Raw genomic sequence first — 60948 nt, forward strand, 5'->3', positions numbered from 1 at the left:
GTCCACATTTCTTACCAAAAGCATAACAGAGTGAGTAAAAGGAGAAGCCTTAGAGCTAAGCTAGCTGCATAGGTTTAAATCTGAGCGATTCCACATGCCCGCTGTGTGACCTCGAGCAAGTTTCTTAACCTCTCTGTGCCTCAATTTCTTCCTGTGTATAAGGTTAAGAATAAAATCTACCCCATAAGGTTGTTTTAGTAATTAAGTGAGTTAATGTGTATTAAAAGCTTAGCACAGTGCCTTACCTGGTATGTCTTAAGTATCCAATACACTGCTAATAATCATACGTGTTATTATTATTGTTAGCTCCACATTCCAAGTACCTAGCAAATGCTGGCACAGAGTAGGTGCACAACAAATACTTGTTGCATAAAGAAATCAAGGTTTGTCTCACTGGAAGCGGAGATAATTATATGTCTTGCCTTCATCGCTTGGCATAGGACCTGGCACTTAGTTGACGTACAATAAATGGGGTGAAGGAGGGAACGACTCCCTAAAGAGGCCCCCTGCCCCTGCCGCCTGCCTGAGCCACCTCGACTCCCAGCCTTGCTACCTGCCTCAAGCCTTTCCCCTCTCCCTTCTTGAATCCAGGTGGGACTCCTCAGTGACTTGTCGTGGGACAGCCTCCCCGCTCCTCCCCCGCCTTCTCCCCTACCCTGCCCAGAGACACAGAACAGCTTTGATCACTGACAGGACTCTTCCTGGCAGAAAGAGAGAGAGAAATATGGCAATTTAAGCTCCCTGGACATGACACTTATTAATAAAACGAGTAGCTGTCAGCCTCTGCTCCAATCAACTGTCCATTGCCTCGGCAGAGGTGGAGGCTTGGGGCAGCCGAAAAGCTAGGGGTGTGGGGAGACAGCGAGCGAGAAGTTGCTGCCTCCAGATATTAAAAACATAAATAAAACCAGGCCTCAGCTGAGAGAGGTCTGGGGCCCCTGCAATATCCCACCTCACTGGATTTTGACAGACTTAAGGGACCATATTCGCAATCTCCTCCTGTTTTCCCATTGTAATTGAGTCTTACTTCTGCAATCATGAATACATTCTCCTTGCGTAAAAAAATTAACCTGACAGATAAGGCCATAGGGACCCCACCTCCACTTTGTTCCCCTCGACATCTCCCAGGAAGTAACCATTGACGGCATTTAGGGTGTTATGTCTCTTTCCAGAACCCAGTGTATGTTTGGCCTCCTCTGGACCTCACACAATAGGTTGTCTTGTTTTTCATGTGGATATATTATTGGTATGCTCATATAGACTTTTCCGATGGGGTGGGTTGCTTTGTTTTGTTTTCTTCTGAAGGGCCCCCCCCCTTGAACATATGCTTCTGCAGCTGGCTTCTTTCATTCAACAATGTGTGGGAATCTTGCCTTCCAGGTACATACAAATCAACCTCATTCTTTTTCACTACTGCATAGTATTCCTGAAGGGAGCCAGGTCCCAGTTATTCATCTCGGGCAGTATATTAAACCATCGAGGTGTATTAGGGGGTGGTCCTTTATAAAATATGGATGTCTGGGCCCCTCCTCAGACAAACTGAGTGAGAGTCCTGCGGTCAGGGCCTAAGTATCAGAATGGTCTAATTCCCAGTGATTTTTAACTTGCAGCCAGGGTCAAGACTTATTTATGTACCCAGTCCCCTATGGCTGCGTATTTAAGCTATTTCCAAGTCTTTGCTGGAAAAAAAAAAGTCTTCTGGGCTTCACTGTGACCCCTCTTCCTTGTACATCTGTGCTGGTATTTTTCTAGGCCAGGGTATCTCTACCTTGGCACCGTTATACCAACAGTATAACAGTGGGCCTGGACAATTCTTTGTAGTGGGGGCTTTCGTGAGCTCTGTAGGATGTTGCGCAGCCTCTCACTAGATGTCAGGAGTAAAACACACACACACACCACCCACACCACGACAATCAAAAATGTCTCCAGACATTGCTAACTATCCCCTGGGGAGCAAAATCGACCCTGCTCTGGAGTAGGAACCCAGAAGGAAAGTGGCCGGATTGCATGGGCCTTTTTCTTGGAATCGACAGTGCTCCAAAGTGCCTGCAGTAATTCACAATGTCTCAGTTTCTAGGACGACCCTGCGGGCAGATGTTCTATGCCCTGCGAGTCTGGATTTAGCATGTGGGCTAGAACCCTGAGCACCTCCACTCTCAAACTGCTTCCAGCAGCCCCAAAGCCCAGAAATACTATCATGCTTTGGAGTACAAGTCTAGAATCTAGAATGTGAGGTCTGGAGTACAAGGGGCTATCGAATAAGCACAAGGAGGCACCCCTTCTTTTTGCTTTATTTCTTCCCGTTTCCTTTTCTTTTTTAGGTAATTCTGCTGAGGGGAGGAGAGGATACTTTCCTCATCCTGGCCCCACCTCAAATTTCCAGAATCTACTGTCAGCATCTTTTAGGCCACAATCTCATGTCCTGGTTGCTCTCTGAGTTTTATAAGTGCGAAGACTAATGGACAAAAGGGAGGATGACAAGGTAAGCTTTCCTGAGAAATAGAGGCTTCCCGGGGTCTGTATACATGCATCGTGCGTGTGTGTGTGTGTATGTGTGTGTGTGTGTGTGTGTGTCTGAAAGAAAATTAAATTCACAGGCTGGGAAGGAAGAGGAGGGGGAGAAGCAACAGGCCCAGCCGGTCATGTCTCTTTAAGCAAGATAAGCTGCCTGTCCCATCCATCTCTTTGACACTATCGGCCTGTTGTCTAAAGTACTAACAGTTCCCTCCTCAAGAGGAGAAGGCCTGACATGGGGATGCTGGGGGAGGGGAGGAAGTGAGACATTTTGGACAGGGCACCCTGGCTGGCCCGCTTCCCCAGACAGCAGGGACAGGGTTTGCAGATTAAGGAGGTCACCTCCATCCCCCAACCGAAGGGGAGGGAAAGGGGGGGGGCCTGGCCTGTTTTTAGATCAATCCTGAGTGCTGGCGAGATGGACCTGCCCTGGCTCCCTACCTGGGGCCCTGTTCCCAGGGGAACCACTTGAAACCGAAACTTGTTCTCAAGTGGCCAGGGGAGAGTGTGAAACCCGGGAAAGAGAGAGTGGGCAAAAGGGAAAGGCCTTCTGTAGCTGCTCAAACCAACTTCAGCTCTGCCCCATGATCCTTGAACAACTCGCGTGGCTCTTACAATACTATGGGATCGGTGCTCAGAGATCAGGAAACCAGACCCAGAGAAGTTAAGTCACTCCTCTAGGATCACACAGCTCATTAGAGGGATGGATGGGATTTGAACCTTCATTTCTCTGAATTTGAAAGCTGACTTCTTACCCCTTTAACCAGAGTATTTCTTGCCCTCCTCTGTTATGAGAAATCATGTCAACAAAAGATTGTCTGACGTTTATTCTTTACAACGAAAGATTGTATGGACATTTATTCTTTACTCATCCAACAAATACTTTTAGAGCATGGCCTCTGTGCCAGGATCTGCTCTGGGTGCTGGTGAGAAAAGCCTGGACTCAATCGCTCACTGATGTCCATAAAATATCCCCCTAGATTAAACCAGACCTATAGAGACCTTGATAACCAGATTTCATCATTTTAGCTTCTGGACCACTTGATTTTGCCCAATGGTGATTTGAAGTTTGGTAACATATCAAGGGAGACCAGGGGAAACAGTCCTATCAGATTTGTTGCTGGGCTTAACACGGTGGTCTCCTCAAGAATGTCACCCAAAAAAGTACATAACGCGACATCGTCTTTACAAGAACCCAAGGGAAAATTCCCCTCCTGGCTTTTAGCAAAAACATCCCCGTTTGTTTGTCTTTTGCGAACTCTTTGGGCCCTTGTAACTGACTATAATTCTCTCCTTGTTTTGGCAGCGAGGAAGCTCAGAGCCAAATATACTTCTATGAACTACACAGGATGTTCCAGTTCTGAAGGCCAAGAATCAAAACATCCTACAACTCCGTGATGTAAACCAATTTTTTCTTATGCTTCTGGATCCTGGGGGTCAGTGATTCGGAGAGGGTGTGGCAGGGCCACTCCATCGCTGTACCATGATATCAAGAGCTGGGGACAGAATGACTTGAAGTCTGAATGACTTGACGTCTAGGGGTGAATGCTGGCTTTACGCTGGGGGCTTCAGCTCCTGTCCAAGTGGGCTCTCCCCATGGGCTCGTTTGTGCTCCCTCACAGCATGGCAGCTGCATTTCAAGAGCGCGTATCAAAATTCAGGGACAGGTGAGGCGGAAGTGGTGTCACCTCTTATGACCTAGCCTTGGGAGGTTTTCCTACTGAGCAGGTCACCACCTGTCCCCTACCCTGAGCCTGGCCTGTTTTAGCTCAGTGCTGAGTTCTGGGGAGTCTCACCACCCCTGCACCCACTCTATTTGCCAGAAGTAAGCCACGAAGTCCAGCCTGTAATCAAGGGGCAGAATCACACTCCACCTCTTGATTGGAGAAGGATGACGGTTCTGGAAGACAACACAGGACAAAAATATTGCTGTGGACACTTTGGGAAAAACCATCTGCCACCCAAGACCAAATGGAATTCACTGATATGTGCTAATCACTCTTGGCTTTATTGTTTTATGAGTTGTTGTCTGTGGGTTGCATGTATTTTTGCAGCCAAAGAGTCTTTATGGAAATGGGCAGGAGACAGACAACATCTGTAGTCATTGTTGTCTTCTGAGGGTTTGTTACATGCTGGGTGCTGTGCAAACAGATCTTTCCTTATGCCTTCATTGGTTTAATTCACAAACAATCCTCTTGTCAGTATCTTATAGGTGGAGAAACCAGAGTACAGGAGGTGGAAGAAGTGTCCTAGATTTGGCCTAGCAGAGAGGTGGCAGAGGTGGCGTTCCATTGCAGGCAGCCTGATTCAGCTCTGCCACAGGTAGAGTCACCCCACGTGTCTCCATTCTCATCATCTTCACTCCACACCAAGACCCTGACTTGACGTTGTAACCTGAAGCCTGTACCAGATGGAGCACTCTCCTGTCCCCAGGTATCTCCTCTGATCATGAGAGTATTCACGGACGTCGGCATATATATCAAATCAACATTCTCTCCAGCTTAGATCAGCCAGCCTGTCAGGAATTCGGGAATTTGACAAAAAGTCTCCGAGCACCCACTTCCTGCCGGGCTCTGCGCTAACTCTCAGGAATCCCGACATAAGACATTTAATGATACATGGGACTGGGATTTATTGAAGGGCGGGGATCGTGGCATTTGGCTTTGTAGTCGGACACACTGCAAGAACCCAGCATCGCGAATGGAAGAAGTGAAAGGGTTTGTCTGTTGCAATATTGAAACCCTGGAGGAGTGACTACCCCTCTGAGCCTCCACTTGCTCACCTGTAAAACAGGGATAAAAATGGTTCCTGAACACCTCACAGCGCTGTACTGGGAATCTTGTCACTGAGTAGGTCTCCATTTTTGCATCGATTTCTGAAAAGCTCAAAGACAAGTTTGGGGCCTATGCATGGTAATACCAGGGGTGCCCCCCAAAAATGTATACACATGACTCGTATTCATCTTTTATTATTGGTATATATTGAATATTACAATTTTAATACAGTTTTTTTCTTTCTTAAAATGTGTATACATTTTTTTGGCACCCTCCATATATAAAATGCTTAGCGTATAATCAGCTCTCAATAAACAGAGCTATAAAAGCACGCTGGGTCTTGAACTTCAAACTCAATTGGTAAAGGGGTAGAAAAGAGTGTAAAAAGTCATTGGTCTTCTCCCATTCCCACCTCTGGAGGTGGCAGCCTTAATACAATGGGATGGAAGGGATTGGGGGCTAGTGTTTCAAGAACAAACGGAAATCTCCTAAAAACATTATTTTGGAAACCCTTGATCTTCCAAACCAAGGTTTTCAGCGAAACATCTGAGTCAGTGGATCTAACCAAATGCCGTCAATGACCTTCAGAAGTTGCAACTACGTGGTGCGTGCCTGGTTGAGGGGTGTCAGGGTGACAGCGGAATGGCAGCCTGTTTGAAGAATGTAAGAAATTAGCTCAGCTGACCAGGGGTGGGTGGTGTTTTTTCTTGGCCTGATTAGCACCCACCTCTGTTTTTATTTTTGATGTAGAATGTGGCGGATGAGGCAGGGAGAAAGAAGAGTTGCATTATTTGCTCTTTGCTAGCTCTTGGAAATAGCAAGAATATTTGGCCCTCCAGACAAACCCCAGCTCTGGGCCTAAAAGCTAAGTCCAGATATGTTATATATTTATTCAAGGCAGCAATTGGCCAGGAAACGACTATAAAACACACATTTTGAATAAAAGGGAGATTTATGGTGCATTTGCGAATCTGAGTCATATCTCTCGGCCTCCCCCAGGCCAGGATCCCTCTAATCACTAACATACCCCCAGCTTGTACACTCGGTGGGCACAGAATTGCTTCCTTCTGGTCCCGTCCCAGTTAAAGCTGTGATGGGGATTGTGCTACTTTATCTGACAGTCAGTAAATGAATCGCCGATTTATTCTGGGGCTGGTTTTCTCCCTGGGAAGAAAAAAAGTGGGGTCCTTTCATATGTATCTTTGATCAGTCGGGACTTGACAAATTATTTTCCTAGGAATTTCTCTATCCTTAATGCCACAGGGAAAAAATGGATTTACTCTAAAAGAATGGCTTTTATGTTTCAGAAATTAGAGCAATGTAAAAGCTTTTCTTAGCTCTCTCTCTCTCTCTCTCTCTCTCTCCCTCCCCACCCCTTCTTTCCCTTCAACTGTATTTTTCTCCAGGAAAAGGAGGCAGGTAACATAGTTGGAAAAGACTACTGGCAATGGCTGGGCTTCTGGCTAAGTTATTTCAAGTGTATAAAAGTTCCTTGAAAATAAGGCTCAACTCCTTTATACCCTCGGTATTGAGAAAGCAAAGTCAAATCTTCTGCCTCAAGTTCCTCGTGTGATAGCTGGTTTTTTTCTCCCGTTTCAGGGACAGACTTTACCCCGAAGGATGCCTGAATGGTGGTCCAACAGGATTCGAACTCTACTACAACTACCTCGTGTCCATGGTTTAGAAAGGCACTTATCTGAAGGCAGACAACTAGAACAGAAGATCTGAGTTATTTCCATATTAAGGTTTTTATCAGCTCTTTTAAAGAAAAGAATGAAAGGTATCAGTGGTACAGGGCTGCCATGAACAGTTGGACATGCTGTGCACTGCACAACTCCCAGAGGCAACATTCAGATAGACTACCATTGTGTCTGTTGTGCTTTGAGGGTTGCATCCTATACAACTGTGGATGGCAGCTTTGAAAGGGAAGTCACAGAGGTGAAGGGCAGACTGGAGAGCCATGAGTATAATAAAGGGACAATCTTGGGGAGCTAGATGGAAAGAACTGAAAATGAATTTTGTTAGAGATTAGATGGATGAGCACCATCAGTTTCAGTCTGTTTATTTCTCCACTCAAGATTCTCCCTCTGGGGGAGAGACAGAAGAGATGGAGAAGAGATGGAGCTGGAGCTGGAGGTGGAGATGGAGGGAGAGACAGAAGAGATAGAGAAGAGATGGAGCTGGAGATGGAGATGGAGGGAGAGACAGAAGAGATAGAGAAGAGATGGAGCTGGAGATGGAGATGGAGGGAGAGACAGAAGAGATAGAGAAGAGATGGAGCTGGAGCTGGAGCTAGAGATGGAGGGAGAGACAGAAGAGATAGAGAAGAGATGGAGCTGCAGCTGGAACTGGAGATGGAGGGAGAGACAGAAGAGATAGAGAAGAGATGGAGCTGGAGGTGGAGATGGAGGGAGAGACAGAAGAGATAGAGAAGAGATGGAGCTGGAGATGGAGGGAGAGAGGGAGAAACAGAAGAAATAGAGAAGAGATGGAGCTGGAGCTGGAGCTGGAGCTGGAGCTGGAGATGGAGGGAGAGAGGGAGAGAATAAGCCTTTCCTGTGTCAAGCATTCCCACCCTCTTCTCTAAGGGGGGGAAACTCATGGATTAACAACTTTACTCTCTTAGCTTAGGTTTTCCTCACAGCAGACCCTAAAACAAGGATTGGGGTGCAGTGTTTTATTCGGGTGAGGGAGTGGGAAATGAGATGAGAGAGGGAAAGAAGCCAGTGAAAGGTATGGTAGTGATAGGTCACCTCTGTGAGCAACTGGGACTGTCTTGCTGAAGCCCCTATGAGAGACTGTGTAAAATATACTCCAAATTGTCCCAGTAAGGGGACAGGAAGCTGGGTTATGTACAAACCAACATTTGTCCCTCATTACTTAATTCCCTAGCCAGGCACACAGCTGAGGCCAGAGAAGAACTTCAAGCAGAGAGACACAGATACTGGAAGCAGGAAGTCGCTGGTGTGTGTGTGTGGTCACCAAAGCTGCAGGTGACCTGGAGAATGGGCCCGGGAGATAGCGCTGGGCAAACAGCATCTGCCCACCAAGACTACACACAATGCGGGAGAGAGAACCCTCCTTAAGAAATAGGGGTGTCCTTGACTTGCTCGTCGAGTCGTGACCTCTGATGAGCACCTGAGTTGAGTCATTTTATGAATTGATTCCAGACATAATTAATGAACGCCTTCGAAATGAAAATATAAGCAGACAAGACTGGATCGTTCCTGCCTCCTGGTCCCAGGAAAGGCCTGCAGTTAACGAAGAAGGCTGAGCTGTGATGAGTGTTAAGGAAAGAAGGGGTTCTCCCCACTGGTCTTGGGTACAGCAAAGCCTTCTAAGAAGATCACGTCACCCTTAGATCTGTTCTTCAGCCTCTGTTTATTAACTATGCAGGTGCCTTGCTGGGCGTATACTGTGAACTCTCTCCTTTAATCCCTAGTCTAGGCTTGCGAGGCAGATCTGATTATCCCCACTTTACAGAGGTGGAGACTGAGGCTTGCGATCTGAAGAACTTGCTCCCATGCTAGAGGGTTAGCTGGGCATTCATGACCAGGAAGCCAAAAGGACTTGCCCTTTTGAGGCCATCAGCCTTCAGCCACAAAGTCACAAAACCTCCTACACTTTTCTGGAGGTTGAACGCTCCAAGGACTCGCCACCTGAAGGCACAGAAACTGCCCTAGCACACTCCAGCTGCCTGTCTCCCCCTGTTCCCCCCTCTCCTCTCCTGGGCCCATGGGAAAGGGCAGAGGTGATACAGATCTGCCCATCTGCTAATTCAGGAGCTGGCAGCATGCAATGGCAGCCGAGCCACTCACAAGCAGGGTGACCTTGGATATGTCACCTAACCTCTCTGCCAAGATGCTTCCTCATTTGTATCATGGGGATCAGATTGGTCCCTACCTCGCAGTAATGGGGTCCTGTAATATCCTGCTTGGTATAGAGACCAGCACATAGGATGTGGTCAATAAATGAAAGCTGTTATTACTAGTTCCGCTACTGATATCAATAGCAGGGGGTACATCGGTAAAATATTAAAAGGGCACTCCCGGCTGTCTCCCAGCCCCAACACCCACAGTTCTAGGAACAGGTTCCAAGTTTATAAAATTAATATATTCAGTAGATTTAACATGAGTGGCTGCTTTTGACAGAGATTTGGGAATGCATCCTGAGGTCAGAAAGGACGCTGGATTGTCAGCCTTTCGGGATGTAGAGAGTTCTGTCCCCTCTTGGCTGTTACAGAGGATCCAGGCTGTCTCTTACAGAGCCGGCTGTTTAAATCATCGTTGAGATGGTGCGTGCGTGGAAGGCTGTGTTTTCGTTATTGTTGGAGGTGATGATGATGATAGTTGCGATGTTTTCATAACCCCCAATGAGCTTAAGTCTATTATAAAAATAATAGAAGACCCTGGGGCAGGTTTCCCAACAAGACCACGAGGAGAAGAAAGGCAGGAACAGTCGTAACAGTAATAATCGCCAACACTAATTAACCTTTTTCTCAGCTAACAGTCAAGGAGCCTTTCCTCTACACCAGGCACCTGTGCTCAGCACTTGAGACGCACGCTCTCATTGAATCTTCACAGACTAACTCTCTGGGGTGAGGATCCTCATTTCCTAGATGATTAAATGGAGGGTTAAAGCAGTTACGTGATGTGCCCAAGGTCACAGAAACAGTAAGTGGCAAAGTGAATTTTATAAGCCAGGTCAGGTAGAGAACAAAGGTGAGATTCTTACAACTGCCTTATTCCGTGTGTGTGTGTGTGCGTGTGTGTGTGTGTGTGTGTGTGTGTGTGTGTGTGTGTGGACACAAGAGAATAATAGTTCACCCCATGACAATAGCCCAACCCCTCAAGAGGAGTAAGAAAGCAAGCAGCCGTCCCAGAAATGGGAGACAGAGAGAAGCATCCAGGCGTCTCCCGGCTTCTGAGGTAGAACATCCCGTGATCAGCCATCAGCCGACTGGCACAGGGACCCAGGTCTGTCACTGACCAGACCGGTGTTGCTCCTTAATGGATGGCCGTCCCTTCGTCCTCAAAAGAGAACAGGGTGCCCCATCGTCCTCACAAACTCGATTTTATCGATGGCCAAACAATGAACTAGGCTTTATCTTACTAATTCTATTGCTAGTCACAAAGATCCTTCATCTTCGTAACAAAAAAAGAAATGAGAACTGCCCAGGGACAGACACACACACAGGTAAACACTCACAGTCCCTCCACGGTTATTTTTGGGTTGGACAGCCTCACTGGGGTTTTTCCCCCGCTCCCTGAGCGTGAAGAATGCAGGTGCATTTGATAAAACTGGGAAGCTGTTGCCCATGTTACTTGTAACCGGCTTCTTTACCCATAATTTACCTTAAATATCATCTTCAAGTCATTTTCACAAGCGTGTTTTTAATATCCATATGGTATGCCATTGTATGAGCGTACACTGATTCGTTTAACCAACCCCATATTATTGGATAATAAGGCTGTCTCCGGTTTCTTATGATTTAAGAAAATCATGATGAACTTCCCAGAAAAGAAATACTTATGGACATCCCTGATTATTTCCTTAGGACCAATTCCCCAAAGTGGAATTATCAGATTAAATGATTGGCACTAGTTTAAGGCTGTGAATATAGTTTGCCAAACTCTCCTCCCGAAAGGTTTATCTATATTCATTCCAACGGGCGGTTTATGACATTTCCTATTTTCTCATTAGCAAGAAGTATCATTATTTTTAAAATATACATCTACTGTGTTCGTTACTTTACTGGGCATTGCCACAGATACGATCTCACTTAAACCTCCCAGAGCCCTTTGAAGCTGATAGAATATCTCAATTTAGAAAGGCTGGAACGCGTAGGCTGCGTGCTGAGCTCTGTCACACAGCAGCTGTGTGATGTTGGGGCGTGTTGCCAACCTCTCTGAGCTCAAGAAAACTAATGATCTGAATCTCTGAAAGTTCTGGTGATCCTTCTGCCCCATAACTCTGAGTCCCACTCTAAAGTGTTCAGTGTTGGAGCAGGAAGCCAGGAAGGTACTGTAACACACTTCTCCCAAGAACAAAACAGCCTACCAGCTCACAAATCCAGTCTGTCCTCTGCAGCTGTGGGAATAACTGGAAAAGAGCCGAGTGCGAGCAGTAGGTCCTCAGTGAGTAAAGTGGGACCTGAACACACGCTTGCTGAATAAATGAAGGAATGCAGACGGGGGGATCAATGCACATTCCTGGACCAACATCTCATTCCCCCATCACCATGTCTGCTTTTGTCGCCCTTGTTTGGGACCCAAAGAGGTCAACTTGCATCTGTTACAGAATGAGAGTATCTCTTCTATGACTTATGAAACTCGTTGTGAACCAGTTTGTAATGACTTTCTAAGGGTGGCAATGGTTTGCCTGCTGGGGCATTAAATCGGTATTCTTGTCACGTTCTTATGCAAGACTAAGACTACCTTGTATCACTGGCCAATTCATTTGGAAGGTAATTTGTTCAAAAGTAACCTTTTTTTCTTTAACCCGTCAGAAAAAATATCTATTTAGAGTACAGTCAGAAGTTATCCAGTGAACCTTTACTAATTAATTCTCTGTGGGAACAGAAAGGCCATTGACCTAGTTTTTCCATTGTACTTGGGAAAAAAAGCCAAATTGTCATTTCTGTATAATTAATTCACACTTCTCGGGGAATTCTTGGATTAGGAAAGATCCCAGGGAGATATGATTAAATGAACAATTTGTAATCAACACGCCAGTTATTCCTATTTCAAGGGATGTGACATATTGATGGTTCTTTACAATTGAGTTTTTGGTTTTTTTTAAGCAGGACTCATTTACTCACCATTTGCTCCTCTGTGTTCTGCCCCATATGTATTATATAGGACCAACTCACAAATCCTAAATTTGTGGGTTTTAAGTAAATATCCATTGATGGTCAATAAAGTTGTTTGCATTGGGATCTCTAAAACACTTGATTCCGGCAATTAATTCAAAGGAAGAGGTTCTTCAGAAAACCAAGTATTGGATGTTACATATAGAGTGACTGATACCATTTTTTGATCAGGTGGAATTCCTGATGATTTTTTTCTCCCCAATGCTGACACAAATTCAATGAAAGCAAATAACTCCGTTCCAGGGATATAAGCCAGTGAATAAATATATTCAGCTCTGTCACACTCAAGTGCAAGGATTCTAAATACCTCAAAACAAGCAGGAGAGAGCAGATGGCGTGAAAAATTCACCTGCCAGACATCATGGGCTCATTTGCTCCACGAAATTCCCCTTCTCTTCAGTCAGTAGAAAGAACAGGAAAAAAAATGGGTGTTCAAGTCCCTTGTACTTTTTTAAGCACATGGTATTTATTAGGCATTAATTGGCACACAAATATACGAAACGAGTACTGAATTCTCACCCTCCCCCCTTAGCAACATAAAAAAGACATAATCGCTTGAAGACACTCACATAGAAACATATACTCACACACTCTCACGGACTTGGACATACTCAGCCTCGCATATTACCCTGTTCTCTTTATTAGGGTCAGTTAAAAAAAAAATTTTTTTTTCATCAAGAAAGCAAAGCACATTCGAAAGAAAAAAAAAAAGAACGCAAACTTGGTTTTGAGTATCAATAAAATTAAAAGCTCTTGGCCAGCTCCCATGCTGGATTTCATTTCATGTTATTACTTAATTAGAACTCCTATTTATAAATAAATAGTACCAGTAAAATATTACATCTGAAGAACCCTGCAATAACGTTTTACTTACACACTTTTTTTATACTGTTTTCTGCTTTCCATAACCACAGTTTCGTGTCGGCGTTTGGCGATTTCTTTGGAGAGAACGAATGGGTCAGCAAGTCTTGCCTCTTCTTTAGGAATTGTGGATTTTGTTTTGCATCCAGTTGGGTCGTCAGCAACAGAGGTTTGGAGGCTGGGGGCTGGCTTTGTTTTTTATCAGGACGAATATTTATTTTGGCTTTTTCACAACTCTTGTCAGCACAGAGCTTGCTCCTTGCTTATCACAGTTCGGCCCGCATGTAAACCAGGGCTTTTTAAGTTTTTCAAAGCAAGCTTTCCGGCCAGGAAGCTATAGGCCACGTTTTAGCGACAGATGGCTGGAAAGACCCAGAGCTGGGAAGACAGGAGGGCTGAGTAAGATATGATGCCAGATGGAGTCCAACGTTATCCTGACTCCACTAGAAGGCAACGCGGGGCTCCGTGATGATGAGGAAGACAGGACACAATTGGAGAAAAGCTGGGACGTAGGGAACCTTTTCAGAAACATCACATGGCAGAGGTAGGTAATTTCTTAGTCAAGGGGAAGGTGGCGAATTTAGGTTTTAGGGGTGGTATATATGAAGGGAACCCCACACATATGTACTTTGAAACGTACTTGCCTCAGACCACCCCCAAAATAAGGGACTGGGTCCCGTTAAGAAACTTGAAAGAAAAAAATATATTATTATTTATTATATAACAATGTCAACATTAACACCAAGACAGGAAAAGACTCCGTATTAGGATAAAACACTCGATGAGGCCAGACTTTCTGGAGACCAAAAGAAGGAATCAGGGAGGACATCTGGAGGTGGTGTGAACGTGGCCGGCTGAGGAATGTGGTGGTCGTGTGGGGATGGGACTTATCTTTTTTTTGTTTGTTTTTTAAGTTTTGAGAAGAAACAACAAAGTCACATTTTTTGAATTGTGGTTTCAAGCTACTGATTAGATCAGTGTCTAGGGGGTCTCGAGTGCAGACGTGAACATTGGGTGAAGTGAAGAATCTTGTCCGTGGGGTTCTCTCTGCTGCCGTCTCTCTCCCTCTCTCCCGCTCTCTCACTCCTCCTCTCTCTAGCGAATGTCTGTTAGGAAGAAGGCCTTGCTTTAGCTATTCTCACTCCACTCTGGCACCATGCCAACCCCATGCACGGAGTGGTACTGGTGTGGGGACAGGGTCCGTGGTACGCCATGAGAGTAGAGGAACTCAGATGGTTGGAGGCCGCCAGGGGACTGCAGGCCAGTCTGAGGCCCACACTGCCTGACCACAGGCTGGTGGGCCACGGAGGTCTGGTGCTGGAACATTCCCTCTCCGAGCTGTGGGGAGCCATGGTTGGCAATGCCAGCCAGCCGGGGGACCAGAGGCCCCGAGGTGAAATGAGCAGAGAAGTGCTGGTAGGGTAGCCTGTCCATGGGCTGCACGGTGGTGACCGTGCAGCTGCTGTAGGAAGGCATGCTGGGCCACGTGTTGCAGCTGATGTCCTCCAGGCTGGGCACCGGCTCGCTGGGCGGCGCAGAGCTGGCATACATGCAGGCCTGCCGCTGGGCTGACTCTGTCCTGTAGGAGGCGCTCAGGCCCTGCTGCTGAGGATAGCCGGAGCGATAAAAGGGGTCCTCTTCACTAGGCGATGTCTCCATGTAGGGCTTCTTATAGGGATGGTCTGCAGTGGAACATTCTTCATCTGCTGAGACAGGAGGATAGAGACCAATGAGGCCAAGACCAGCCACCCCACAACTAAAGGCAGCGACGGCCATGTGGCTAAAGGCCTGAGGCTCAAGGCTAGATGATTAGCGCCAACTTCCATTCTGATACAAAGAGGTGGACTGTCACCGTTAAGACCTTGGGGCTAGGACAGCTGGTCGGCTCAGTGGTTAGAGCACACTGCTCGTAACACCAAAGTTGCCGGTTCAATTCCCACATGGGCCAGTGAGCTGCGCCCTCCACAGCTAGATTGTAAACAATAACTTAACCTGGAGCTGAGCTGCGCCCCCTACAACTAGATTGAAAACGACTTGACATGAAGCTGATGGGTCCTGGAAAAAACACACTGCTCCCCAATATTCCCCAATAAAATAAAATTAAATTTAAAGTTAAAAAAAATTTTTTTTTAAAAAAGACCTTGGGGCTATGGAGTTTTAAGCAAACAGTTTGACCTTTCTGAGCTCAGTTTATCTGCAAAATGGAAAGGGTAATAATAGCATTTTTCTATAAAGGGAATTATTGAGAATGAAAAGGGAGACTGTATATTAGTCCAGAGCTCGGTAGAAGGAAACACTCAATAAAGAAGAATCTTTGTTATTGTCTTTCCTCCTCCCGGGCATATAAAGTCCACAAAGGCAGGACATTGTCCGTATTCTCCATCACTACATTCCCAGAACCTAGCTCATCCCTAGGAACAAAATTAATGATAGGACCAACATAACAATAAACACAATACAGAGTGTTTACTCTCGCTGGCACTGTTCCAAGTACTCTCCACGAGATAACCCATTTACTTTTCACAACAACCCTACGGGTTCTAGTATTATCCCATTTTACAAAGGAGACACGGACGTGTCTAAAGAGGACACGCAATAAAGATTTGTGCAATGGATGGAAGGATGGATGGACAAACAGACGGGAGCTCGAATGAATCCTCAAATCCTTTCCTGATTACGCAAGCAAGTGCCTAGTTAACATCTGAGTCAGTACAAATGAATGCGTCACTGTTGTTCTACTGGGCAGGCCACTCCCTTAGTTCCAGTGTAGGGCAGTGGACACAGTTCTGTCCCCGAAAGGGGGTCATGCTTAACCACTTTGGGGTCGCTGACCCCTTTGGGAACTAACAACAGTGCTGGGCTCTCCCCTAGAAAAATACACTGAAACACAAAGTTGGGAGACTTGTACGTGCACACAACTTCCCTAAAATCCAAGCACTCCCTAAAATCCAGATTAAGAAGTCTAGACACATCTGGGTTTGAATATGGCTCTTTGACTTACTATCTGTGCGACATTAGCTTCTACCTGAGCAGAGACTTACTTTCATTATCTCTGAATCGGAATTAGTAATTCTTCTTCCACTGGACAGCTAAGAATTAAATAAGATCGAGCGTGTAAATCTCCTGACGTGACATCATTAACGGCAGCTCTTGAGCAAAGATACCACCACCAGGCAGTCTCACAGCAGACCCATCTGGAATAACACACCTCCAGGTATATCCTTCAGGGGAAGCAAAACTTGGCCATCCCTACCCAAGGTGTAAACCACAACTCAGATTCATTGCTTAGCTAGAATTCCACCCCCAAACTGGAGATTTTCTTTCCTCACCTTCCAATCTCTTTCTAATCAATACATGTTCAGAAATCTGTCTGTCTTTAGGGGGTGTGAAGGAAAATGAAACACTGGGACATTCCCGCCACTCACCATGATGGTTGACGCTGTGAGCGGAGGGTGTGGGACTCAGTGATGGAGGAAATAATAGCTATTATTTATTGAGGACCTCTTAAGCGACCTTACTCTAATCTCATAATAATTCCTCAAGGTGGCTCCTCTCACTCCTGGCTCACAGAGGCAGAAATGGAGGCTCAGGAAAGTGACCTACCCAAGGTCTCACAACTGGGAAGGAGCAGAGGCTGACATCAAAGCTAGGTCTGACTGGCTCTGCCTGCCACAGCTTGCTGCCAGCTCTCTAGACACCTATCATGCAATGCCACTCACCCAGGCACCCAACAGATATGTATGAGACCCTACCAAGTGCCAGGTCCTGTGCCGGGTGCTGGCCACGGAGTGGTGGACAGGTTGTCACGGTCCTGCTGTTGACAGCGCACGGCCTTGGCCCCTCTCCATCCTACCCCAAGCAGTGAGTGTGGATGCTGACCCTCTGTACTTTGGAGGTGGTCCTCAAATATAAAGCTCCAAGGTAGTCATTTCCCTCACAGGAAACCCTTTGACTTTGGACTGGATTATAAAACAGCTCCCCAGCAGAGGTAGGGTAGCCTGAGTGTGGGTTCCACCCAACACCTCCATTTGTATCATTCTCTGAGTGACACCCACAGGGGAAGTCAAAAATCTCCCAAACAAAACACATCTATGCTAAAGTTTTACCCAGCGAACAGGGAGCAAATTTATTTCCAGCTAGACTCTTTCTGGGACACATCTGGGACCCATAGGATGCCCAAACATTTGTCCAAAAAAAAAAAAAAAAAAGTGAAAAATGCAGTCACTCTTCCAGGTGTTCTGTCTACGTCATGCCAGATGTTTGAAGACATCCAGAAGAGCCAGTGACCACATAGTTCACCTTTCCACTGACCGTTCCGTTAGCGTCTTGAAGACATTGCTACACTCAACTATTTTTGTCCTCGTCACTTCCTCCCTTGGTTCCTCCCCTCCATTCTTCCTTCCACCCCCAGATCCATAAATCTGAATCTTTCCATTGTCGCTGGAATCGGAACCTTCGGGTTTTCCATTTAACCAGGGCGTTCCCCTTTTCAATAAGAGAAAGTACAGCTGCAGGGTACCCTTGGCAAGAGAAAAAAAAAAAAAATAAGGCAAACTAACCATTCCCGAGTTTCTGATCCCTTTCCAGATTTGTTACAAGTAAAAAAGGAAGAATAATATGAAAAGGGCTGGAGCCCATTTTGGAAAATCGTAAAATTACACATTCCAGTCTTTAATACCCCGAAGATCTGATGCAGAGTCCTAAGAGAAGCTAGATGCTGGCTCATTGATGAAAGCAGGTCCTGAGCATTCTCAAATTCCTCTCGAACCTCACCACATTGTAAAGAAATTCCAACGCAAGCATCCAAATTTCAGGTTGTGATAAATGCTTTGGATGTAATCTCTGCATTGATTTTGGTTATGGTTCGGTTTCTTTTCATGGGGAGCCCGCTAACTGATCAACAGCAAAGACTTCTCTCCCAGCCAAGTACTGTTTACCTCCCACAGTTGGGGAAGGGGCCATAGTCACGTGTCAAGCGCTTGGTGAGATGAGGCCACAGCTCAGTTTCAGAGATGTGTGTATTATGTGTGGTCCTGAACCCAACGGCATATCTCGGAGAGCAGTAAAGCTCTTCCTGATTCTGACCACCAATCACAGCATAGCACTGGGAAAAACCCTGGTTCCTTGCATTTTCTGGATGCTATGGGTTCTGGAAAAAGTGGCTGTAATGATGAATCCAGAACACAGATTTTAGGGCACAGAGTTATGTCTCTGGCTCTCACTGGCTATGTGACCTTGGACGAACCACTGGGACCATTCCAACGTCAGTTCTTGACTGTACATGAGGATCACACCAACATTTCATGTAGGAATTGAGGTAACAATAAGTGCAGTCTAGCTTCTGTCTATCTTCCTTGCACGTGAAGTGTTTAAATCTTAGCTGTCTAAATCACCTGGGTTATTTCACCTCTTTTCCCCCTTGGAAGATTGGACGGATAGCTCTGGCATGGTCTTCCAATACGTCAAGGCATTTGGGTGGATTCCAGAGCTGGAACACTCACAGAGCTGCTTTCAAATCACATATCCCATTGAGCACATATTGTCACCATTCCCAAATGGGCCATTTCCCTTGGCGATTGAATTCATTCAGACAGAGACCCTGGAGGTGGAATGGTGAGCAGCCTCTGCTTCACAGAGTGACCTTCAGCAAGTCAGAGGTGGAACTATGATTCAGGTCTTCTGACTCACCAAGCAGTGATCTTTCTGCTAGATGGCACTAGCCTTTCAGCTTTTGTGATACTCTTGTTCAAAAAACAGGATAGATAGATGGGTGGGTGGATGGACAGACGGACACGGACCGACGGATGGATGGATGGATGGATGGATGGATGGATGGATGGATGGATGGATGGATTTTAGCTCTTAGTTTTAAGTAGAAAGGACTGGAACGGTATTGTGGGAATATCCTTGATTGGGAATCAAAGGACTCCAGTTCAGGTCTCACTTAGCCATTATCTGAAGCCATTACATTTATTTACTTGCTTACTATCTATCTGTCTCCCCCAGTGATATGCAAGTTTCCTGAGAGCAGAGACCTCTGCCATCTTGCCCTCTCTATATCCCAAGCGCCCAGCACAGTGCCCAGTACAAAGTAAGTGCTCAGTCAACACTTTTTTGATGAGTACATCCCCGATCTGCCACTCACCAGCCACATAACCTTGACAATCTAACCTAACCTCTGAGTCCTCTGCTTACTCACTGCAAAACGGGGATGGAGGGCATCTCCCCTTGCTCAACGATCCCAGTGAGGGTCCAGTGAAGAAAGCAATATAAAATGGCTCTAAAAAGCACACAGGACTGAAATGCCCCTGCGAAACCCTTTACTATATCCAATTCCCCTTCCCTTCCCACCTCTGACTTCCTCTAGAATACCCAATGTTGTACATGGCTTTGCTAAAATCTTTATTTGGGTCACCTTGGGTTTCTAATGGGGTAGGGAGGGGTTGCCTGAGTGGGAGGGAGAAAGAAAGACAGACAAGTGCTCTCCCAGGCCCCGGGGTCCTGGCTGTGATTGAGTGGCATTGATAAAACCCCTTCTCATCCATCGGGATAGATAGTTTGGAGACAGCTGGGTCCAAACACAGGGAGCCCTCTGGCCTGCCTAGCCCTTTGACATCTCATTGCACCAGCCTGCTGGGCTCGTTGGAAAGGAGACAGACAATGAGGGGAAGTCAGATAGTGAGTGGGGCGGGCAGAGGCCGAGGGGAAAGCCACCCATGGAGTTATCACTTAACGAGAATCCCAAACTGGAAGGAAACCTCCGCAGATTCCTTATCACTTTACAATGGAGGCTGATGATGAATTGCTTTTTCTAGTCTCCTCCGAGGCAGGCAGGACAGACAGAGCTTGGCTGGAATGTTCCCTGTCCCGGGGAGCTTTCATTTGGGGGCGGAGGGAGGTGAGAAGGACAGAGGTTTCTGGAAAGGTGAAAGGTGTCCTGCAGGGTGCATATGCCGTGTACCCCGAGGGCACAGATGGAGGTGTGGATTTGGGGCAGGGCCACTCGCCAGCTGGGTGAGGCTGGGCAAGTCACTCAATCCCGCCGAGCCTCAGTTTCCACATCGGGAAAAGGAGGTAATTCTTCACCTTGTATCTCCAGCCACTCACTAAGTCCTGATTCCACCCACACCTCCAGCTCGTCTCCCCACTGCCTGGTCTGAGCCACCATCAGCTCACGCCGCAGAGTCTGCAACAGCCTCTCAACAGAGCTCTGGTGTCAAATCCACTCCCTCCTTCTCACAGCAAAGTGACCGCTTCACAGGAAAATCCTAATCCTGTCACTCAAGGCTTCGAACCTCTCTGACGGCTGCCCATCGGTGTCAGGATAAAATCTGAGGTCCTTCAAACAGCGCACGAGGCCTGGCATCAGGCTGACCCCTGCCTTTCTCATAGCCTGACATCCTACCCTTTCCCTTCACTATGCTGCAGCCACCCGGGCCTTTTCTCCACCCCCATCCCATCTTCCAAGGGGCTGCACACGTGGTTGCCTGGACACCCACCGTCTCCTTCTTCTCCTACCCAACTCTTACTCTCGGCTCAGATTCTTCCCTGATCCCCCACTCTAATGTGATACACCCGTGTGATATTTGTTAGCACTTTGCATCTTTCCTTTCTAGCATTCAATCACCATTTCATCTAAAAATGTTATACAATTATAATATCTGACCTGTTTGGGACAGTGTGAGCTTGCAGGACCGCGGCTAGCTAACATTCACTGAACACTTCCATGTGTCAGGCACTGTTTTAGGTGCTTTCCATGGATAATCTCACTTCATGCTATAACACCCCCACGGGGTAAGTACTATGGTTGTCCCCATTTTACAGACAATGCAATTGAGGCTCAGCAAGTTGAAGCAACTTGCCCAGAGCCACACTGCTGGAAAGTGTCAGCTACTGGGATGTGCTGCAATGGGCCAGTCACCAACTCCAGCTTCCCCAGTGGCCATCTGACACTGACCTTGAGTACACTCAAAGATCTCACAAAGGACCCTGTGAAAGTCAACGGCTCATGTCATCGAAAGCGGTTCACCAGTCTTGCATTCAAAGCCTTCCCACTGCATCCTCCAGGAACGCCCTTACAAGGATGCTGCTATAAATATTGAATCTAAAAAAGTGCCTTGATTCTTTTTAACTTCTTTTTCCTCTTCTTTTGGTCTGGCATTAATTTAATAGACAGAGCTCCCTAATTCAAACCTGGTGAGCTGTTAATCAGCACATTTGACCCAGTCTCTAGAGCAGATCTCTAGTGGAGACTGAAATTTTTTTGAGAGTGTAGCTGATAAGCAAAGGTAACAGTGTCGAGTGGTGGTTCGGGGCCCAGGCAGGGTCTGCAGCCCAGGCTTGGGTTCAAATTCCACCTTCAAGAATCACCAGCACAGGATTTTACTATTCTGAGCCTCAGTTTCCCCATTTGTAAAGTGGGTTAATAATAGCACCTACTCCACCGAAAAGGTTGAGGTCTGGAACCTAGGCAAGGCGCCCTTAGATATAATAGAAAACAGAATTTCCATGCAGGGACCTATGTTCCGTGAGACATTCTTAACCCCTGCTCGTGCCTGAAGAGGCAGACATGTTTGCAGGCATCTGGTCTCCAGCCCATCTGGCAGCAGACGTGCTGGGAGTTGGGCCAGGGGGCCTGTTGGGCTGATATTGTTCAGGCCTTTGAGATCCAAGGAGCTTGGATGGGCTTCAGGTAAGTCTGGAAACCTCAGCCTCACCCAGGTCAGTTCCCCAACCCAGGCTTGGACCAGAGACTGCTCTTCCCTCGCTCAAGATGCAAGATTAGTAAATGTCAAAGAGTCAAACTGTTAGTTTCCGCATGTCACCCCAGCTCCAGAGAAAGCCACCAAAGCATCCATTCCCATTGATTCTCGTGAGTGAGTCTTTTTGTAACGGTCCAGACACTGGGCACTGGACTTCCAAAGGCATTGTGTTGTCTCCTGAGGCCGTGAGGTACGACAGGCCACTCTAAAATTAGGATTTGGGCCTGCTGGAGCAAAACAGTGACGGCTTATTGAGTCAACCCTGTGCTAAACACGTGACATACCATGATTTCATGACATCTTCACCTCAAGCCTCTGAGGCAGGTCCAATCATGGGCTCAAATTGACAAATTTTTTTTTTAATGGGGCTTAGAGGGGTTACGTAATTTGTTCCTAATCATAACAACTTGCAAATGACAAAGGTAGGATTCATCCCCATTGTCTAATTCTAAAGACGACAGGCACAAACACTGGCCTCTAGGGTCCTCTCCCCCTGCAAAATGGGGGTCCGTTTTCTCAAGCCATCACCTAACGAGCAGCCTCCCTTTCACTTCCTCCTGGGACTCGCTTTCTGGAGCGATACCTGCCACTTAGGCAACCATAACTACCACTTACTATAAGTATCAGGTGCTCTAGGGAACTTGGCACCATTTACAAAGCAGGAAACTGAGGCACAGAGAGGCTTGCAGCTCACACCAAGCAAATGTTCTAGTAAGATGACCTCAACCACACCGCCCGTGACCTTCGCTTTGCTTCGATTCTGGCTTGAAAAACATGCCAGCAGAAATTTCCTTCCTTAACCTAGTCCCTTTGGACTCAGGTGACTTAGGAAAAGTCATCCATTTCTCATTGGGCAAAGGAAACTATGAGTGTCTCAGACACCAGCCTAGTAGATTGAAAGAGGGCATGCAAAGGAGAGAAAATCAGTTGTGATTTTGTGGCGGGGCGGCAGCGGGGGGGGGGGGGTGCTGATTTTGATCTGGAAAGGAAAGAAGAGCTCAGAATCCACCTGGGAGAAACCCTGGCACATGAACTTCAGAGGGACTCCCAATTAGAAAGAAGTTCCCTGTAGTTTGGTTTGTGAGACAACCAGGAACATGAAGCAACCTCCCTGTCTGCTAGTGAGAGTGACAACACAAACTCTGCTTCATCCTTTTGAGGCAATACTTCCTCTTCATCAGGTAAAAAGAATGAGGAGGCTCCAGTTCACGAAAAGAATCTACAAGAATCTATGACATTCTGAAGTTTAAAAAAAAAAATGCCAGTTGCAAAATCAATACAGTATGAAATCAACTGTTAAAAGGAAAAACAAAACGATTTTTATTTGTGTGTGTGCACATGTGTAAATGAATAAAATAGGTCTGGACATGTAAAATAAGTTTTCCCCAAGGAAGAGGCTAGAACTGGGGGAGAGACATGTGGAGGGAGCCTTTAGTTTTACTGGTATGGTTTGGATTTCTTGCACTCTCTATGTATTTTTGTATTGATTACATTTTTTAAATAAATAAATGTAGCTTTGTGTCCTTTTTTTTTTTTTCAAGGAAAGGAAAGAAGGAGTAGAGAAAGGCAAGTTGGGCAGGGGTTGTCACACTCACCTTTCCTCTTGGTGCAATGGTAAATTTGACCGTGCTCCTGGGGCAGTGGGTACGGGTTGGGTGGGGGCAGGAGGTCCTGGGAGGGGCCGGACACACCATTCTCACACTGGTACTGGGATCCCAAGTTAGATGAGGTGGAGAGAGCTCGAGGCTCACTGCTGAAAGGACTGTGGTTGGAGGCCACTTTTTGTCTCACTGTGCTCCTGGGAACCACGGGATATTCTTTACTAAAAGAGAGAAGATGGGAAATAACATTGATCGGTGCCCTGATACAGATCACTGCGCTGAGTGAACCATGGGGGTCAAAGAATTCACCAGAAAACTCACAGAATGAGAAATGAAAAGGGTCTCTGATGAGCAAAGTCTGCCAATTTATACTCAAGTGCATCATATGCCTTGGATATATATGTTTGGGCACTAACTTTTCACGCCTTATACATTAGGCAAGTAAATTTATCAATAGTTCTATACATATTCAGAAAGGTAAGTGAGCAGCCCCAGGTAAGAACCCCTCTTAATGATCAATAAACACATTTGGCATTTTGCAATATTCCAACCTATTCTACGTCTTTGAATTCAAAAACTAGAAGAACTGAGCAGTCATTCAGACTTAACTTCTGGGTCTCCATCATTAAAGCAGGGCTGAGGATTTTGTCCCTCATTAGTAAAGAACGGTAGCTGAGCACCTAGGAAAGACAGTGAAGATCCTAGGATACCCTAATCTGGATAATTTGCTGTTTGTGCCATAGAATTTTATTTTTTTTGAGCTGCTGTACTTGTTGCCACTGACATAATGTTTAACTTCTCCATGGTTTGGTTTTCCCATCTGTAAAATAGGGGTGACAAAAATCCCCAGTTTAAAAGGGGTGTTGAGAGAAGAAATGAGTGAATACAGGTGAAACACTGGACAGTACTTGGCACACAGTGAATGCTTAACAAATGGCCACCATCATTGTTGCTGTCGTTAACATAATTGGTTTCCTTTGCAACCTACGCATTTTATTTTATGCTTTTAATCATATTGGCATATTCTGAGAAGTGACCCACAGGCTTCACCAGATTGCCGGAGAGGTCCATGGCACTTAAGAGGTTCAGAATCCCTGCCCCCAAAAGAAGTATGTATCAGTAGATCCCAAACTTAGCTGTGATTTTTGCCATGGCCCCAGACCAATTCCTCTTTAACTTAGTGTATGTTTTAAATTAAGTTTTTGCCCAAATAGGGTTAGCCTCACTCTGAGCAATATCTGTGAAATTATGGGCTTGTGATGCTAAGTATAGCTCTTCTGATGCAGCTAAAATAAATACTTACCTATTAAAATCAAAGAGTACCCCTGAAATCATCTCCCATACAAAGAGCACTACATCTAACACATTTTGAAGGATGGTGTATTAGCCCATTTCATCCTTTCTGTGACTGTAGGAAGTGGGTACTGTGCTTGTCCCCACTTTAAAGGTTAGGAAACTGAGGCCCAAAGAAATTAAGCAACTTGCCCATTGTCACAGAGCTACAAAGAGACACAGTGAGAAATTGCACTCAACAGTCCTCTAATTACTTCTGTCAATATTTAAAAAACAATAGGCTTTTAAGGGAGAGAAGTTTTGGGGTGTAAATCCCTCTCTGACTTTTCCCACCCGTCAGGGTGTTACAACCTCCACCCTGGGCCCCTGCCTTTGTTTGTCATGTGAAAGCACGTCAGAGTAGCCAGGCAGGGGACAGCGAAGTGTCTGCCAAGTTTCCATGAGGCTGCAAACACCCTCAGGACACCAGGGGTCTCTTAACAGAGCTTTCCCGTGGCATGGACCATCTCAAACCAAAGCTGGAGCCATCCTGAGCAGCCACACCACTCAAAATCTCCCCCTGGGGCCAGGAGACTGAAAGGAATGAAATTAGCTTTATAGTTCTCGCTTTGCGGCTCAAGCTACGTCATGGAAAATGAAGAAGAAAAATTATAATAATCATAAAACATGAAAGTTGTCAAATCTGACCAGCAATTCTATTTAGGTCTGCTTAGTTGAAGTACTGGGCTGTCGGAGCACAAAGAAGGGGGGCAATCTTTTAGTTTTATATTCTTAATGGAGATGGTTATTATTTTTTAATTAAAGAAAATAACTCCCCAAAATGTTCGCTGAGGCAATTTACAAAAGAATGTATCAGTGGGCGCTGTGGAATTCTCCATTCCAGCTTTGCCAAATTGCAAAATTATTCTCTGGAAAGGGCAAATCCTGCCTTTGATTACTAACACTCACAGAAATGGGAAAGCCATCTCATCCCAATAACCAGTTGTCCCTCACAGCTTGCTTCTCTCCAAGGAGCTTGAAGCATCATTCCCACCGTCAACCAGGCACATCTCTCTTGGTGCCTGAAATAAAATGTCCGCAAGCCCATCTGACAGGTGTCAACATAGGAACATGGAAAAGTGAACTGACTTCTCAATCAGTATGAGATGTTAGAGGCAAAGGGAAGACAGTGCTACAATCAAACGATATCTGGGTAATTTTCACCAGGCTCAATCAAAGGGCCAATCAAAGGGACACAGTGAGTAGCAATACAGCAAACGTCTCTAAAGCCCTTGTGATGAGAAGATTAACTATTTTCCTCTACCACTTGACAGCATCATTGAAGAATCCAGTGTGTCTGGGAAGAAGAGCAGGAATAAAGGGTTGGTGTTCATCATCACCATCATGACCATCATCATCACCATCATCACCATCATCATCACCATCATCATCACCATCATCATCACCATCCTCACCATCATCATCACCATCATCACCATCATCATCACCACCATCACCACCATCATCACCATCATCACCATCATCACCACCATCATCACCACCATCATCACCACCATCATCACCATCATCATCACCATCATCACCATCATCACCATCATCACCACCATCATCACCATCATCATCACCATCATCACCATCATCACCACCACCATCACCACCACCATCACCACCATCATCACCATCACCACCATCACCACCATCATCACCATCATCATCACCACCACCATCACCACCATCATCACCACCATCAAGACCATCATCATCACCACCACCATCACCACCATCAAGACCATCATCATCACCACCATCACCACCATCATCACCATCATCATCACCACCACCATCACCACCATCATCACCACCATCAAGACCATCATCATCACCACCACCATCACCACCATCAAGACCATCATCATCACCACCATCACCACCATCAAGACCATCATCATCACCACCATCACCACCAACATGACCATTATCATCACCATCACCACCATCACCACCACCCCTATTCTCATCTTCCTCATCATCATCCATTGTTCTGTAAGTCTCCTAATGTCCCAGCCACTATCCTGGTTGACTTACATACTTTCTCTCATTTGATCCTGGCAAGAACTCCATTTCATCAGTATGATTAGATTTACATTAGAGGTAAAGAAATTGAGGTTCAGAGATGTTAAACAACTTGCCCAGGTCACACAGCTAAAAAGTAATAAAGTTGAGCTTCACCCCAGGGTCAGTGCTACTCCAGAGCTCTTGCCAACTTACTCTTCATAATAAGTTGCCTTCACACCAACTGCTTGGGCAACACAACCATCCTGCGATTAAAAACCATTCTGGTGATAACAGAGTTGGATAGTGGCTATACTAGTCAATGTCAAGTTCTACCAGTCAATTTGTCTATCCCACTGTTTATGGCACGTTTAGTTTGCCAACTGCCAAATCCCACTGCTTTCTGCTGTATCAAAAGCTGTCCTCACATCCTGTGGACACACTCTGCTTAATCGGGGCTCACAGGACACCAGCCGAGGGTCCTGAGCACCTAGGTTCACCCTGGGTGTCAGAGCCCACAGACCAGCTTCTCCAGGGCTCGGCCCCCTCTCACACTCTGTTCCACGTGAGCGAGTGCAATGAATGATGCCATTGTCGCTGGGTCTGGGTTATAAAACGTTACAAGGGAATATTGAAATCCGCAGCCAAACTGCACCCACAGCGTGCCGCCAGCTAACGAACGCCCCTGAGAACCTTTTTCCACTGCAGCCGACTGAATTGGCCTTTTCACAAGAGCAGGTGGCCGGGCTGCTGGCATGCTGGGGGATTTTGTTGTTGTTTTGCCCTGCCGATGCTTACTCAATTTCTGGCAGCCTTTCTCAAACAACCAAAGCAGTGCACTGGGGCAAAGCGACGAACTGTAACATTCCTGTTCTCGGGGAGCAGTCCTCCTCTTGCTAGCACTTTAAGCTATGATTAAAATTTACAGAGGGGCCCCACAATCCCGCGAGAGCTTTCGCGATTTATTAACTTTCTAATATGCTTGGGGAAGTTACTCTGATGTAGCATGCGTGGACATGCAAGGAACTGGGGATGGTTCACCCCAAGCGGGATTTAGCTCAGTGCAAATAATAACCGCTCTCTCCTTCATGTCTACAATCGTTTTATTACTCCGTTCATGCCATACCAGCAAGCTGCAGAAGGAGATAGTAAATGCTGGCTATTCCATCTCGAGGGAACACAAAAAGTTACCTAAATTTCCCACTGTTGATTCAACCAGGACTGTCTGATTTCAGGGACACCAAGAAACTCACAGACACCTTCCCCTCTGGCCTTGACCACGCACCACTTATGCCAACTTTGATTTGAGACCTTGGGGCCCCCTTGTTAAATTTCTAAATAATTTAAGGGTGGTCATTTCAAGCTGGGGCTCTGAAGTCAGATTGTATGGATGTGCCTTACACCCAATGAACTTGGCCACGTGGTGCTGGCTAGGTTCTTCCTTTATCTGAGCCTCCGTCTTCTATCTATAAAATGGGGATAATAAGACACACCGCCTTTTAGGGTTGTAAAATGATACAGTGCATAGAAAAGCTTAGCATATATTTGGGGCCCACTGCTCAACAAACACCAGCTTAAAAATCACCCATTTTTCATATTTTGAAGCCGAAGTTCTTGCTTTGCAAGGGCTTCAAATGATCTATAGTCACCCACCTACCCCCACCAAATACCTGATATTTAGAGCTCATCAATTTTTCTAAGGAGCAGTCCATACTTGCATCAGCTACTCAGAAGGGAATCTGTGATTCCAAAAAAGGTTTTGGGCAACACTACAGAGGCGGCTCTGGAACCATGGGAAAAGTCCTGGACCAGCTGCGTGGACGACAATTCATGACATAGCCCTTTGCCTCAGTTTCTCCATTTGCAGAACGGAATAACAAGACCCGGGTCACATGTCATAGATGCAACCTCCCAAAATAAAAGCTGGATGTGCAGCTAGATTTAAAAGTTCAATGCAAACTAAACTTTTGATGGGTTCATGGTCACAGTACGTGGAATAGTGTTGCCAGGTACCTCATAGTGAATTGAACAGCTCAGTATTTTAGTTTGGTCTTGTAAAGCTAACAACGTTTTTAACAAATTTAACCATATCTCAGTTTTAGGAGGCTTTTTTTTTTTAAATGATTTTGGAAGGAGGGTGGAAGGTGCAGAGAAGCGTTCAGAGGCTGAGCCTCCGTCCTTCCGGAAGCCAGAAGGTCAAAGGGGTTGGGACTAACTAACCTTCCTCAGACTGCTTCCCGTATTCAAGGGGATTGCGTTGAGGCAGGTTCTGTTCTGAAGGGAATCATATGGGGGCCCCTGGTCAGGCAGAAGTAAGTCAAGGACCTCTGGATGACCTTCAGGTCAAATGGTGACCTTGGCAAAGTCACCCCAAAGCCACTACCCCTACAGGAATGCTAAATGTTCTGTATACCATCTACAAGTCTCCTTTTTCCCCTAGGGAAGAAAGGGGTCAAAAAGAACATCAACAGAGGAATGGATCTCTAGAAAAATGATTTCTAATATGGGAACATTACCTATTGGGATGGGGGTGGTTGAGAAACAGGGCTTAGAGTGGGGATAGGTAGAGATGGGGAAATCTCTCTAGGGGAGTGGGTTTCAAATTTGGCTGCAGACTGTAATCACCTGTAGAATTTTTTTTTTTTATGCTGGTTCCTGAGTCCATCCCCCAGACAGTCTGATGTTTTTGTTCTTGTGCAATGCAGCCTGGACAGAGAGAGTTTTCAAAGCTCCCCACGAGAAAGAAACCTTATGCAAAAGAGTATATACTGTATGATTCATTTATAGTAAATTCTATAACAGACAAAACTAACCTACAGTAAAAAAAAATATCAGAACATTGATTGCTTCTGGTGGGGAGGTAGAGGCAGGAATTCACTGGGATGGTGCATGAGGGAAATTTCTGGGATGGTGGAATATGCTATATTATGATGGGGGCTTGGGTTTCGCAGGTATGTGCTTTTATCAAGAAGCGAATGGTATACCTGAGTTGTTTTATTTCACTGTGTGTAAATTCTACCTGAAATAAAGAATTGTGAACAAAAATTGAATTCTAGTTAACGATAATGCAGGCTGAAGTATACAAGGGTGGAATGTATTCATGTCTGAAACTTAGGTTGAAATGCAGCCAAAAAATGTAAGATAGATGGATAGATAAGTGGATGTACTGGTGGAAGGATGGATGGATGGATGGATTGGTGGATAGATGTGTGACAGACCAAATATACAGCCAAATGTTAATTGTAGAACTGAGCGGTGGGTATAGTGTGCTCACTGTACAATTCTTCCATGTTTCCTACATGTCTTACATTTTTCATAATAAAACATTGGAGAGCACGCACTCCAGGTACTTCTAATGTTCAGCCAAAGTTGAGCATTACATAGAGAAAAGGGTTCTTTTTTATAAAACAACCCAGCACAGGAACTCTATTTCCAGAAAAATAAGATCACAATTACCTGCACGTCACTGCTCTTTCTATAGGGGCAAGAGATCATCCCGGTGTCACCAGGGGACAAAGGGCAGCGTGTGACCCCTCCCTAGAGCCACTGATTCAGAACGTCTAACGGTGAGACCCAGAGATCTGCTTTTTTTAAACAAGCCCCTTCCCTCACCCCCAAGTAACTGTGATATCAGCCCAAAGTTTGAGAAACGTTGTTTAAACGTGGATGAGTGAGTCACTGGCCTGTGGACACTGTCCCTGAAGAGCAGATATGCTGGGGCAGGGGGTCAGGAAAGAAAGGTCAGGGGGTCGGGACAACGTTGCAGATGAATGAGAAAGGGGAGGGGGACTTTTGAGCATTCATATCTTTGCCAGACTACCATGAGCCACCATAGGACTCCTTGGGACAAACATCAACTTCACAACCCAAACACAACCCCTCTCTTGTTTTACATAAATTGACACTTCCCTGGGGGAAACGCTGTGGCCAGCCAATAGTACAGCAAGAAGTGGGGAGTCAATGCCCTCTCCAGAACCTTCTCTTGGAAATCACTCCTCATTAATTGGGCATTCCGATTTCCTTTAACCACAAGCATGAGAATACAAGGGCGCTAAGTCTTCCATTATGAAAAATGACCATCTGCGGTTAGGAGCTGACTGTTAATTTAAAATCAGTAAGGAAGGCCTGGAGAAGGCAGGAAGGCGCCCGTGGAAGGATTGTCATTTTTTAGGGGTCCCATGAATCCCAAAAAATTGTTTGATTTTTCTTTTGTCCTTATTTATGGAGTTTTGCAGAGAGTCCCTTGCTTTAATTGGATTTTCAGAAGGGGTCTGAGACCCCGATTAAGGAGCCACACCCTAAAGGAAGAAGATGGAGTAGGTGGGGATAAGCCAGGTGAGGTTGGTCCGTTTCCAGTGTGGGTGTGTAGGGACAGCCCTGGACCAGAACTGACAAAACTAACCTATTCAGTCTAGGACATCCTGGGCTCTCGTTTTCCTATCCACTCTCCGGTTGCGGGGGGCGGGGGGGGGCTCAAAATCCAGGCCAGCCAACGTGGAGCCTCAGGGTACCCCAGCTACAGAGGCCACTTCCCCCCCAGTGCCTTGGTAACCCAGCAAAAGACTGATGAAGTATAAGCAGGCTCCCTCTTTCCAGGACGTGCTCTGAACCAAACACAGACCCCCGAGTGTAACACGGCCACCCGCTGCTAGCCCCCCATAACGCTCCATAAATACGGTGTACGGTGGAAAGCCCAGAGTTCCACATTGCTTTTCTGTGTGAGATGAAGCAAGAAGGGCTGGGGGGACACACTCTGCGGCTGCTGATCGTCCTCTGGGGTTCGTCCGTCGTTACAGGAAGACCCGCAGCGGCCTGGTGGGGCGGGAGGGGGATTTGCTCCGTCCCGAAGAAACCAAGCTCACAGCCAGGCCTCTGCACCTTGGCTAGCTGTGTGACCCTGGCCAAGCCAACCTCGCTTCCGGCTTCACGAGGGCACAGACCCTGTCTCACACCTAAAGCACTCCAGCGTCGCTTTGGGCCACTGTGCCAGCTGCGTCTGCGCATGCCAGGGCAATGTGAAAACGTGCGGGCACACTCTTTGACTCTCCTTCTATCCAGAAGACGGATCCCTACCCTTCCCCCTCGAATCTCAGCCCACCTGAGGGAATCCCTGGGGCTGCTCAACCAGCAGAATGCCTCGGAGGTGACACGACATGTGAGTACAGGCCACATGGGATCTGCCTGGTCCTTTTAGGGGCAGCAAGCCAGCCAGCCATGGAAGGAGCCTTACTTCCCAGAGACCACCATGCTGGAGAGGCCGTGTGCACACGCTCCAGGGAACAGCCCAGCTGAGGTTCTAGCCGACAGCCAGCATCAACTGGGGGTCACGGGAGTGTGCCATCCTGATCGTCCAGCTGGTCATGCCTTCAGATCCCGTCTGCCCCAGCCAACAGCTGACTGCAAGCAAGAACCTCCCAGAGGAGTCCTTCCCAAGTTCCTGACCCACAAATCATGAACAAAACCAAAGTGCATCACTGTTACGTCTTGCTTCACCTCTCACACAGTGACAACGAGCAATGCCTCCTCTTTTCACCACAAGTAGCGTTTACGGAGCATTTCTGAGGGCTGGCAGATAGGAACTGGATGAAATCCAGTACTTTGATGGCCTCTGAGCACTTCACAAAAGGACTGAGTTTCCTTGTACTTCCCTGTCCCTTTAGTGGGGGAAAGTGGTCTCTGGAGCTTTGCCTGTCCTAGATGTAGAGTCACACACAGAACTGACAGCAGAGCTCAGAGCCCAGGCCTTCCCAGGTAGTGGAAGTGAAGTTTGGGAATAGTTTGTTAGGTAGTAACAACAATTAGGACCCACGCATTACCTCATTTCATCCGTGCAACAGCCCTGGAGGTCGGTTCCATAATTATCCCCATTTTACAGATGAGGACATAGAGGCTCAGTGGAGTCGGGGTCCCAGAGCTACTCAGGAGGGTAGCCTGGACCACAACTCCAGCACCTGCTTCTCCATCTGTGGGCCCTGCTACCCTTGGTGTCAATTCACCTTTGCATGCCAGCACCTGGCATATAGTAGGCCCTTAATAAATGTGTGTTAGCCGAAGAACAAATCAACAGATCAAAAACTGAATACATGCAGGAGTCTCCAGGCCTCAGTCTCCCCTTCTGTAAAAGGGCTTGGAAGTCTGGACTGGACGAGATGTCTCCTGTGGTTCCTTCTATCTCCAGAATCCTATGCATCTAGAAGCAGCTCTCCTCCATGTCACCTGTCATAGCACCCCTCCAGCTTGCTTCCTGAGAACTTCATAATCTGACCTCTCCTCCACATCCCTCTCCTCCACATCCTGCCCTCTTCTTCCCTGTTCGAACCCAGAAAACCCTTCTTCCCAACAGATTCAAATCCCCTTCTTCCTGCAAGGCCTAGTACCCATCTTCTCCATAAAAGTGTCTCTCCACTCATCTCCCCACCTCCCACCTCCCTGGGCCTGGCATCTTTGACTCCTAGGAAGTTCAGAACTTGTCTGAGCACATCTTAAAGATAGGAGCAAAGTTTGAAGAAACAATGTTCTGGGAAAACTCAGAGTCTAGATCATTTCAAACAGCAATGATGCCCCCACACCTTTGTTCCTAGGATGAGCAGGTAGGTGTATTTCCCAAATTTCTGTCATTTGCACATCACACCTTGACAATGTTTGTCAAATCTTGATACCAGCTGTACTGCTATTTCGTAAATACAGAGGGGGCCAAAAAATATATATACACATTTTAAGAAAGGAAAACTGTATTAAAATTGTAGTAGTCAATAGATACTGATAACAAAAGATAAGTACAAGTCACGTTTGACTTCTGCAATGACAAGAGGTGCTCAAAGTGGTTCCCATCAGCGTCCAGACACTTCTGATGACGGCGAACTCCTGCTTGAGCAACGCTGGCCCAAGTGTCCACTTGTCTACATATTTTTGGTACCCCTGGTATATTTCTTTAAATAATCAACTTTAAGTTAATTTCCCTTTCCTTCCTTCCTTTCCTTCAAACTTAGTCTCATTCTAAGCAATAATGTCTAAGAAATCAGTCTCAACGTGCCTATGTGTCTGTGCACCCTCTAAAATCATTTCATTTGTCATCAGGGTAGGGGTACCACAATTTGGGAAATATTGATTTTTACGATTAGATGTTTTTTTCAAACCACAGATTAACCTTTCAAAGTCATCCTGGCACTCATTGTAATCAGTCTGCGAGAGACAGGATTTTTAAATGATTTTATTTTCTTCTTTGTGCTTTTCCATAGCTCTCCCATTTTTATAATAAGCAGTTGTTGTTTCTGTAACTAGAAACCATAAATGAATGTTGGAAAATAAGTAAGATACCATCTGCAGTTTTCCAAGCACAGAAAGTTAGGTGAAGAGAGATAGTGGGGTGAGTGCCCAGATATTTGCCACGCTAATCCAAAAGTTACTTCTGTGGGCTAACTGGGAGTAACGCGTGGCCCGCCATAACCCCGCCCCTCTCCCTCCTTCCCTTTGTTGGAATTAGAGGAAATTTCACCCCCCCCCCGCTTTTCTCCCTGAGCCAGCTGTCACCGGGTGTGTGTGGAACAGGAAACAGGATTAGAAGATTAACAGTGAGCCTGCCATTCCAGCCTGCCTGTTATCACAGCCGAGACTTCGGAGAGCCACCTTCCCCACTTGTCACTACCTACTGCAACCTGGGGGTTGGGACCACAGCCCAGAATAAATTCTGACCAAGGGCAAAATGGAACATAATGGGGAGTCTTGCCCCAAATCCTTTTATTGAGCTTGGACTAGGAGCCAAGCCTTCTCCAAGCATTCTCTCAAACCATCCTTACAAGAACCCTAGAAAGTGGAAGCTGTATTTATCGATGCCCATTTTACAGATGAAGAATCTGAGGCTCTGTGAGGTTAAATCACTTGCCCAAGGTCACAGGCGGATAAAAGCAGAGCAAGGAGGGCACCCAGTTTTGCCTTCTGTTGGAACCACTCTGCTTCATTCCCTGTCCTTCCCAGGGGTCATCTCCAGGGAACCGAGCTAGTGACCCTGTCCACTACCCCCATCTGGTCATTGGTTAGTTCAGCCTTCTTGTCCCCCAATATGATGCCTAACACAGCCACAAAAACACACCTGGCTCACAGGCTGAGCATTTTGATCCAACGTGTCAATTACTGAGTGCCTACGATTACCAGCCACCCTTTCCTGCTGTCCGTGTGCAGTGCCGACCCAGGGAGGACACCTAGTCAAAGCCTCGCCAATCTGCAATGACGAGGGGATGGTTAGGGAGGCCTGTTCAGACCAAACTGGAGTCAGCCGCCTAAATATCTAACCAGCTGTGTTTAGCATTGTAAAGGAGACCCCCGGGATCACTGACATTTGAGCTCTCAAACGCCTGCACTCCCCACCTGTCTCTCCTTCCATGTCTATCATCTGTCTAATCACCTTCCAAAGTGCAGGGCCCTAGCCTGACCCAGGAAATGTGGCCAGGGGAATCTTCTTGGAGGAAGGAAAACTTAGCGATGGGCCCCAGACGGCCAAGCGAGGGATGAGAGGGGAGGAAGTCTGAGGCAGACCAAAGATGTTGTTCAAAAGCCCCCAAATAGAAAGAATACAGGTTTGGAGACCGGCTGAAGCAGAGAGGGGGCTCTGGAGAGGGACAAAGCTAGGGGGAGCGGCAGGGCTTGAGGGGAAAGGCGTGGGAATCTGAGCCTTTGTCATGCGGGGTCTCAGCTCCTGCTCCCTGGTCTCTGGTCTGGCTCCCCCCCCCCCACAAGAGCACAGGATATGGTGAGGCCAAAAAGGAACACCCACGGAGCCATAGATAGGGGAGTCATGTCCACTATACTCTCTCTGGTGGCTGGGATGGAGACACAGGAAGCGGAAGCCCCATGATCTACAACCTGCCGTCTGCTTCTCTGCCAACCAACCAATGTGCTAACGTAGCCACGGCAGTTATATTAGTGGCTAATGGCTAACCGGTAACAGCTGATGTCACAGCTGACGACCATCTACTACCCGAACCAGCACCTTTCCACGTGAGGCCGAGAGCCTGGAAACTGCTCTCTGGGACTCGGTCCCCACCTGTTAGCTCATCAATTCTCAGTTCCCATTCCCACCTACCCAGAAACTGTGCCCAGTGTGTTACTTGCATTTGGAATCCTGAGCACAAAAATCCATCAGGTAATGTTCAGAATCCTCAATCATATTTAAGTAAGACAGAGTCTTAGCCCTCTGCTTGGAATTTCTTGAACTTAGTTTCATTTTGATACAGATTGCTGAGCGTCATGCAGGGACCCCGCTCCCGCCCCCACCCAAGAACACAGGACATGGTGAGGCCAAAAAGGAACAACAACGGAGCCACAGATAGGGGGTTCACACCACTATAGTCTCATTGGCAGCTGGGTTGGAGACACAGGGAGCAGGAGCCACACGATGCTCAACCTGCCGTCTGCTTCTCTGCCAACCAACGAACCCCACTTGCTAGCCACAATCTGCCACCCGCTTCTCTGCCCACCACCCCACCCCCTAGCGTAGCCGTGGCAGTTATATCAGTGACTAATGGCTAACTGGTTACAGCTGCCGGCCATCTACTACCCGAGCCAGCACCTTTCCACGTGAGGCCGAGAGCCTGGAAAGCGCTCTCCTGGCTCTGTCCCCACAGCCTCATACTGAGGGCAGTAGGAGGCCTGGGGTGTTCTAGGTATGGAGTAGCTTTGTCTGACTTGTGTTTTACAAAAATGTCTTTGGTAGCTGCCTGGAGGATGTCCTGGAGGGGAATGGGACTGAAGTCAGTTCTAAATCAATCAGGAGGCTGCAGCCCGTAAGGATGAGGTTGGCTGGAACTGGCAGTCTGGACGGAGAAAGGGGGTAGATTCTGAGATCCATTAAGAAGGTAGAATCACCAGGGCCTGTGACTGGTTAAGTCTGAGGGCGTGATTTGCAACAGCTTAAGTCCATTACCCCACCCGCCCTTGACCTTGTGGCAAGGAGGGAAGAAGTGGAAGCTGGAAAACCCCTTCATTTGCAGGGTGGAATGGGATAACTCCTTCCTAGTCCTTACCTACACAGCCTGGACCCTTACCTGCAGAAGGACTGAAATGAGACTTTGTCTTCAATGGTTACGCTGCCTGAATGACAGATAACCGTCAGACTGGGATAGGAGTTTGAATACTGTAGAAATAAAAACTTGGCACTCTGAGACTAGGGCCCTTCTGCTTTAGGTGATATTTGTTGTCACCTTTTCCACTGGCCATAGACTCAATCCAACTCCAATTTCAAAATGTAGACACTTAGCACCAAATTTTTTGTAAATGAGAGTTTAAAGAACTTGGTTATTTTAGCCACAAAAAGCATTTTGCTAACCCACAATCATGAAGGAAACCAACTATGACTGCAGGTGTATACGTATGAATGTGGTGTCCGTGAGTATCCCTGAAAACAATGGCATATTTATTTATATTTATATTAAAATATAGTTAATATACAATATTAGTTTCAGGTGTAAAACATAGTCAATACTAACATATACCTAACAGAGTGACCTCCACACTGAATCAAGGAACCCTCTGTCATCCTACAAGGTTATTACAGTATTATTGAGTATATTTCTGTGAGGACAGAGTCCCAGAGAGCAGTTTCCAGGCTCTCGACCTCACGTGGAAAGGTGCTGACTCGGGTAGTGATGGCCATCAGCTGTAACCAGTTAGCCATTAGCCACTGATATAACTGCCGTGGCTGAGCTAGCAAGCGCGGATTGCAGTTAGCAAGTGGGGTTGGTTGGCAGAGAAGTGGACGGCAGGCTGCGGATCGTGTGGCTCCTGCTTCCTGTGTCTCCAACCCTGCTCACTGTGCCATTTGTCACGCGGGGTGTCATGCGGGGTCTCTGGTCCCGCTCCCCACATAAGAACACAGGCTATGGCAAGGCCAAAAAGGAACACCCACGGAGCCATAGATAGGGGAGTCATGCCACTATATTCTCGCTGGCGGCTGGGTGGGAGACACAGGGAGCAGAAGCCACAGGATCCGCAGCCTGCCGTCCACTTCTCTGCCAACCAACAACCCCTTGCTAACTGCAATCCGCGTTTGCTAGCTCAGCCACGGCAGTTGTATCAGTGGCCAATGGCTAACTGGTTACAGCTGATGGCCATCACTACCCGAGCCAGCACCTTTCCACGTGAGGTCGAGAGCCTGGAAACTGCTCTCTGGGGCTCTGTCCCCACAATTCCCTATGCTGTACATTATGTCCCCGTGACTTATTTATTGTATAACTGAAAGTTTGTGCCTTTTATTCCCCTTCACCTGTTTTGCCCTTTGCTTTCTTAAAAGTATGCAAAATTAAATCTGATAAGCCTGCTCTCTAAAAACAATTTCCATGGCATGAATTTCTAAACCCAATGTTAGAAGCACAAAGCTGCGGCCTTTCTTCCTCTTTCTTAGGTCCTGTCTTCCTTTGAACGAGTATGTCTACCCACCTGCCCAACTTTCCTTTTTCATGTCTTCCAGAAAGGATAAGGAAAAGCTTCCTAAATGACCTCATTTTATTTTGAAACATGAAACCCTCCAAAAGAGGGGGGAGAAGAAAAACTTTCTTGGTCAAAGGGATCAAGATGTATTTCTAGTTCTCTTGCCATATGGTAACTTATTTTGGAAGCGTACCAAGAGGTAAAGAGAGTTTGACAAAATTGGCAATGCTAGTACAATCCTTTCAAATCAGACCAAATTCCCACTCTATACATTTGCTACAGACCCTTCTATTCATCATATCAGCAACTGTGACCACAGGATATGTAAAAATACCGAGCAATTTTTATCACCAGCTCTCAATTCCCCAGTGCCCTGGACGCCACATGGTGTCAAGTTTGTGTGTATTTCACCCCCAGGAAATCAAGCCATTAACTTCCCTTTCATTTACCAAGAGCTCTTGCCAGAAAGAAAATCATTCATCAGCTGTGACTTCTGGGAAGAAAGAGAGCGAGGGCTTCACCAGAAGGACAGACACAGCGAAGGAAGAGGAGAACATGGTAGTTAGGCAGAGGGAGGCCACCAAACGCTCTCGTATGTTCTCCCCACGGAAGGCCCACTCTCCAGGTTGCCTGGAAGAGGAAACCCCAGGTGAGGGTTATCAGAAAGTGGGATTCAACAGGCTCATTCTCCTTTTTCTCAGTGGCTACCAGGGCCCCGTTTCTCTGTGCCTGGTCTTCGGTGGGCAGGATGACTGTGGAGGGAGGCGTCAGGCTGCTGCCGGCTCACCTGGGTTATGTGGGGGGTACGTGGACAGGAATCCATTTTCTTACCTTTGCATTCTTGACATTCTGTGCAGCTCCATGTCATCGCTGCCCCGGAATCCTTTGGCAAAGGGATTATTCTCAATCTTTAATTGGGTGATCTGAAGGAAGGAGAGAGAGCGAAAGAGCTGGTTTTCACCTGATTGCTATAAAATGACGACCTCGGAACATGAGCTAAGGATGTGTCGTGGACAGGCAGCCTCTGGCAACCAAAAAAAAGTACATTATGTCAATGGGACCCCCCCCTTCATTTGGGCGGAAGCTTTGAAAAAAATGTCCTAGATCAGGCAGCTTTGAAACGGGGGGGGGGGGGGGGAAACCTGGATTCGGTTTAAAGATTAATGAAACTCACAGCGTGCCTCATTACAGCTGGTTTTCGTTGGTGGTGGTATTGTTTTTTTAATTAAAGTTTATTGGGGTGACAATTGTTAGTAAAGTTACATAGATTTCAGGTGTACAATTCTGTAATACACTATCTGTATACACAATGGAATACTATTCGGCGGTAAGAAAAGAAGAAATAGTACCATGTGCGACAACCTTGTGCGTTGTTGTTGTTGTTTTTAAGCTTAGGATTCTGTGTTTCAAACACCAACTAGGCCTCAACAGTTGGTCCCCACCTCGCCTTTGGAAAGTTGTGCATGTCGGCATGACATTGCACGTCCTGCAGGGTGGCGATCCCCATTTTCAAAATGCGACCACGCCTCATGCCATCATTTCACACCCTTGGCTAGCTCAGGTGGAAGACGGTGTCTAACGAAAAAACACTAGTGAACAGAAGTATAACATATATGATAGCTAATGAAACAGCTTCCACACCTCTTTACTTTGACAGGTAAGGGAGAGAGCCCTTTTCCTGGAAATTTGCGTTGCAATGTACAGAACTGAATAAGAGAGCAGGGTCTTTAGTTTGAGGCCCAGAACTTTCGTGGAAACCCTCCTCATGTATTCTATTAGAGGGAGTGAACAGTAATAGCGGATCCAAGTGAAAAGATGTGTCCATATAGTGTTGGCTAGAAGTCGTTCCTAAAAAGCTGCGTGTGAATTGAATTTTTATCAATCAGATCACTTTATAGACACCAGAGCAGCCTTCATCAAAGCTCAGTCATTCAAGGTTCATCTTCATCATCACTGTCATGTCGATATGGCACCTGTGTCTGCTTAATATCTTTGTTTAAATCTAACCACTTTTTACTTAAATTTATTCCATACAAAATATTATATCACTTCTCTATATGTCAAACTTGAATCACTTGCTATTCACTACAAAGAAAATTGGATCAAATTCTCTCTACTGGTACTCACAGAAAGCTCTAAACCCACTTTTCTTTGTTGCCAGGGGAGATGAGACACTTTAGAGCAGTATTTAACACAAACGGCTACTGAACTAAGACTCTCCCCCGATACTCGAATAGAAAGATAATCAAAAGAGAACAACTTTCTATGATTCCGTCATATTCAAGTAACGCCCCTGCCAAATTATCTCATCTACCTCCAGTAGTATAGTTATAGACTTTGAGAAACTGTGTACTAGGGACGATTAATAAGACACCCTCTAATTTGTCCATTTGTGGGTAGGGCATTCTGATGGGTTCTGTGTTCTGGAAGAGATTGCCTGTTAAAGTCTTCTAACTCCAGGACTTTACAATGAATACAAAATTACTACATATGTATAAGTTCACAATAAAAAGATATGTAAATTGAACATTTAAAAAAAATGTGATTCCAACAATATGACATTTTAGAAAAGGCAAAATTACAGAGACTATAAAAAGACCAGTGCTTGCTAGGCTTAGAGGAGAGGAAGGGATGAATGGGCAAAGCACAGGATTTTTAGGGCAGTGAAACTATTCTGTATGATACCACAATGGTGGGTACATGTCATTACACATTTGTCCAAATCCATAGAATGGACACCACCAAGACTGAACCCAAGTGGAAACTATGGAGTTTGGATGACAATGCCGTGTCAGTGTAGGTTCAGCGATTGTAATAAATGTCCCACTCTGGTAAGGCGTGTTGATAACGGGGAGAGGCTGTATGTTTGCGAGGGCGGGGGCTATGTGGGAAATCTCTGTAGGAACCTCCTAGGAACCTAAAACAGCTCTAAAAACTCCACTAAAAAAACATTTAAAAATATGTACGAGTATTTATGTGTATACACATTCCCTCCTCGTCGTTTTTTTTTTAAATGTACCCCTTCCTGCAGCTTTCTGATTTTGACTTAACTCTTCATAATGAGTAGAAAAGTCTATAAACTCCCTTTAAAATACAGTGTTTGAAATGTGCACTCCTGAATCCAGTTCTATTTTGAGTCTCAAAGCCCATCATCTAATGGAGCTTTCTTTCCTACTCAGATTTTGTCACAATAAAAGGCATCCCACTTGACCACAAATCATTTAAAGGGGGAATTCTCAAAAAAGCTAACTAAAAATTAGATCATTGAAAAAAAGGGGTAGAGGGAATCTGCTCCACTCTCTATGTCGCCCGCCCTTCCTGTCACTGAAGCCAGTCCTTTAGAGGACTGAAGACAAATGGGGACGTGGCATCAGCACTGAATTAATGCCCAGTTCCTGATGTCACTGCTCCACCAAGAGTTCAGCACAAAAAAATTACCCAAGAAAAAATAAAAAGGGTGGGTTTTGATATTTTATCAAAATATTGGGTTTTGACAAAATATTTGGGTTTTTATATTCTATTTAACAAAATCTTTTGCTCACACCATTCCTTGTACCTCATTCTTGCACTTACCGTGTTTCCCCCAAAATAAGACCTAGCCAGGCCATCAGCTCTAATGTGTCTTTTGGAGCAATATATTATATTATATTATAATAAGACCCAGTCGTATATTATAGTAAAATAAGCCTGGGTCTTATATAAGCCTGGTCCGGCTAGGTCTTATTTTGGGGGAAACAGGGTATCACCATAGCCTCCAAAAATACGATTGCATAGGCTAAGCGCGATTTGCTGTATAGACACTTAGGTGTATTGATCTTACATATGCTTTGGAGACTGAGTCTAGATGCCTATAGAACATAAGACGTTCCCTTAATAAACGTTAACATACAAGCTTAACTGCAGGTGAAAATGTCTATCTTACTTCATAATAAAAATGTTGTCTTTATTTCAGTATGTATGATAAACCTGTCCTTGAAATTCCCTTCTAATGTGCTACGAGTCAGCTAATTCATTCACGGGCACACAAACACACCAACAGATACCCTAGGATGCCTGAGTTCTACCAGAAGGTTCTCCTGAAACCGATTTCCATTTGTCATACAAATGTGCTCCCTCCAAAATGAGCATAAAACCGGATATCCGGGGGAGCGGGAGGGGTCGGGGGAAAAAAAACAAATATAAATGCCAGCTCCAACCAGTGAGACAGAGGTTGTAAAAATTAATGAGAATAATTGTTGTGAATTCTTGCTTTTGAAAAAAAAAAAAGAAAAAACCCTCACGAGGGCCAAAAATCTTAATTATGTCTCTCTATTAGGGGTTCATTTCCTGGTCCCAACCAGAAAGCTCATACCTCATAAATACAGGCTCCTTACACAATGATTTAAGCAGGAGGAAAATGCCTTTTAATGGCAAAGTGAGTTAATATCAGGGGACAGACATGCTCGCATACACAGCCATTGTTGCAAGAGCAGGGAAATGAAGTACCCACGTGACCTTTTTTTAACACCTAAATATTTCTAGGGATCGCTCCAGGAGCTGCTGACAACTGCAGTGAAAACCTTACAAAAACGTGTTTCACAGAGCAAACGTCGCTGGGGAAGATTCGAGTTTTTAAATATCTTTTTCAAGCTGTCAACCATCTGGGGAAATAACTCCCAAATCCAGCTTGGGATTGCAGCTGGGCTGAGGAAATACGTCGTGTCATTAGCAGCCTGTGGTACACGGTACGTGACTGCAGCCTAAGAAATGAACTCTGCCACATACCTGCCTCCACCGGGTACCTGCATCCAAGCAGAGATCATTGTGAAGGCACTGAGCCCTTTTGACCAAAAATGGGTGGCTCAGATTTTCCCAAATTGTACCGGCAATTTAATCACACGGTTTGCTTTCCTTCCCTGCTCCCCACTGCCCCGCTCACTTATCCAAAGCATAACGTTGGGCAAATAATTTTTGAATTGACAACATAAGCAGCGAGTGAACTAACTAAACCCCCACCTTTTGTGGTTTTTCAACCACAGTAATAAGAATTTATTTAAAATCTCAGTCTTTCAAATTCCAAAATAGGGAAGGAAACAGTTTTCCAGAGCCTGTAAGTTGGATGGAGACACCCTGTTAATAAATTGATCGGTTTAACTAGTCAGTCAATGGAAACACCACGAGCATCCTGTGCTTCCTCTAGGCCAGAGTCCGCACTACACTTTCCACAGATTATCTCATGTAACCCTCATGACGATAATAAATAATTCTCTCGCTACCCCCATTTTACAGATGGGGAAAACTGAGTTAAGTAACTTGCCCAAAGTCAAACGGATTTGCATGCGGGCAGTCTGCCTCCAGGGTCCCACCTTCATCCTACGAGATGGTGAGTAAGAGCTCAGACTTCTACCCGTGAAGTCAGAAGTCTCAACCCCCAGTCCAGGTGGGACAATAAAGTAACAAGACAGAGTCCACAAATCACACTCAGCCTGGCCCGCTGCTTTAAGTCACACATCATATATCCATGTGGGGAACATTTGCAGCAGCCCTAGACTTGAACTGGAAAACTGTACTGCTTTAGACTTCCTCCTGACAAAGAAAGTATGTGCCTTTGCAACTAAAAAGTGGAGATAACCTCACATGGGGAGAGTGATGGAAACTTGTCTCCCATGAAACCCCTCTTTTGGATGTTAGGCTGGCTACAAAGTCCTGTAGGTACAGCTCAACTGGGCTTCCTGGACCAACCAAGAAAAGGAGCAGTTCCTGTGTATGAATCCTTTGTGTGGTCATCTGATACACAAATATCCAAACGCGTGTTTAGAGACGCATGTCTCTAGACCCATGAGTATTTAGACACACAATCTCCTAGATTGTGCTTAAAACTCACGTGCACATACCCCATTGGGTAAGCATTTCTTCACTCCATAGGTCATTGTAGAAGACATATTTTCAAAAATCGAAATTTGGTAGAGCAAACAGATATCAAATTATAATGTTGTACACCTGGAATTTATATGACGCTATTAAACCAATGTTACCTCAATAAATTTAATTTTTTAAATGAAGGGGAAAAAGAAATTGGGGGCACGTTGGGTATATTCACAAGTGGTTATGTTGATAGTTTCCTGGCTATACACATGTGTGGAACTTATCAAATTGTATACTTCCAGTATTGCAGTTTATTGCATGACAATTATGCCTCAATAAAGCTGTAAACAAAGAGAGAGAAAGCTCCCAGATTTACCCCCCGTCTGATGGACCCCAAGACCGTAACCACACAAAGCTTAGGAATTTCCTCCAAAGGATCTGAGCACCCACGTGTTTCTTTAGCAGGTCACTGTCATGTACCCAGCACTTCCTGTCCTCTGTGTATAAACCTGGGCTCCCTTGGCAAAAATTAAATAAATAAATAAATAAATAAATAAATAAATCTGACATATTTTTGGACCCACTGTCAGGTCTGGGAGCCTCTAAGCATATATATATATATATATATATATATATATATATATATATATATATACACACACACACATACACACACACGTATATATATATATATATATATATATATACACATATATATATATACATATATATATGGAATGAAGCGTCCTTGTTGCTATTTTTTCTATTTGTTTTTCCCTGTGACTGTCACCACAAAATTAAACATAGGTTTACAGCTGCCACTGAAGGAACAGGTTTCTAGCGGCCCGACTCCAATTAGCCTGAAATAGTTTTGCCTTAATGTTTTTGCTCTTGTTTGTTCAACGAATGGGGAGAACTCAGAAAAATCCTCGTTCCCCTTTAAAAAGTAATTGCACTTTGGGGGGGAGTAAGTTTTCTTCTGGAGGGAAGTTCTCTCAAGACCTGGGTTCCCAGATAGGCCTTGTGGCCTAGAAGGGACCATCCATCACAGCTCGGCCTGGTCACTGACAATCTGAGTCTGGAGATGAACCATAGCATTTTGTAACTGCCCTGGCTTCAGTGGGGCGGGGGGGGGCTTATCTGATACCCAGTTTGTACTGGAATGACCGTCACTGGGTGATGGGAGGCTTTAGGGTGATCTCACGCTGCTTGGCCTCTCCCACCTGGCTCTACAGCCCCTGTAACTTGCTTATCTTGCAGGTGGGGTAGGAGCTGTGGCGGAGGAGGGGGCGTCACCATCCCCCGTCCATCTCCTTCAGTTGTCCATGTGACCTGCCCTCACTGATCCCATATGGAACCCCTCCTTTCCTCTCCAGCAGCCCTCTAACTCCAAATCACTGTTTAATACTCTTAACTTTGTCCAACCCCACAGTGGCAGAGGCTACTCCCCAGCCCCCATATCTTGCCTTTTCAAATTCCAGATCCGTTCATAATAAACTTTAGGAATCATTCAATCCTGCTCCCCCAATACAACGAAACCGCGTGCGCTCAGATTTCTAAAGAACACATATGAACCATGACAAGTCAAGCCAAGCCCTTCCTCCTAAGGAAGAATAAATGATACCACCCACCCCCAAGCTGCGGTTATGGGGTACCCTGTTCCAATGTTGCTATCAAGCTTTGAAATGCTCAAAGCAGGGCCTGGATTTTGCACAGCATGGGGTTTGAACAATCAGTCTGGTACCAACCGTCCCACCTCTATCCCAAAATGCAGCCACCTTCTCCAAAATAACCCATTGGCTATGTGCACGTCCCCCAACACACACAGACACACACACACAGACACACACACACACACACACACACACACACACACACACACACACACACACACCAAGCTGTGGTTTTGCAGGATCCTGTCTAAGACCTGGGAGGTGGTCTAGGCTGCTGGTGGCACAGTTTGCTCAGTTTTTGTTTTTGTTTTAACAATGCAAACCATGCTTTCGCATGTGGTCTGGGTTCAGTAATCACTGAAACCAATTAGAGAAGCATCTGGAAAATCCAAGCCGAAGGTTTCCGGTAACTTTGCCACCTGCCCCGATTCAACTTGAAATGCATCCAAAAGGCAGAGTGGAGGAGAGAAAGAGGCTGATTCCAACAGAAAAGGGGCCCCGGGAAAGGTGGCCCCAGGCCCCCATCCAAGAGTACGGACGGAGTCCTCCAATACAGTGATGTCTCTTCTCACTGATCACTTCATGAGTGCAGTGAGATGCCTTCTTGTTGTATTTGAGTGCATGGACATCTATGGTGGGACAAGTTTGTTTGTTTGTTTGTTTGTTTTGTTTTGTTCTAGGTGGTGAGAGAGAGAGGGAGAGAAAGGGGTGGGGGAGAGATCTTGCCAATAGTACAAACAGCTACGTTTCTTGGGCTGCAACTCTGTCCCAGCCCCAACCACCTGGGGTGGAAGTTGGTGCCCACTGTCCAGAAGAATGAAGCCACCCTTAGCCTGGAGTCTCGGCAGGAAACTCCTGCAGAGTCACGCAAATGAGCAGGCAGCCCCAGGCACTCTGGTTCCTGGGCACTGGGCTTACCTTGTGATTCTGGTAGGAAGTCACCGCGATAAACGCCGTCTCAGGAAAGACGTGGGTGCAGAATGCAGTATTCTTTGAGCCAAATCCATTATTTTCGTCCGCTTTCACAATGTGTAATCTGGGCTGGTATTTGTGCATGGAATTGAGAATAATCTAAAAATAATAAAGAAAATGAGATTGTAAGAAAAATGAAAAACCCTTTGTTTCCAGATAAAACCCCGGCTCGCCACCCCCAAAATTAGCCTCCTTATATAGGCTCTCGAAAAATAGTCCGATTTTTTTTCTCTCCTGTTTTGAAAAGGGGCCAGTGATTTCATTAAAAAGAAACATTTCAAAAATGACAATTTCCAACCGAAAAAGCCAGGGTAATATTCCAGGAATCTACCCAAAGCACACACGGCAGTAAATCAGAATTCTTAATAAAGTTTGCTTAATAAATTAACTCCCTGCGTAGGGCACTTCCCACCCCCAACCGGAGCAATGTAAGTCTGGAGTAAGGAACTGGCACCCCAGGCAAGCCTGGGAGACAATTTTGGAAGGAAAGGGGGAAAGAGACGAAAAAATAAACAATCAAACATACAAATCACTACCCCCCTAAAAAAACAAACTCCACGAGATGCAAAGGAGGAGACCAAGTGTTTGCGGAACTGGAATTAAAATCACGGGCTTGGCGCATTGTTTGGAAAATGTGCAAAGTGGAATCAATGAAAAAAAGAGGATAAAGGGACAACGGGTGGGACTCCAAGAATGGTGAGATTGGGGGCAGGGGCAGAAAGCACCCTCCCTCCCCACCTTCACCATCAAACAAGAACCTGGTTGCCCTGAGGGTCCCTTTCTCCAACTTTATCAACATTTCGGGCTCCATAACTGGCATTATCTCCAGACTTGGTCAGTGACAGAACTGCTGCATCTAGTTTTGGGGGAATATTCTCTTTCTCCTCCCTTTCAATCTTCCCGGGGTTTGGGGTGCTCCCAGGAACACGTAGGGTCTGATGGCTGTGGCTGTGCTGCTATTACCACTACTAGAATCAATACTAGGAGCGGAGGGGAGCCTCCAGGCCCTGCGCTCTGGCGGGAGTCATTGGAGATCAGCATTCTTACCAATAAACTGGGTTTGTTGTTCTGATGACGCCTGGGTTTGGATGCTCCCAGGAGGCTGTTAACGCTAATATTTATCAAAACGTCCTGATGTACACCCACCGAACGGGCGAATCGCCGCGTTTGACGGGCTGAAAGTCTGGCTTGCGTTTTCCCCAGGACCGCAAGCTGGAGTGGGGAGCTTGTCTCGCTGTCTTTGATTATTTGCATTGATGACCCTGGGGCAGGGTTCTCGGGCCAACCCTGAACACCCGCCTGGAGGAAGGGGAGGGACCCGCGGCTCCCCAATCCCGGGCGCACGGCTCTAATCTCGGGCCGCCACGGCCCGGCCGCCTCCCTGGCCGATAGCGACGCCGGCCCGGGCGGCGTGGCGACAGAGAGACGCAGCGGAGTCTCGCAGGCCGCCGCAGCCCCCGGCCGGCGCAGCCATCGTCCCGGCTTAGCCAAATTGCTTTGACGGCCGGGGACAGTGTGGAGACATCAGCTCGAGGGCGATCTAATGGCTCCTAATTTCATTAGGGCAGCTCGAGTCTCCAAGTCCGCAGCTTGGGGTGGAAATGCGTGGCAGCTGGAGAATCGGGGCAGCTCAGAGCACCACTCCCTCTTCCTGGCTCCGAACGATTTGCAGCTCGCACGAGTGCCCAGAGCTTGGTTGTATGGCTGGACGCCTTCCCCAGGTGTGCACCCCAGCTCGGCCAAAGCGCGGGCAGAGCCACAGAGGGAAAACTAAGAGCCCAAATGGGGCTGGAGGACCATCCCGCTTCCCAGCACCAAGGTCCCAAGGAGCCCCCCCACACACACAATAGGGTCCCAGCCTCCAGAAAACTGCCAGCCAGCCAGCAGATGCATGCCGGACCTTCACAAAATAGTTCCATCTCTCCCCAACGCTTAACCCAAAGTATGGGTTCAGTACCCGCAGGTACGACCCCGTGGAGGTCATTTCTGCCCAGAGGTGCACCAGCAAGTAGACAAAACAAACACCTGCTTCAAACGGAAAAGACACGGGCATTTTTCGTAGAAATACCCCCTCTGCGCCCTCCCGACAGCGCAGGAATGGGGCCGGCCTTCCTCTCTCTGCCCCAGTGGCAATCTCACCACCAACCACTTGTAGAAAGCCGCACTGAGGCATCCGTGGAGGGCCGGGCTGTCCCCCTCCCTCCCTACCCCCCCCCCCCTGCGGATTCAGTGCTTCAGCCCTAAAGCCCCCACAGGAACAGCCTTCTCATTCCACAAACTGTCCTCCGGGTCAAATTCATTCACACCCATCCCCTCACGTCCCCAAATTGGGGACAGTGTATCTGTCCATTCTCTCTAAAGACGCAACATGGCCGAACAGGGAGCATTTTGGGAATCAGAGACCTAGCCTCAAATCCTGCTCCCAAATACAAGCTATATGACCTTGGGCAAGTCACCTCCCCGCCCCTGGACTCCCAGTGACGAAGGCTGTGTGCTTCTGTTCTCCAGTTCTCCTCTCTAGGCTGTTATGGGGGTTAAAGGGCCTCTGACAAACAATGATGGTAGAACCAGGAAGCTAAGGATTCTAAGCACTGAATTCAGAGACTGTGTCCTGTCCTGGTGATTGCTTTATTTCCAACAAAGAAATTTAGGGACATTTTCCAAACATCCATGTTTTGTTCTTCGTTTGTTTTTCTTTGGGGAAGAAAGAGCGATGGTGCCCTATTGGGGCGGGGGCTGCATCCTCAGTATCCTGTACATGGTCTCAGGAGGACTTATGAGCCTCCTCTCTCTTGGGGCCAATGGGACTCCAGGTTTAGGAACTGGTCTAGGTTTGTTTGCTCTGGGCATGGTGAAGGGAGGGGAACGTTGGGAAAAAACAGTTCTGCCCAAGAGTATCAAGAGAAAGGAGGCAGAGACACCAGAGCTCGGCCCTGGTGGGTTGGTTTGCCTATCTATAAAAGAAGGTGCAGGTGACCTGGGGGTGGCCTTCTCAGCTGGAGCATCCCAATATTAAGAGAAGCTCTGAAGGCAAAAAAAGGTGTATGGTGCCCACCATGATCCAGACTCGGTGCTGTCTGTGCCGCGTGCCTGCTGGATGAGTGGGGCCATGTTTTTTCCTACAGGACGGAAACACAGCCCCCTACTGCTACTCACAGATGGGACTGGGCCATAAGCTGGGTTCCAAGCCTGAGCATCCCGGCCCTGAATGTGCAGCTTCAGTCACCCCATGTCCCCCACCCCTCAAGAAAGGCTGGGAGCTGGGGCTGGCGACAGGAACGCAGTGAGCCTCGGGTCAGGAGCACTGGGGGGGGGGGGGAACCTCACCTCCATCCACCCAGGAAAAGACAGACCAGAGTGTGAGATAGTGGGCCACGGAGGGGACTGCAGAGGGGCAGCGTCTGTTGGGGACAGAGGTGGAGACGGACAGGAAGGAGAGGAAATGGGAAGCTGCATTCGAAGGTAGGAGAAACAAGAGAAAAGGAAAGAGGAGAAAGGGGAAGAGAATGCAAGGGAAGATCCAGAAGAGAGGGGGAGAAAAAGACCAAGGGGGTGAAATGCAGCAAGGAAAGGGGAAAGATGAGTGTGAGGAGCTAAGAAGAGAGAGGAACCCAGAAGAAGGGAGAGAGGGGAAGAGAGGGAGAGGGAGAGGAAGAGGGAGAGGGAGAGGGAGAGGGAGAGGGAGAGGGAGAGGGAGAGGGAGAATATGAACCTGAGGATGCCAGGCTGAGCTACACGAGGTACTTACGTGCCCAAACGGGTCCAGGTGGTTGTTGGTGAGTTTGAGTTTCTGAAAGGAGACGAGCTGCCGCATCCAGTGTGCCCCAGTGGCCGGTGAGTCCGGGTGCACGTACAGGCGGCCCGGCATGGCGGGCTCCGCTTTGCCTGTCACAGACCTAGACCAAGAAGAGACAGAACCGCCCAGCCTTAGTGCACCGTGTAGTGTGGGCTGGTGCCCGAGCCTGGTCAGGGCGGCCTCGAGCACCTGCAATGCCAGGTGCCCAGGATGCCTGGCGACAATATCCAGAAGAGCTGCCCTGCCCAGGTCTTTCTTCTTCCACTTCATTCCTCCCCCAACACCAGGGGTGCACGGGGCCTCGCTGTCCATGAACAACCAGCGGGTTCTGGGAGCCTGGACATGCAACACAGTCTTGGAAAACTCCTCGAGCATTTTCAGAGGGGGCTTCCTCTTTAAGCCTCTGCACTCTTGGCAGCCGTGGGAGCGATCTGCCCAAGGAATGGGCCTCTTCTCTCTTGCCTGTTTTACTCAAATACCACGGGCCGATTTTGCAATTTCATAAAAAGGCATGTTCAAAGCGGGTAACTCATAAAAAGTAACTGTAAATGGTTTATACCCCCAAATACCTCCAGCGCGTGGTAACAATACCCTTTTTAGAAATCCACAACCCACAGGGTGCAGCAATAGATGTAGACACTTTGCTTCCTCTGAGCCTCAGTTTTCTCATCTCTAAAATGGGGGCTAATGGCTGCAATTTCTCCCTCTCAGGGAGAGATCAGGATGATGCAATGGGATAGGCAGCAGAAGCTTCTAGTACATAGTAGGAACTCAAAAAATGTCTAGTGGGTCAATGGGGGAGTGCCCTTCTCACCTGCCACTCTGGTGCCTACCATTTATTATCTGCAAACTTGTATCTGTGGTCGTCGGCGGGGACGATGTCCATGAGAAGAATGTACTTCGTTTTGGGATTAAGGCCAGTCACCTTCACTTTATAACTGGGAAACATCCGCCTGGGAAAGAGGGGAAGGAGGAAGGAGAGGGAGAGGGAGAGTGAAGGAGAGACAGAGGGAGCATTAAAGCCAATATTCCACAAAGTGTGTTCACAAATTTTAATGGAAGAAGCGATTCCTTTGAGAACGGTGAAAGAGAAAAGTAGCCCCCACTCCGCTCTTGCCAAGATCCATCCCGGGTTTCCCTGGAAGTTATGGGGAGGAGAAGGGCCCCTAGGTGGATCTAGGAGGAAAATAGAAACCAGGAGGCCAGGGCTCCAAGACAACAGGTTTTGAAGTCGGCCTGCAAGGAACCTCCATTTCAACTCTTGCTAAATGCTCTGTTAAGAACCAGACACCTACTTTTTTCTATGGGGGCAGGAGGTGGCTTCTTAGGTAAAAAAGCTGGCCTCCCCCTCCACCCAGCCAGGTGCTTTGGCAGATATGGGCAGCGCTGCCATGTCACGTGGACACCAACGTGAGTGCGCCCTAGAGACTACACACGCGTGGGTGCCCACACACCACCTATCCTGGCTTCCGTCCTCTTCCCCCAGAGTATATAACTCGGTTGGTGACCTCTGACATGAGTCTCTTGCAGGAATTTATTCCTAAATGCCCTCACAACTTCTCCAAGGCCCTTGGTACTCTTCCTCGGAGAGTCTAAACTCTTCGGCTCTCAGCAAAGAAACTCAAAACCCACCCAGATTTTGGTTTCAGAAAGGCCAGAACACGGAGAGAGAATCGGGTAGTTGGAAAACCGGTGGTGTCCCGGGAACTAAGCTGCTGTGCCCACTCCCTCTCCGGCACAGGCAGCCCCCCGAATTCCCATGCCGCCCGGGAAGAGTGCAGCCTAGAAAGTAGGCATTCCTAAGGCTGGCCTGGGGCTGAAGGGATTAGTTGCTAGATCCTGGTTCACTCAGGGATGGTAGGAAGGGATGAGTGGAGGCCTCTCGCTTCAAACCTTGGAGCTGGAGCCTCGGTGTTTATCTGCCCCAGCGAGCACGCCCAGAGGCGGAGGCACAGGAGGCCTCGCTGGCCTTTTATAGTTAAATCCTCTCGGCTCAGGCTCAGGGAAGGAGGCCCCGGCCGGCTGACCGTGGCTTTCCTTCCTCGGCGGAATGGGAAGAAGACCTTAGTTCTTTGATATAAACAGAACGCGCCTCCTCGTTCACCCGGGCCGAGTGGGGAAGCAGACATTGTTTAATTTCAGATAATAATAAATGTCACCGTTGTCAGTTTATTGCGGGAGGCTTTGGGCTGGAGAATCGGGGAGTCTGGCGAGGAGGCTCCACCCTCCCACTTCACACAATCGGTGGTGTGGGCCTACCGGCCTCTCTGGCTTCACGCGCCTGCTCTGGGCCAACGTGGGGCTCTCAGCCCCTCAGGATGCGGAAGGCCAGTCCTGCACGCGTAGGGATGTGGGCAGGATGTCCCCAGGCCTGGGTGCGCGCATGCACTCACGCACTGAGCTGCAAGACTCTCCCAACCCCTCCCCCAGAAGCCTAACATTTCTAGCTAAAACTCAGCGAGCTTTTAAAAGGAACTTCAGGGTGAGTGTCTTGGCGAAACTGCCGTGTTTATCGGTGTCTGTATATAGAGCCCGGCCGAGCCCCGGTTCAGTTTCAAAGGCTTCGCCTTCTTTCTATAAACAATGAAAGAGGTAGCGAATACATTCAACGATTCAGACTTTGGCAATCGGGTGGGACTCTGGAACCGCTCCAAGGTCAGGGAGGGTGGGAAGGAGGGTGAGGGTGAGGGATCCAGGCTTAAACCAGGTCTCATCTCTGGGTCCTCTCTGCACCTCACTGTTTTCCCGTTTTTTTCTCCCCCCTCGTCCCCCTTTTGCTCATTACTAATCCATCCACATAGCGCAACCTCCCAAGCTCTTGACTCTTCTTATATAAGAGGTGGAGGAAATGCCCAGTTGGAAGAAATGCCTATTTCCGTAGTTGGTTTCTCCAGGTACTTCCCCCACCCTGACGGAGATCACTGGAGGAATTCTCTTCTGTGCCTCTTTAACTAGAATCCCGTCAAACAAAACAGCGTGGCATCCTCTCTCTCTCTCTCTCTCTCTCTCTCTCTCTCTCTCTCTCTCTCTCTCTCTCTCTTATTCTCTCCTTTCTCTGTCCCCTCTCCTTTCTCCCCCTCTCCTCTCGGCTCCCTGACCCACCTTTTCTTCACTGCCTCTCCCACCGTCTCCCCAGGACCCCTCCACAGACGTGACCATCTTACCTTCCAGCTTTGGTTATAATCATCTCCGTGCCCACTTCGTGGAATTTCAGCCACAGTTCTCTTTCATGGAGAAACACTTTGATCCCTTCCATGCCCTAGACGAAGGAGAGAAAAGTCACACAGACAAACCCAGGGGCAGTAGGCCTTTGCTCCCCAAACTCCCCCCAAACACAGAGATGTCTCCTCCTGCCCTCTGGAGCCTGTGGGGTCAGAGGCTGCAAATTGCCCCCAGCCCACTGCAGAGCAGCCTGGGCCAGAGCACACCTGCCCAGAAATCCCCATATATGTTTCAGAAGAAGTCTCCTAGACAAGACTATAGAAAACTCCCCGACCATCAGGGTGTTCCAGAATGTCCAGTGGGGAGGCTGAGGAAAAAAATGAAACGAGTCTCAATCCACTTTAGCCAAGATGCGACTGAGAAAGAAAAAAAAAAACCTCAATCTCAAAAACCCACTCAGGATATTGTCATGGAGACCCAAATGTCCACATGCAAACATACAGATATATGTGCGTTTATTCTCACCACGGTGGTGAAAATATAGACTTAGGTGCAATTTTAAATTGACAAATGTTTATGTATTATAACAGGTTTCCACAGTCCAAAACAAAAACTAATTCTGAAAACCTCTATATTAATAAACCTTCTAGGCTCTCCTTACATGCAGCTTTGTTCCCGTCAAGCTATTTTAATTACGGTCACAGCCTAAGTAAGCCACTTAACATTTCCGCTTTCAACTAAGTTATTTCACAAAAGCGATGCAAAAAAAAATTATATACAAAGTCTTTATTTTGCCATAATCCATAACCGTCTAATGAGTGGATTTGCTTTTCTGTAAAAAGAAAAAAAAAATCTAAGTTTCGGAAACTGCTCTCTCTGCTTCTCTACAAATAGACACACACTTTCCCTGAGACGTGAAGGGCAAAGTAAAGACTATGCACTAGCCAGGAAGGACATCGAAATCCCCAAGAAGGGTTTTTAGCTATGTCCAAGTATCACTTCTGGTCAAGTCGCCCCTCTTCGCCCCATCTGACACCCGGTTTAAAATCAGCAAGGTCTACAGGGGCCGCCTTGAGCACCCAGTGCGCGGGGCCCAGCTTCCAGCCAGGCGAGCCCGCGGCTCCCTGCGCCCTTCCCGCACTAGTCCTCTGAGCCAGCCCGCCAGGCCCCGGCGGCAAGACAAATGGTGCCCCTCGCGGGTCTGGGCGGCAGCGCGCGGAGGAGGCGGGCGGAGGCGAAGGCTACGGAAGATCTGAAGAGGGGTCAAGCCATCGCTCAAGCCGGCCTGAAACGTCCGCTGACCCGGCTCTTAATGAGGAGCTCCGGGCTGAGTCTACACCCTAACTAGTGCAGCAGGAAAGGAAGGATCTGGGTTCTTGTTAGCTGGCCCCAAATTGGCAGATAATTAAGGCTTCTCTAACACCTTAAACGTATTTCCCAAATCCTCTCGCCATAAAAATAATCGTCACAATAAAGCGAATTGGTATATACTGGTATTTAGGGAGACAGGGTAGAGGAAGGTGGAGCTGAGTGGGATAAAAAGGTAAAGGAACCATCAGGGGCAATGGGCAAACCCCCCTCTCCACGAGAGGGGCTTTGCTTTCTGCAAAGGGCCCCTAGGCGCGGGTCTTCTTACCTGCTGGGTGAACGCGGCCTGCGGGGACGACGGGCTCTTGCTGGGGGCCCCTAGCGCGCTCTCTGGTTTGGAATCGCAGGGTAGATCCTTTGAGTCAGGTTCCAGGGGAGTGTGCGCCAAGCCAAAACCCTCGTCTGCGTCGGCCATGGTGTGCCCGGGGCCCTGTGACCGCGCGGGGTCCTGCACTAAGGACAGGAAGGAGGGGGGGGGGCAGAGGCAGAGGGGGGGGGAGAGAGAGAGAGAGAAAGAGAGAGAGAGAGAAGGTTGGAAGCGCAATTCTAGTGACAAGAGGCAGCAGTTGGGCCCCCACTTTCCAGCTACCAGCACCTCCGTTCCCAGTTGAAGGAGGCTGAAGAAAGTCCCGTTATTATTATCATTACTGTTACTTTATGATCACCGCACAAGCTCTTGCGAAAGACCCGCGTCAGACCAGGAGGAGGCGAGGCCCGCATCTCCCCTGCGCAGGCTCCCTACGATAAGCCAGCTGCCCATCAAATTTGTCTGGACTTCTGGAAGAGCCAATAAAGATAAGGCCTGGGTATTTTTGGAAGCCATTGGGTACGGACCAAAAACAAAACAAAACAAAAACCTAGTGTCCTTTTGAGAATTCTTTTTTTCTTTGTCGAATTACAGGAGGTCATCAGAGCTCTGTTTATGAAAACTCGCAAGTGGAATAGTTTTGTGCAGCAGGCAAAATGTCTAAAATAACCCGTGTCTTGCAAAACCAGAAACATAAAGGGAGAAAGATTTGCAGATCGAGAGATCAGTCCGAAAGAGAATTCATGTTCATCTTTTGTCAGTTACAGGCCTTAAAATTAAAAGTCCTTTAACATTAAGAGTCCTCCCCTTTCCCCCAACCTTAAGGAACGTTAAAAACAAAAACAGGAGCCAAACGAAGGACCAGGCAGGAAAGCGCCGTGCAGCAGTCCAGAAGGAGACGCACTTCTGGGTGCCCGCGGCCCACGGACCGCGCTCTGCCTCCAGCCCCGGGCGCACATTCTCCTGCTTTCTCGCTCTCCAGCCCGGGACCGGCATTTTGTTGATCCGCCAGGCGGAGGTGAGCTTCTCAGAGCTTCAGCCTTGCCTGGCTCGCTGGAAGTGCAGGCCCAAGCTCGTCATTGGCGAGGACAAAATGGGTCCCAGTGAAATCCTGGGCTTCGGGCGTGGAATTCGCCGCCTAGGTCCGTCACAACGCAAAGAATGGCCCGGGTTTGCAGGGATAGAAGGTTGGAACACGCAAAATAACAGCTGCAGAGCTGTTCAAGCCCGATGAGCCTGCCTCCAGCTCTGATCTCCTTCCAATCTCGTGCACGTTCCCAAGTAGGGATTTCCTCTCTCTCAACCCGAGAAGACTGAGAAGGGGGCACAGGGATTGCCCCAAAATCTTAGCAGCCGCTCGAGCAGAAAGCTAGGTCCCACTCTGGTCTGCAGTAGCCGGAGACCCAGAAATGAGGCTGAGGACAGCTGCTGAGGCCTGACTCCGAAGAGCTTCCCTCACCAAGCCCTGGGGGTTTGCGGGAGGTGGTGATGGGAGACCCGCAGCCGGCTCACAACAAAAGAAAGCGGGACTGGCTTCCGACACGTGCGCTCCAATGCACCGCCAGTCACCGGCACAATCCCACCCTCATCTGGGTCCCAGGGAGCTCGGGGCTGGCGGGGGCAAACAAGATGAGGTTTGACAGAACCAGGCCGCACGTCCTGGAAACCTCCACGCCACTCCCCTGGCCGTGGCTGCCTGCTGGGCCCCACGCACCGGGAGCTCCGGGCCGCGTGAAATCTCTGCGAGCGGGGCTCTGCAGAATCCAAGACGAGGCTGCAGCCCCTCCAAGCACGCCTCCCAGAGCCCACTCAGCCGGGGGGCTCCCACCCGAGCCTCCCGGGCCATCTTCGGGCAAGGTTACCTCGCTCGGTGAAGCCGGTGCATTCACCACATCCCTTGTGCTCCTAGCAGGGAAGCCAGCGGCGAGGCGGGGGCGCCGGCATGGTGGCTCCGAGTTTAAGCAGGGGAACGGCGTGCCCAGACTAGTGGCTACGGCTGCCTACAAAGGAGCACCCACCGCTGGAGCCTCAGTAGCCACGGCCCACTGCCAACACACACCTCCTCGGCTCTTCGCTGCTCTCCCTAAAGACTTCCAAGTTGTCAGGCGCCAGAAGGGCTCCAAAGAACGCAAAAAGAGCAGCGCGGAGGACACCTTCAATCGTATCAACTCAGTGCCCTGCTCCTCCCTGGCACCAGGGAGGGGAAGCTGGGAGACAAGAGGGAGCCGTGGGAATGGTCCAAGTCCTCGCTGAGTGCCGCTTTCAGGGTTAAAGTTCCGGAATCCGAGGTAAGATTCTCTCTCTCTCTCTCTCTCTCTCTCTCTCTCTCTCTCTCTCTCTCTCTGTTTCTCTGAGAAATACAAGCCGACTCAGCTGAGCTCAGTGACGTTGGGCCGCTGTGATGCTTACAAAGTCCTGGAATTGCCTATCCAACTAGCTCCCACTGCACATCGCCTCTCTCTCTCTCTCTCTCTCTCTCTCTCTCTCTCTCTCTCTCTCTCTCTCTCTCTCTCTCTCTCTCTCTCTCTCTCTCTCTCTCTCTCTCCCCCTCTCCGTCTCCCTCCCTCCCTCCCTTCCTCCCTCTCTCGCTCCCTTCCTCCTCCCTCTCCCTACCCACTCCCTCCCCCAACCACATTTTCCATTAGATTTCCCGAACACTCACAGCACAACACGACTCCCAAACCCAGACCTGGAGATCACCCCCTCCTCTCCACCCCTTTCCCAGCGTCCATCCATCTCCGCTGCTCTGAGTGCGGCTCGGTGGCTGCAAAAAATCCTGCACAAATCATCGCAAACCCGGTCGGCTTCTGCCCGGGAAGTAATCTCGGTGACGCGGGCTGAGCAGAGAACGGAGTCTGAACGCACGACGCGTGCACACACACGCCGCGCGCCTCCTCTGCAGCTTCGCCCGCGGTCTCTCTCCAGCGCTGACCTCAAGACTGAGAGCTGCATGACCCCGCCTGGCCCAGCCGGCCGCCGCTAGCCGCCCTGACATCTCTCCCCCTCCCCACTCATCACCCAGACTCTCAGTGACTCTGGGGTGAAGGCAGGGTGAAGGTGCGTTGGGATGGGGGCCGAGATCAAAGATGCCAAGAAATCGCCATTGGCCCCCACCTCACCACCACCCCCAGGGCCACCAGACCTCCCTAGCAGGAGATGTACACGAGGCAGTGGCCAGTTTTATTAAAATAATCAAACAGTCACTGGGGGCTGGCCGGGATTTTCATCTCCCATCGGCTCCGCTCCCTGCCCTCCCCCTACCTGAAATGTATTATTTTGAGGGTCCAGTTGAAGAGGTCAAAGAAGCATAAACACAGTCAGTAGGTCTTAGGCTGAGCAGACCCAGATTGAAGCACCAAATACTGTTGCTTGGAATAAATGTCAGGGTTCCTGTTCTGTTTACCCGCCCCCAGTCTCCTGTATCCCCTCACCCTGTTCTTTTCTGGGACTCTGATTAGAGACTTGGACCTGCAGGGCAAGGTCTGGGTAGAAGGAAAGAGGGAGGAGAAGTGCCCTGGAGATCAGCAGCCACCCCAGTGTAACCCTCTGTGGCCTCTGGGACCAAAAATCCCAGGACAGGCCTGACAAATCGTTACAGAATTCCAAGGTGGACTCTCCAACCGTAAAAGTGGGGCAAAACCAACCCAAGCATTTGCTACAGTTCTCACTCTACCTTCCAGGTTTGTTTTCAAACAGCCTTTCACCGAGGCCGTTTATTTATTTGTGAAAACACTCTCACCCTTCCAAAATGTCAGCTCAGAGGACTTTGGGCTTGCGGAGGAGGCGACCCCCCGGCCAAAGACGGAATGTCTGCATCTCTAGCAAAAGGAAAGGGAAATCCAGAAAGACCTCTCCAATCCCTTTAAATTCTCAGAGATTTGCGGATAAAATAAATTCCCATAAATAACCTTCAGGCCCCTCCCGAGAGGGAAAAATCTGGACTCCCCCGAGTCAGTAAGATTCGCTCAAGTTTGTGGAGCCCAGATGGTGCGGGCCACCAAGCGAAATTGGGGTTTTGAGACCTGGAGGGGGAATCTATTCATGCCAGGTGACACCCCAAGGCAAAATGCAAGAAAGTGCATTCTTATTTTGAGGGTGAACTAGCAGCAGCGCTGGGAGGAGGGATTCAGCAGGGCCGAGTTGGGGCGGGAAGGTAGGGGGCCAAAGGCAGGCAAAGAACTGAGAGAAACCTATTCCCCCACCCCCAGCTCTCCAGGGCGACACTCACCTCCAAAAATCCCACCTCTTCTTTCCAGTGCAGAAGCCTGGAGTGACGCCTCGCTGGGGAGGGGCGACTCAGGTGAAGAGTTTGAAAAAGACCCCCAAAAGAGACCCCTTTTAGGCCAAACCTTCTTCCAGCGTCTGTCAAGAGTAGCATGTACCTCCCAGCTCGAAGTTGGTTTGTGGTCTTCAACAAATTAAATATTACTGTTTATTACCAGGCATACCCCAATAAAATAAAGAGGCAACTAGGCGATACCGACTATCTCACCAGCCGCTGCACCTATAGGACTTGGAGACGTCACGAGTCACGCAACCGGCCCGCGCGCTGTCACGCTTGACTGGGGGGCAGTGGCGGGAGGTTAATTTCTCTCCGTCTTCGCCTATCAGTTCCCAGGTCTGCGCAGCCACAAGTCCCGGACGCCTCGGCCACGGGAATAAATAAAGAAATAAACAAACCCAGCGCCCTCTGGGGAAATGGGGGTGGCGAACTTCAGACACAAATAGAGCCAAGATCGATTTTCTTAGGGAGGGGGAGGAGGCCTTTTGGCGAAGGGAAGTGGGAGCCCACCTCAGCCCACGATTGGAAAGAAATCAAGTTGTTCCAGGGGGAACGAGGTCTCTTGCAGGAGTCAAGAGTCTTCTTCTTAGTTAAAAATTATGTTTTCAGAGGAGGAGCTCTCGGCAAGTGAATATTGCGGAGCCTCTGCAGCGGGTTATATTTCGGACGCGATAACTCAGTGTCCCCTTGCAGACCAGCAAAGACGTAATTGCTGGGTTATCGCGGAGGGGAAATGAAACAGAGACATTGGGAGGAAGAAAGAGAGTCGGCCACAATGTTTCTTGCTGTGGAAAAAAGTCACTTCTGCAAATGGTCCTTTAGCTAGGTCCCGGGATGCAACTCATCTCAGCGCAGCCCGGCGGGGGCGGGGTGCGAGTGGGTGGTGGAGTGGAGATGAAGAGGGGCGATTTCTGCAGAGAAAAATTATAGCGCCGGGGACTGCAGGGGAACGAGGCGCTCTATTTTGTTTTGTAATAACGACTATTAATTTTTGTCTCATTGCTGGGCATAACTTCGACGCAACCCCGTGGAGGATGCGCGCGAGCTTTTGCGCGCAGCTGGAACCGCGCTAGGGTCAGTTGGGAATCCTGTACTGCGTAGATGCCCCCGGCGGCGCGGAGGAAACAGCTAGGCCTGCCCAGCACAGAGCGAGCGAGCGCCGGGCCTTCCGGAAGGGTAAGTTCCCCACCAAGGGGCCCCGAGGGAGCCGGCCCGTCGAAATCTGGACTTGCCCCCAGCTTTGGGGTTCGATCCCGGCTTTTGCGCACCCCCAACCCCCAGGGCTTTCCGAGGCTTGGCCTGGCTCCAGGCCTGCTCGGTCCAGGGTTAGAGCAGCGGCACAAAGTGCAGGAACGCGGTCGACCGAGCAGCCCCAGGAGGAGCTAAGGTCAGGCC

General features: G+C 47.9%; 1 protein-coding gene across 3 annotated transcripts; it reads right to left on the bottom strand.

The window, feature by feature from the left end:
• Positions 1 to 12603: 12603 nt before the first annotated feature.
• Positions 12604 to 60127, bottom strand: TBX5 (T-box transcription factor 5). 3 transcript variants are annotated; one of them, XM_033098056.1, is made up of 9 exons: positions 59500 to 60127; positions 55233 to 55417; positions 53599 to 53693; positions 51268 to 51387; positions 50387 to 50534; positions 46585 to 46737; positions 38981 to 39072; positions 23378 to 23604; positions 12604 to 14723 (listed from the first exon to the last, which is right to left on the bottom strand). In XM_033098056.1, exons 2-9 carry the CDS (start codon positions 55377 to 55379, stop codon positions 14149 to 14151), a joined length of 1557 nt encoding a protein of 518 aa, XP_032953947.1. In that variant the 5' UTR covers positions 55380 to 55417; positions 59500 to 60127; the 3' UTR covers positions 12604 to 14148. The 3 variants fall into 3 exon arrangements, with proteins under 3 accessions (XP_032953947.1, XP_032953945.1, XP_032953944.1); XM_033098054.1 differs by lacking the exon at positions 59500 to 60127 and adding an exon at positions 57134 to 57605; XM_033098053.1 differs by lacking the exon at positions 55233 to 55417 and having other exon boundaries at positions 13720 to 14723; positions 59500 to 59695.
• Between the last annotated feature and the right edge of the window lie 821 nt (positions 60128 to 60948).

This window comes from Rhinolophus ferrumequinum, chromosome 25 (genome assembly GCF_004115265.2).
Source record: "Rhinolophus ferrumequinum isolate MPI-CBG mRhiFer1 chromosome 25, mRhiFer1_v1.p, whole genome shotgun sequence".
Classification (NCBI taxonomy): Eukaryota; Metazoa; Chordata; class Mammalia; order Chiroptera; family Rhinolophidae; genus Rhinolophus; species Rhinolophus ferrumequinum.

Coding starts and splice junctions, on each gene's coding strand:
- TBX5 (XM_033098053.1), bottom strand. CDS start 59,649: ATGCTACTCTTGACAGACGCTGGAAGAAGGTTTGGCCTAAAAGGGGTC. Junction 46,738..50,386: donor ACCTGGACCCGTTTGGGCAC/GTAAGTACCTCG, acceptor TATTATTTTTAG/ATTATTCTCAATTCCATGCA. Junction 23,605..38,980: donor AGAATGTCAAGAATGCAAAG/GTAAGAAAATGG, acceptor TCTCTCTTTTAG/TAAAGAATATCCCGTGGTTC.